Raw genomic sequence first — 72,089 nt, forward strand, 5'->3', positions numbered from 1 at the left:
TGCATACAACATATGTTGCAGATATCACTCTCACCATAGGAATGGGTAGGAACTTAATCCTTTGGTGATTCCTGGCAAGCCATACATAACTTAGTTGTCCCTTTGAACTTAGTTCTTGGGATCTCCAGTCATATAAGTAGGGTTACCATTATGACGACTCTTATGTAATAGGCTTTAATCCCATCCCCTTCGATGAACTATACACTAGCTCTTTTGTCAAACCTTTTGTTAACGGATCCGCAATATTCTCTTTAGATTTTATATAATCTATTGAGATTATTCCGGTTGACAACAACTGCCTAACGGTATTATGTCGACGACGAATATGTCGTGACTTACCGTTATACATATGATTCTGTGCCCTGCCTATTGCAGATTGACTATCACAATGAATGCAAATAGCTGGCACAGGTTTTGGCCACATTGGAATGTCTTCTAAGAAGTAACGAAGCCATTCTGCTTCTTCTCCTACTTTGTCCAAAGCAATGAACTCGGATTCCATTGTGGATCGTGCGATGCATGTTTGTTTCATGGATTTCCAAGAAACAGCAGCGCCTCCTAGAGTAAAGACATATCCACTTGTAGATTTTGAATCTTTAGTATCCGATATCCAATTTGCATCACAATAACCTTCAAGTACTGCTGGATATCGAGTAAAGTTCAAACCATGATCACGGGTGAATCTTAGATATCTAAGAACCCGAATGATCGCTTTCCAATGGGCTTCTCCGGGGTTACTAGTGTACCTACTCAATTTATTGATAGCATAAGCTATATCAGGACGAGTACAATTCATTAGGTACATTAGGCTTCCAATGGTTTGGAAGTATTTTAACTGAGACACTGTATCACCTTTATTTTTCGATAAATAAAGGTTGATATCTACAGGTGTTCTAGCTAAATTCATATCATTCTTGATAAATTTACCAAGAATTTTCTCAATATAATGTGATTGAGATAATGCATATCCGTCAGATGTTTTACTAATTTTCATTCCTAATATAACATCTGCGACCCCCATATCTTTCATATCAAATCCTTTGTTAAGCATTTACTTAGTTGATTTGATCATGTTTTGACTGCTTCCAATGATAAGCATGTCATCCACATAAAGACAAACTATGACATATCTTTGGTCAGTGTTTTTAACATAGACGCATTTGTCACATTTGTTTATCTTAAACCCATTAGTAAGCATTGCATGATCAAATTTTTCATGCCATTGCTTAGGTGCTTGTTTTAATCCATAAAGGGATTTTACAAGTCGACAAACTTTCTTTTCTTGTCCTGATACTACAAACCCTTCGGGTTACTCCATATAGATCTCTTCATTTAGATCACCATTTAAGAAAGCTGTCTTAACATCCATTTGATGTATTTCTAAATTAAACAACGCTGCTATAGAAATAAGCATGCGAATGGATGTTATTCTTATCACAGGGGAATATGTGTCAAAATAGTCCAGACCTTCCTTTTGTCTATAACCTTTAACTACAAGTCTTGCTTTATACTTGTCAATTGAACCATCTGCTTTCATTTTTCTCTTGAATATCCATTTATATCCAAGAGGTTTAGAACCTGGTGGAAGATCCACCAATTCCCAAGTATGATTTTGCATAATGGATTCAATTTCATTATTAACAGCCTATTTCCACAAAGGTGCTTCAGTACCTGTCATTGCTGCCTTAAAGCTTTGAGGTTCATTTTCTAACAAGTATATCAGAAAATCTGGAACAAAGGATTTTGATGTTCTCGCTCTCTTACTTCGTCTTGGTTCATCATCAATTAAATCCTGTTGGTCGAGACCATTACTAGTCTCTTGTGTTTGATTGTCATTAGTCTTGTGACTTTGTATACAATCATAAGTTCTTTTCTGTGAACTTAATTCATGTCCTTTCTTATAAGGAAAGACATGTTCAAAAAACACAGCATTCCTTGACTCTATAATAGTGTTCACATTTATATCAGGTATTTCTAATTTATAAGTCAGAAACCGATATGCACTACTATTCTGAGCATAACCAATAAACACACAGTCTACTGTTTTTGGTCCAATCTTAGTCTTTTTAGGAACAAGAACTTCAAATTTTGTCAAACACCCCCACACTTTTAAGTATTTGTAGGAAGGTGGTCGATCTTTCCACAATTCATAAGGAATGCTTTTGGTTTTCTTGTGCGGTATTCTATTAAGAACATAATTAGCAAACAATATTGCTTCCCCCCACAAGTTCTGTGGTAAGCCTGAACTTAGTAACATGGCATTCATCATTTCTTTTAGGGTTCTATTCTTCCTTTCAGCAATTTCATTTTACTGTGGAGAATAAGGGGCTGTAGTTTGGTAAATAATGCCATGTTGTGCACAAAATTCATTTAATGGTATATCATACTCACCACCCCTATCACTTCTAACCATTTTAATGGTTTTACCAAGTTGATTTTCAACTTCTGTTTTGTAGAGTTTAAACATTTCTAAGGCTTCATCTTTACTTCTAAGTAAATAAACATAACAATACCTTGTGCAATCATCGATAAATGTTATGAAATACTTTTTGCCTCCTCTAGTTTGAATAAATTTTAGATCACATACATCAGTATGAATTAATTTTAGAGGTTCGGTTTTTCTTTCAACCGATTTAAACGGAGCCTTAGTTAGTTTCGCTTCTACACAAATTTCACATTTATGATTAGGATTAATTTCAAACTTTGGTATATAATCTAAACCAATTAATCTACGCAAAGCATCAAAATTCACATGTCCTAATCTACCATGCCATAAAATTTGACTCAAGAATATAAACAAAAGATGTGTTATTCTTATTCATAGCAACTTTCGGTACCATTGTCATTACATTCAACTTAAAGAGACCATCACTCATGTATCCCTTACCAACATACGTACCACTCTTTGTTAATACAAATTTATTAGACTCAAAAACAAGCCTAAAGCCATTTTTACTTAACAAAGACTCCGAAACTAAATTCTTCTGGATGTCAGGTACATGCAGTACGTTGTTGAGGGTCAGTTCTTTCCCTGATGTCATCTTCAAGATCACTTTCCCTTGTCCAGCCACAGTAGAAGTAGAAGAATTTCCCATAAAAAGTTGTTCACCATTTGCAGCCTCATTGTAGGTAGTGAACATCTTCTTGTTCGCACAAATGTGACGAGTTGCTCCAGTGTCAACCCACCATTCTTTGGGATTTCCAACCAAGTTAGCCTCAGACACCACAACAGAGAGGTTGATGTCATTCACTCCGTCAGAGATGTAATCCAATTCTGTTACATTGGCCTGATTGGTGGTCTTCTTACTTGTACTTCCATGATCCTTCTTAGGGCGGCGGTAGTCAGAAGCTCGATGTCCAGTCTTGCCACAGTTATAGCATTTTCCTTTGAACTTCTTGTTGCCATTGTTGTCGCCTTGTTTAGGACCATCTCCAGTAAACTTTCTCTTTTTGTTATGTGGTTTATGAACTTATTCAACCACATTAGCCTTGGACTCAATGGGATTTTTCCCATTTCTCTTTTCAGCCTTTCGGTTATCTTCCTCAATTCTTAATGTTACAATCAACTCATTCATGGTCATCTCTTTGCGTTTATGTTTTAACTAATTTTTGAAATCTTTCCAAGCCGGTGGTAACTTTTCCACTAAAGCAGCGACTTGGAAAAACTCGCTAAGAGACATACCTTCTGAATGAATATCATGTAAAATTATCTAAAAACTTTGAACTTGAGTGTCATGACCCGAACCCGCCCCTCTGGGTTAAGGCCATAACCGGCCAGTAATCACGAGATTACCTACGGCCTCAAACCAAATAAGACAAAACTCATTAGAGTAAAAGGGGCCAAACGGAAGCAATTTTAAAACTTTGTCCATAGAGCCGTGCTTATATGCACATCATAACATTCCAGACATACATATGTTAATAACTCACAACATAAAGTATAGTAACATAAGTGCGGTACAGACAGAATCATTCAAATCTAAGTCAGCCGAGCAAAACTACATACAGACGTATTCAAAACTTCGCCAACCTGACAAAATGTAAATACATGACAAAAGGGCGAAGACGGGTCTCGTGCGTGAGACACAAGGGCTGACTCTCTCAAAACCTTAGTTGTTCCATACAGACTTCACTGAGGCTGGGTCTGGACTCCTCTTGGCTCACCTACAAACACATGAATGAGCGTGAGCGAAAGCCCAGTGAATAATATCAAATCAAATACAGAAGTTACATAACAATGTAGAACAACATGTTCCAAACGACCTTGGGCCCAATTCATCTTTTTATTTAATAGATATATAACTATACGAAATTCAAATCAAGTGACTGTAGTTCCAAACATTCTGGCCTTTGGCCCATTCAGATTTCCATTCATGTCAAAACGGCCTTCGGCCCATTTATTTATGTCAAAACGGCCTTCGGCCCATTCATTTCTGTCAAGATGGCCTTCGGCCCATTCGTTTACGTCAAAACGGCCTTCGGCCCATACATTCGTGTCAAAACGGCCTTCGGCCTACCCATTCATGTCAAAACGACCTTAGGTCCATTCATACATGTCCAAACGACCTTCGGTCCACTCATTTCTATCAAAACGACCTTCGGTCCATTCATTTCTGTCAAAACGACCTTCGGTCCATTCGTTTACGTCAAAACGGCCTTCGGTCCATATATTCATGTCAAAACGGCCTTCGGCCCACTCATTTATGTCAAAACGACCTTAGGTCCATTTATTTCTATCAAAACGACCTTCGGTCCATTCGTTTACGTCAAAACGGCCTTCGGCCCATACATTCGTATCAAAACGGCCTTTGGCCCACTCATTTATGTCAAAACGACCTTAGGTCCATTTTGATAGGTCCATTTATTCATATCGAAACGACCTTCGGTCCATTCATTCGTTCATGTCAGACTTTTGTCCACAATCCCAATTAGCAACTCATAAAGCTTATAAGGGAATAAACAGTTGGACATTGCTAAGCTTTCAAATATCGATATTACTCACAGTGATCGGCTTGTGGATTTGCCCTGGAGCTTGACCCTACACATTTCATGAACACAAAAGAGGTCACTAACAGTTCAATCCGTTCTTTAATTCACATATTCCTCCTTAGGCTTTATTCTTATCTCATTAACTCATTTACAACGCTCAACATATGCCTAAGAGTGCTTACAAGTGAAAGAGAACGGAAAATGAAACACAGAACGAGCATACAAAATTTCAGAGAACAGGGTCCCCACTCGAGCGTCAACTTACCCGCTTGAGCGGACCCTTAAGGCCTGCAAAAGTACTGGTTGCATGAAAAATACGCTCGAGCGTGGAATAGAGAGCTCGAGTGGAAGGCCTGTCTATAAAACTCCCCGCTCAAGCGTGAGATATCCCGCTCGAGCAGAAATCCAACTCTGCAAAAAGTGCTGGGACACGATTTTCCCGCTCGAGCGGCTCTTCCCCTGTTCGAGCAGCCATCAAAAATCTGGGTTTTCCAGATTGAGTTCTTGAGCTCCAATTCAACCTTCCAACCACATTTCCTACATAATATGGCTCCAACTTCACATATATTTGCACTAACATGATATAAACACCAAAACACAACATCATGGAGCCCACTTTCATGAATTAACCACATGCATGTCCCAAATTGGCACTAAACTCAACTCCAACATATACATTCATGCATTCAAAGCTCTCATCTTCATAAATTGTATATGCATGTGATGAACTAGCCACATTCTCAACTTAGATAACACAAATGGTGATCATTCTCATGGAACACAACAAAAACATGCTTGATTATGCAAAATCATGGTGATCCTACACATGCATGTGCATATTAGCTTCAAATTCATCAATTATAGCACAACTCTTGTTCTTGATCACCAATTAATCTTTAATTCACAAAATCACAAGTTAAGTCTCATGAATTCAAGACCAAATGCTTACCTAGAGGCTCAATCTTCCAAACTATAGCAATTTCTTGAGTTCAATCCTCCAATTCTTCAAAAATTTGAGCCAAACACCCAACTCTCCTCTTTCCCTCTCTCTAGCCGACCCCCTCCTCCTTCTCTTGAGTTAGATTCAGTCAAAATAAACTAAAGAGGGAAGTTTGAGTGTATAAAGCCTTTACAACAAAACCCACTAAGGCCAATATAATAGTAATAAAGTAGTTGGGTTCTAATTCATCAATTTAATCGATTTAATCTGACCCGAATCAATTTTCAATTAAATTTCACCGCAGGTTCTAAAAATTATGCCATTCACAATGGCGTAAACAATTTCAGGTTCTGTGGCCGATAAGGCCTTCAATTTAATTTCCAAAGCAGATTATTCAAACAAATATCCCTACGGTGAACAGATAGAACTTCGAATCACATATATTCACAAAATGGCACATAAAATCATATTAAACACATCATCATACTCATATTAAGGACCAATTAGCATACTACAGAACAGGGGTATTACATTGAGATATTACCGTTTGGGAGTCTACCATAACAAAGTCCAAAAATTTACCGACGACAAACTTCTTTGTGCTGGTATCCTCTGTCTTGTATTTCTTCTCCAAAGAATCCCACAATTCTTTTGCTGACTTCAAAGGACTGTATACATTATAGAGCATGTTGTCAAGGCCATTGAGGATGTAGTTTCTGCACAGGAAATCTGAATGTTTCCAAGCATCTACAGCAGCAACAACTTGCCGATCGCTTTCACCCTCTTTAAGTGCTAGAGCCTCTTCATGGAGAAATCGGGCCAAATTAAGAGTTGTAAGATAGAACAGCATCTTCTGCTGCCATCTCTTAAACTCGGTACCGTTAAATTTTTTCGATTTTTCTCCATGATTGATTGGTACATGAACATGGTTCTGGATAGGGACCGGTGTTGGTGTAACAATAGGAGTACCACTTCCAGATATAGTTTCAATTGCAGTAGCCATAATCTCTGATTACAAAAATCAGAAAAAATTAAAACATAAATTAATTTTCTAGCTACTAAAACTAGAAAATAATTTTATAAAACAAAATAATTTTATTTCCCTTGTTACTAAAACTAGAAAAATAAAATATCACAATAATTTTCTGTAACACAATTAATATTCTGCAATTGTTAATGACACCAGTATTGTAACGCCCTCAAAATAATAACAATAAACCCATCAGGTAAGACATGCATTTACCTTTAAACTAACCGCATTCCTTTCATTCATTAGAATTCCATTACATAAGTATTACATGTTAACCCCATAACAAAATGCCCTACGGGCTTACAGCTTTCCAAGTTAACACTTGGTTACAACAAAGAGTTCTAACTCGTTTACACATTAAGCCCTTGGCTTGAAATTACATGTAATACATCAAGAGTAAAACAACAAAACTATGCTCGCCACTAGCCTCCCAGCTATGTCCTTGGAGGTGGCATGCTTCCTGCACCTGAAAATGATATTCCCATATAGGGTGAGCCACAGCCCAGTAGAAATACACTAAACCAACCATGGACAATGACTAAAACATTAGCAATTGATAGTTGGTCACCACAGATACAATCACATAAATTACATATTTATGTCAACGACTTACAAGTCCCAATTACTTTTCATTTTCCCCTTTTCAACAGATAAGCATGCTAGCTCTATCATTATTTCCTCAGATATGTATAAAAACTATATCTCACATTCAGATAAGCATAAAAGCTATATCCACATTCTCAACAGATATGTATATCAACAATATCCACAGATAAGCATACAAGCTGTATCCACACTCTACAACAGATATGTATATCAACAATATCCACAGATAAGCATACAAGCTGTATCCACACTTCACTTCACAAAGATAAGCATATGAGCTCTATCTTCACTTCTCTAGACAAGCATATGAGCTCTGTCTACGGAGTACATCCCCTATCTCCTCCAAATACCTATCCGGTTTAGAGGTACATCCCCTATCTTCCCCTAAACCGCGGAGTACATCCCCTATCTCCTCCTCTACACATAACGTATACAAACACAATGGTTCTATATACAATCACCCAATACATACAAATAATGTATTCTATCAACCGTCAAGTTCCATGACACATTTCATTGATTAGTTTCAGTTTACCTAATCATCATGCATTGTCTACAACAATCACGACTATCCTCCACCGATAGCCCAAAGCAGTTATTTCTAAACAGAAAATAAATGCACAATGGATATTCAATCAACATTTCATTTCCCCATTTCTCACCATTAATTATCCCAATTAATTAAACAATGTAATTAGGCCATTATCCATAATTACCATTTCAACCCTTAGGTCCCATTTTCATCAATGATTCAACAATCATTCCATTTTCTATGCCAAACATGCAATCTAGGTTTATTATGAATAAAACCCCAACTTTTGTAAAATTACACAAAAGCCCCAAACTTTCACAAAATTACCAAACCAAGCCCAACATCTCAAAATACCAAAATTTAAAGACAAAACCCATAGAGAGGAGTAGGATATCCCTACCTTGAAATTTAAGCCACAAAGGAGATGAAGACTCCAAGATCAACTTGCTCCAAATCCAAACTTTTTCAGATTAAATCGAAGCTCTCAACGCCCTCTATCTTTTTAACAAAGGCCCTAGGCTAGATTAACACCCTAGGGAGATCAAACCTTAGAGAGAGTGCAAGTTTAGAGAGAGAGTGTGTCGGATTAAGGGTTTGCTCAAAGAAAAGAAGTGAAAAAGTGATGTTTTAGACGCTGCTGTCCGCTGATATAAAACACTCTCGCTCGAGCGAAGGATTGGTCGCTCGAGCGACCAGACACAGAAAACTCTCGCTCGAGCCAAGAAGTTCTCGATCGAGCGAAGAAAAACCCAGACCGCTCGAGCCACGGAAAACTCGCTCGAGCCAGGAAAGACAGCTCTCAGGTCCAGAACCGGTGCAACACAACTCTCGCTCGAGCGACAAACTCCTCGCTCGAGCGAAGTACCAAAAATCTGGGCAGCAACACTAGGCTCCCAAACACAACCAACCTGTAACAAACCTGCCCAACACATCCCATAACTCAATATACAAAGGAAGAGGATGCAAACTAGAAAATAAACAACTACCAACATCCACGGACACATGTCCGGATCACTGTACAACAAGGGTAAACCCGAGATCGCTATAACCTCCCCCCCTTAAAGAATTTCGTCCCCGAAATTAAGCACAAGTTTTCAAAAACAAGTTTTTCTTCGTTTTAAACAATGTCACACTTGAACATTCAACAATTCGACCCATTACCGGTCATCCCATCCCTTTAACAAGAGACATATCACAATATGTAAACAACATATGTATTTTCAACATGCATCAATCATTATGCACTATCTTTCCAATTTCAACAATATATTTAACACATATAATGTTACATTCAACTTCCATATGAGGCAAGTTCCAAAATATACATCCAATGACCAAAACAGTTTCAATGTTTCACAACTTAAGACATATATAAAAGCTCTTAAGTTCAACAAAATTTTAAAATTTAACTACAAGATTACAAATCAACAAACAAGTCCGGATATTTTTCACGGACTTCCAACTCACGTTCCCAAGTGGCGTCCTCCACTCCGTGATGTTTCCACAAGACTTTCACCAAAGGAATAGTCTTGCCACGCAGGATCTGATCCCGCCTATCCAAGACCCGAACCGGTCTCTCCTCATACGAGGCATCCTCATCTACCTCTAAATCTGTCCAATCCAGCACATGTGATGGATCTGGCTCATACTTCCGAAGCATACTCACATGAAACACGTCATGCACTCCGGACAACTGCGGCGGTAAGGCTAACCGATAAGCAACCTCACCTATCCTCTCAAGGATCTCAAAAGGACCAATAAACCGAGGGGATAACTTCCCACTCTTCCCAAACCTCATCAGACCTCGCCTAGGTGATATTTTCAGAAAGACATGATCACCTACCTCAAACGCCAAAGGCCTCCTCCTACGGTCGGCATAACTCTTTTGTCGACTCTGGGCTGTAACAAGCCTCCTACGGATAAGCTCAACTTTCTCCGTCGTCTCCCTAACCAACTCCGGACCCAACAAAGGTGCATCACCCACCTCGGCCCAACAAACTGGAGACCTACAAGGTCGGCCATACAAGGCCTCAAACGGTGCCATACCGATGCTAGATTGAAAACTGTTGTTGTAGGCAAACTCTACCAATGGCAAGTGCCTCTCCCACGTCCCACTGAAGTCCAGGACACAACCCCGAAGCATATCCTCGAGGATCTGAATAGTACGCTCGGACTGCCCGTCAGTCTGAGGATGATAAGCCATACTAAAGGTCAACTTAGTGCCCAAGGCACTCTGCAAACTCTGCCACAACCTAGCAGTGAAACGAGGATCTCTATCTGAGACGATCGTCACTGGGACCCCGTGCAATCTCACTACGTCCCGAATATACAAATCGGCAAGATGATCTACCGAATCTCTCACGCGCATAGGAATAAAGTGCGCCGACTTAGTCAACCGGTCTACAACCACCCAAATAGCATCACTACCCCGCTGAGTCCTCGGAAGACCTACAACGAAGTCCATAGTGACATGCTCCCACTTCCACTCGGCAATAGGCAAGGGTTGCAACAAACCCGCTGGCCTCTGATGCTCGGCCTTCACTTGCTGGCAAGTAAGGCACTTCGATACGAAAACAGCCACATCTCTTTTCATACCCCGCCACCAAAACTGGCGACCCAAATCCTGATACATCTTAGTACCTCCCGGATGCACCGCAAGGCGCGAATGGTGAAACTCTCGGAGTACTTCCTCTCGGCAAGCCTCCGGTACAAACAAACGGTCTCGGTATCTCACACTCAAGTCGGGATACACCGTCAAGCCCTTCTCAACTTTCCCACTGGAGATCTTCTCTCGGAGGGATTCTACCTCAAGGTCACCTCTCTGTGCCTCTAACACTCTAATCACAAGTGTAGGTTGCGCAACAACAGAAAACAAGGCCGCAGCCTCGACAGATTCGCCCAGTAGCAAATCAAACTCGCCAAGTGCTCCCAACATCTCCCATTCCCGGATGGCTATACAAGCTACATCACTAATGGTCTTCCTACTAAGGGCATCGGCCACAACATTGGCCTTTCCCGGATGATAATGCAACTCAAAATCATAATCCTCGATGAACTCCATCCACCTCCTCTGCCTCAGATTCAAGTCTCTCTGTGTAAACAGATACTTCAAACTCTTATGATCCGAGAATACCTCGAACCTCTCACCATAAAGGTAGTGCCTCCAGATTTTCAAGGCAAAGATCACAGCTGCTAACTCTAGGTCATGTGTGGGGTAATTCTTCTCGTGTATTTTCAACTGACGTGAGCCATAAGCTACCACTTTCCCCTCTTGCATCAACACACAACCCAAACCCTCTTGTGAGGCATCACAATAAACCGCATAACCCAACCCTCTCTCCGGAATAATCAACACCGGAGCGGTGGTCAATCTAACTTTCAACTCTTGGAACGACTTTTCACAAGTCTCACTCCACACAAACTTGACTCCCTTCCGAGTCAGCCTAGTCAACGGTGACGCTAACCTGGAGAAATCCTTCACAAACCGACGGTAATACCCAGCTAATCCCAGAAAACTGCGGATCTCAAATACACTCTTAGGCTGTGCCCAATCTTGCACTGCCTCAACCTTGGATGTATCAACAGACACCCCTTCCCCGGATACCACATGGCCTAAGAACTTGACTTCCCCCAGCCAGAACTCACACTTCCCAAACTTGGCATACAGCCTATGGGCTCTAAGTAACTCAAGCACCACTCTCAAGTGTTCCTCGTGCTCCTCCTTAGATGACGAATAGATAAGGATATCGTCCACAAAAACAACCACAAAGCGGTCTAAGAACTCCCGGAAAATCCGGTTCATCAAGTCCATAAAGACTGCCGGTGCATTGGTAAGCCCAAATGGCATCACCAAAAACTCATAATGGCCATACCGCGTACGGAATGCCGTCTTAGGAACATCTTCCTCCCTGACCCTCAACTGATGGTAACCCGATCTCAAGTCTATCTTAGAGAAACAACGGGAACCCTTCAACTGGTCAAACAAATCATCTATACGGGGCATAGGATACTTATTCTTAACCGTAGCCCGATTCAACTTCCGGTAGTCTATACACAATCTCAAGGCACCATCTTTCTTTTTAACAAAGAGGGCCGGTGCTCCCCACGGTGAAACGCTAGGGCGAACAAAGCCCTTATCGAGCAATTCCTGGAGCTGAACTTTCAACTCAACCAACTCTGCTGGAGCAAAACGGTAAGGTGCCATAGAAATCGGCGCCGTACCAGGCACTAAATCAATAGAGAACTCTATCTCTCGGTGAGGTGGCAAACTAACAAGATCTTCGGGAAAGACATCCGAATACTCACAAACCACCCTCGGCAATACATGCTGGGTCTCACCACTCTCACCACTCTCAAAGCTAGCAAGTAGACTACTAAGCTCACTTCGCCCTCGCGAATCATACCCCGGTGGCAAAACACTACCAACCCGGTCTCCCAAGAAATGGAACCACTCCCCGCTCAAGGTACATAACGTGACCCTCTGGCGGTAGCAATCAATAACAGCCCGGTATGACGATAACCAGTCCATACCCAAAATAACATCAAAACCCTTCATGGGCATGACAACAAACGGAAAAGGAAGCCTATAATCGGCGACCTCTATATCACATCCTCTAACACCCTGTTTCAGAATCAACTCACCGCCCAAAGGCGATACCACACAAATAGGAGATGCTAACTGTGCTAACTCCAATTCCAAAACAGATGCAAATGCAGCAGATACAAAAGAATGAGATGCACCCGTGTCTATCAACACACTAGCAACTGAGTTGCAAAACAGAAAAGTACCTCTCACTACTGATGGAGCTGGTACTAAATCCTGCGCGGTAACAGCATACACGCGCCCCGTAGGCCCCTGGTCTACCTGCTCACCTCTCGGAGCAAAAGACTGCTGCACAGACTGGGATGACGAAACTCCCGGATTGGCCCTCGAGGCCTGCACAGACTGAGCTGGCTGAAAACCCTGCGTCTGCCTAGAACCAGACGCTCCCGAAGTGGCACCCAACTGTGGGCAAAACCTTTTCATGTGCCCAGGTTGTCCACACTGATAACAAGTCAAGAGCTGCCCCCTGCCCAAACTCTGACTCTGCGGTCTAGCTGAAGAAGAAGCAGCTTTCTGACCCCCACCCTTCTGCGGGCAAACCGAAACCTTGTGACCCAGCTGGCCACACTTGTAACAAGTGAATTCCCCCTGACTGCCTCTCCCCGAGCCTACACTAGGCACTGGAAAGGTCGATCTAGAGACTGCACCCTGAGACTGCTGAGGGTTATTACCCTTCTGTCTCCTGCCCTCACTCTGACTATCCTGGCTCCTCTTGGAGCCTCTCTGACCCTCATCCTCCTCCTGCATCATAAGCTCCATATGAGCTGCAGCATCTACCAGGTGTCTATACTCTCGAATATAAGACCCACCAATTCTCAACTTGAGGCCCCGCCTCAACTTCCGCTCAAACTCATAACAACGGCGTTCCTCAGACGCCACCAGTTCAGGTGCAAACCTAGACAGACTGGTAAAGGTAGCCTCAAACTCGGCCACTGACAAGCCCTGCTGATTAAGCCGGCTAAACTGATCCCTCAGCTTCTCCCTAGCTGCTGCTGATAAAAACCTCTCCTGAAAAGCATTTATAAACGCCTCCCAAGTACCACCAACACGAGCTTTCTCGTACTTCCACCATTGACCCGCATCTCCCTTCAGTTGGAAGGATGCCAAGGTCACTTTCAGTGCTCCGTCCTCGATGCCAAGCATCTCAAACGTCTTCGTTGTCTGTTCGAGCCATTCATCTGCCTTAAGCGGCTCTTTAGGATCCCCGATAAACTCGTCCGGATTACACCGGAAGAACTCCCTCTTCAAGAAGGAAGGCCCTGTCTCAGCTGCCTGATTCCCAGCTCTAAGAATACCCAAAGCTCCTGCTATCTCTCTGGCCAAGGCACCCATAGCCTGCTGACCCACTGGCTCGGCCACATTGGCCTGCCCAACTCCCTCCTGCATTGCCGGAATCTCACCCTGTAACGGTACTTCCTGCCTCGCAGGTCTACCACGCCTAGCACCTCTTCCTCGTCCTGACATCCTAATAAAGGCAACATAGAACGTTAGCACATTCATAGGTGTGCCGAAACTAATCACTCACGTCCTAATGCATGGACAACTGTAATTCACTCCACATAAGCACATAAACACATAAGCACTTACGAATTTCATTTCCGGATAATAATAGTCCCGAGGCGTTACTAGAGTTCCGGTTAGAAACAGCATTGATCAAGTGCTTTTCCAACAAGACTTCCAGAAACTCAAGGATCCAATCAACATCCCAGAAATTAAATCCCATACCCACATAGTCACATAAGCATGTTATCACTTAAGCACATAGCATATGATACCACATCTAAGTCTCTATCAAGCGAGACAAACCCATTGTGATACTAATCACTTCCCACGTACCCAAAGTATTCGAACCCGGTACGCTCTGATACCAAGTTGTAACGCCCTCAAAATAATAACAATAAACCCATCAGGTAAGACATGCATTTACCTTTAAACTAACCGCATTCCTTTCATTCATTAGAATTCCATTACATAAGTATTACATGTTAACCCCATAACAAAATGCCCTACGGGCTTACAGCTTTCCAAGTTAACACTTGGTTACAACAAAGAGTTCTAACTCGTTTACACATTAAGCCCTTGGCTTGAAATTACATGTAATACATCAAGAGTAAAACAACAAAACTATGCTCGCCACTAGCCTCCCAGCTATGTCCTTGGAGGTGGCATGCTTCCTGCACCTGAAAATGATATTCCCATATAGGGTGAGCCACAGCCCAGTAGAAATACACTAAACCAACCATGGACAATGACTAAAACATTAGCAATTGATAGTTGGTCACCACAGATACAATCACATAAATTACATATTTATGTCAACGACTTACAAGTCCCAATTACTTTTCATTTTCCCCTTTTCAACAGATAAGCATGCTAGCTCTATCATTATTTCCACAGATATGTATAAAAACTATATCTCACATTCAGATAAGCATAAAAGCTATATCCACATTCTCAACAGATATGTATATCAACAATATCCACAGATAAGCATACAAGCTGTATCCACACTCTACAACAGATATGTATATCAACAATATCCACAGATAAGCATACAAGCTGTATCCACACTTCACTTCACAAAGATAAGCATATGAGCTCTATCTTCACTTCTCTAGACAAGCATATGAGCTCTGTCTACGGAGTACATCCCCTATCTCCTCCAAATACCTATCCGGTTTAGAGGTACATCCCCTATCTTCCCCTAAACCGCGGAGTACATCCCCTATCTCCTCCTCTACACATAACGTATACAAACACAATGGTTCTATATACAATCACCCAATACATACAAATAATGTATTCTATCAACCGTCAAGTTCCATGACACATTTCATTGATTAGTTTCAGTTTACCTAATCATCATGCATTGTCTACAACAATCACGACTATCCTCCACCGATAGCCCAAAGCAGTTATTTCTAAACAGAAAATAAATGCACAATGGATATTCAATCAACATTTCATTTCCCCATTTCTCACCATTAATTATCCCAATTAATTAAACAATGTAATTAGGCCATTATCCATAATTACCATTTCAACCCTTAGGTCCCATTTTCATCAATGATTCAACAATCATTCCATTTTCTATGCCAAACATGCAATCTAGGTTTATTATGAATAAAACCCCAACTTTTGTAAAATTACACAAAAGCCCCAAACTTTCACAAAATTACCAAACCAAGCCCAACATCTCAAAATACCAAAATTTAAAGACAAAACCCATAGAGAGGAGTAGGATATCCCTACCTTGAAATTTAAGCCACAAAGGAGATGAAGACTCCAAGATCAACTTGCTCCAAATCCAAACTTTTTCAGATTAAATCGAAGCTCTCAACGCCCTCTATCTTTTTAACAAAGGCCCTAGGCTAGATTAACACCCTAGGGAGATCAAACCTTAGAGAGAGTGCAAGTTTAGAGAGAGAGTGTGTCGGATTAAGGGTTTGCTCAAAGAAAAGAAGTGAAAAAGTGATGTTTTAGACGCTGCTGTCCGCTGATATAAAACACTCTCGCTCGAGCGAAGGATTGGTCGCTCGAGCGACCAGACACAGAAAACTCTCGCTCGAGCCAAGAAGTTCTCGATCGAGCGAAGAAAAACCCAGACCGCTCGAGCCACGGAAAACTCGCTCGAGCCAGGAAAGACAGCTCTCAGGTCCAGAACCGGTGCAACACAACTCTCGCTCGAGCGACAAACTCCTCGCTCGAGCGAAGTACCAAAAATCTGGGCAGCAACACTAGGCTCCCAAACACAACCAACCTGTAACAAACCTGCCCAACACATCCCATAACTCAATATACAAAGGAAGAGGATGCAAACTAGAAAATAAACAACTACCAACATCCACGGACACATGTCCGGATCACTGTACAACAAGGGTAAACCCGAGATCGCTATAAGTATATTACTATTAGTTGTCAAAGAAAAGAGACAATATATTACTACTATCTGTCAAATAGCATAAACACTATTTGTTTTTCCAACCAGAATATGTCTTTATGAAATCAAAAAATTAAATACAATGAAGATACCAAAAAAAACGAGTCTGTCTTAAGATTGTTGGACAATCTTCACTATATTTAAATTAATTAAATTATGTTGTGTACTAAACAACAACCAGAATATAAAGAAATAAAGGAAATGAGAGAATTTGTTTGATTACAAAAATCAAACTCGAAATAAAAATCAAAACAAATAAATAAAAACAGATTTTATTTTGTTACAAAAATAAAATTAAAATCTGATTTAAATAAATAATAATAACACTAAAAATAAATTAAATAACTTACTTGATTTAATTTCTTCGAATTATAATCTGATTAAGTCCAGTGTTTGACATTGTGTCCTTAAGATAGATTCGTCCACTCTACGGTGCTTTCAGAATTTGGACGTCTATCTCCCAGGATGAAATGATCTACTACAAACAATAGCAGCACTACAAATTATTTACCTTACGAACACACTAAGTGTTTACACTCTTTCTTTCAGAAAATAAATGCAGCAAAATGCAGAGATTTATAGCAGAGGATGGAGTACGAAAATTGGAGTTTTAATCCAAATGGGAGGCTAGTCTATTTATAGATGTAAAGGTGGCTATTGGTTTTGAATTGAACAGGTATGAAACCTGTTGGTTTTGAATTCAAATAGATTTGAATCTGTTGGGTTCATAATTTAAACAGATACAAAAACGGGAAGGGCCCTGTTTGGATGTACGTTAAAAACCAAACTAATTTATTTCGGGAAGGGCCCTGTTTGGATGTACAGTAAAACCAAACCAGTTTATTCCGGTTTAATTTGAATTCTGGATTTTATTTTAACAAAATAAAATTAAATTCAAATATTTTTGGCCCAAAAAGATTAGTATTGGGCCCAAGCCCAGCCGGATGGACGGCGGCGGCGACGCGCGCGTGTGTGGTGATTTTGCCCATAACCTCTCCCTCTAAAACACTTGGGTACCCCTTGGGGCACACCCCAAGTACCAAACCCAAGCCTTATAAACCCATTCAAAACCTCCCACCAAATCAATGTGGGACAAGCCATTTTACAACTTTAAGGAATTTCCACCAAAACTTCATTTTCATGGAGCACACTTTAGCTTCAATTTCCCATTCACTTGGTAATGGTTTTGAGCAACCAAATATACTACGTGAATCACAACGCGGCATAGAACGCGTTACCACTTTCACCCGCGTAAATCGACGCATGAAGCCCACCTAAAAAATAGACCAAACTTAAGAAAAAATTCTGATTTTATCCAAAATTTTATAACCATTTCCAACTTGCCTTATTGAAATAGAGGTTGATCATGATTAAATTCATCCAAAACAAATGCATATTTTAAAAATGTCAATTATGTCTATCTAGTATACTACAAATAAAAGTAAGAATAGGATAAAGGTGTTTAGTACATTTCTCTTTCCAAAAAAGACCCTAATTTATTCCAATTTATCATGTTTGCGAACCTAAAGAAACGGTGCATGATGGGCTTAGCATCTACGAATAGTTACATACATCGCATATTTTTTTTGTTTTTTTCTCGATACATCCTTTTATTTGATAAATCATATAGGTGGCAATGGGTTATTTGAACAATTGAATTTGAAGCAAAATTTTCCAATAAATAGCAAAGGAATTGAGAAAATTAAAAAAATAAATACAAAAGAGGAGAAAACAACTTTTCCTGTAATAAAATTTGACCATTGTGTGATGCAAGAGCCCATCCAAATTTTATTTAGTTTGCCAAACTCTTGTGATTATTATATGTAAATAATCAGTATATCATTCATCATGTTCATAGAGCAATCCAAGGACAACATGAAAAAACAAGAAACCAAAACCACCTAGTCTTGGATTCTCTTTTGCACAACCATCTATGTTGAGCTTTATTTTACCTGTGCCTGGAGAAGACCACTTAATTAGTTTAATGAGTTCTATATTAGCAGATATAGAGGACTGGAAAGTTTCTTGAATCACATGAGCATACTCTAGGATGAGTTTCCCACTCCCCTGGTAGTAAAATATTTCACACATTTGTTTTTATATCCTTCCAAATTTTGCCGGAGAGTAACAATGAAAAGTATGTTCCACAGGGTGTTCCCATCAATAGACTTTTCTTATGCACTTATTTTCAATTCACAACTGGAGAGGCATTTCAAGATCTCCTAATCTATTTGTCATCGGAGCAATCCAAACTTCTCTGGCTTTATATTCTCCCAATACTAGATGGTAAAATTGGGAGGTTTTTCATTTGACTTTCAGATGTATTTTTGTGACATCAAAAAAAAAATAAAAATTGCAATTGATGGCAGTTGATGTACAAAACAACGCATCATAATGTTATGTCTGTTAATGGTAAGGAAATGCTGCAGTCTGCAGTATAACAACTTCAGTAGTTTCCCTTCTTTAGATTCAACTGCATCATCGTTAAGTAGGTATGTTGTATTAATTGTTGGAAATGGTTGGAAAAATTTCTGGATAAACCAGAATTTTTTCCTAACTTTGGTCAATTATTTAGGTGGGGCCCGTAAGCCAAATTTGGCGGGTCTAAGTGGTAACGCGTTTTATGCCGCGTTGTGATTCACGTGGTATATTTGGTTGCCCAAAACCATTATCGGGTGAATGGGAAATTGAAGCCAAAGTGAGCTCCATGGAAATAGAGTTTTGGTGGAAATTCCTTAAAGTTGGAAAATGGTTTGTCCCACATTGATTTGGTGGGAAGTTTTGAGTCGGTTTATAAAACATGGGATTGAACCCTAGGATGTGCCCCAAGGGGTACCCAAGTTTTGTAGAGAGAGAGGTTATGGCAAAATGGGCTAGACTCATTGGACCCAAAAATTACCAAAAATTACCACCTGCGCGCCGCTGGTTGGGCAAGCTGGGCACAGGTGCATGGTTGGGTTGGGCTTGTTCGGCCCAATACTCTAATCTTTTTGGAAATAAAATCTGTCCAACTGTTATCTGTTTGAATTTTAAACCCAATAGATTTAAATCTGTTTAATTCAAAACCAATAGCCACCACTGCATCTATAAATAGGCAGCCCTCATTTGATGTTTTCATTCATCAAATTCAAAAATTTCGTACTTCTCCTCTGCAAATTTATTCTTCATTTTGTTGCATTTAATTCTTGTGAGAAATGGTGTAAACACTAAGTGTGTTCGTTGAACAAATAAATTGTAGTGCTGCATTTATTTGTTGTTGATCATTTCATCCTGGGAGATATGAGAAAGAGTGTAAACACTAAAGTGTGCTCGTTGAACAAATAAATTATAGTGCTGCATTTATTTGTTGTTGATCATTTCATCATGGGAGATAGACGTCCATATTCTGAAAGCACCGTGGAGAGGACGAATCTGTCTTATGGACATAGTGTCGAACACTGGACTTGATCAGAATAATATTCAAGATATTAATCAATACCCAAACAGAATTAATTAATTTAATTACAGTGAAGATTGTCCAACATTAGTATCTAAAATATGTTCCATTATTGGCTTACATTCGCTTCTTATACAGGAAAGCAAGTCTGTCAGTGTTGAAGTAAATTGGGGTGTGAGGTTTAATGATCTGAAAGATGTTGGTATTTTGTAGAGACCCTAATTTTTGTAATTATCTTTAAATCCCTAACCTTGAGTTTATTTTAATAAAGCTCTTAAATTTTTGCTTAATTGCGTTTTAAACCGAAGAATCAGAAAGCATTGCAAATTAATCCAAGTAAACCCTAATTGATCTAAAAACCCTATTATTAATTAATGGACCCTATAATTATAGATTAATTACTTTAAAAATTTTAATTTTTGATAACGTTGTTTTCGCTCGGTTTCTCACCTTTCTTTGAGCTTTAAATTAACAGGACTTGAATTTATTATTTTAACTATTTTCTAATAATAGTATATTAATAATAAATATCAAGGTTTTATAAATTTAGACTTGGTCTCTATATACTTCTATTTTATTTCATTCCAAACCTTAATTGTAATATGTTATTAATTAATGTACTTGTGCCTATTATTTTATCTATATAAATACAAATATCTCCTATATATATATATATATATATTTCTTAGAGTCTAAGTAGTTGGCCATATGATTGATGAAAGGGCCTTAATGGCTTTGGTGGACAACTTTGACAAATTGCACTTATGGAACTTAGTCCCTAAGAAATCTCCCCAATCCTTTCTCTATATATATGCACACTTCTCCCCCTCATTTTACACATTTTCAGCCATGCACTAGAGGAGTGAGAGAGAGAGAGAGAGAGAGAGAGAGAGAGAAAAGAATTGTGTTGAGTCTTGTACAATTAAGGTAAACCTACATCGCCTCTTCTCTCAAGTTCTTTTACTACTTGTTTTTTCCCTCCTAATACATGCTATTTACAAATATATCTTGTAGTCTAGGCTTGCATACTTGTATAAATGTATATTAATCAAGAAATAGTGTGTTTCTTCTTCTTTCTTAAATTTCCAATAGCAATTCTTTTAACTCTCTTGAATTTATTTTCCTATCAAAACTCCATAAACTCAAAATCTGTTTTTATGGGGTAATATTTGGTATGTCTAGAGTATGTGATAATTTTGGTAGGACCCAACCTAAACAATTTTTCTAAGTTTGTTACTCACAGAATCAGAAAAATAGTCAACTTTCTCAATTTTTAGAAAATTCTAAAAAAATAATCTTGAGTCCACTTTTATGTCAAAATCTTAATCTTGCTGTTATATTTCAACTAAAATTTGTTTGAACTCAAGAGAGTAAGGGGTTTGAGAGAAAAATCGATTTGTGTAACAATTAATGAATCTAGATAGATCTTGGTAATTCTGAATTATCTTAAAATGTAAAATACCTATCCTATTTTTAAATTGAGTTTGAAACTAGACTTATTTATTTACAAACTCACATGAGGCCAGGTACATAGGGCCAATAAAAGTATTTTTTTCATAATTATTTTTAAACTGGTTCAAATTTGAAAATCTAGAAATTTGTGTTAATATACTCTTATTTGGTTTGCAACTCTTATGTCCTATATTTCTTGAATGCTTAAGTCTTGATACGTAATCTATGATAAATTGTGAATTTGTTTTTACCATGCATAAATTACTTGTTGTTTAGTTTGGATTTGTAATTATCTTGACCATGCTATACTATAACCAAGAACATAATGCACTTAATGAAGGGGAAATCAAATGGAATGATAAAGAGTTGCGATCATTGTCGTAAATTTTATGAGATAATGCACAATGGATTCAAGAGTATGATATAGTGGAATGTATTCCATTTTGGTGAAATCATGCGCAAGTGTGTTTTCGAATCCTAACATGGCATGGGAGTATGATATAGTGGAATGTGGTAGTGAGGGTCTCACACAAGGAGAGTATCCCTAGAAGCCGTTCCCTTGGGGCAAACCGTGACGTCACCACTTGGGTATGTAACCTAGGTGCGTGGGCATCATTGGTAATTGTGCGGCAAGCGTCACACTGGTGGTTATGTGGTAAGCGACGCATTGATATTTGTATTAACTAAGAGAGAGCCAGAATTGCTTGTGGCCAATGTTAGTGGTTGGATAGGAATGACATTCCGCGGGGAGTTGCCTAGAATTAACTTAATTGACTGTTATTCTTGATAACTGAAATTTAATTATAAGCTCTGCTTAATTATTGCTTTCGCTGTACGATATGCCGTTATTTTACTTGTGTATTTGGAATGGGAAAAGGGACGGGGGGTGTGTACATATTTATTGGGCATTCTAAGCTCATGGCATTTTATGCCAGGTGAAGGTGAGTTTTATACCAAGGACGTAATTCCTGAAGGCTTTGAGAAACCATGGCTGTCCTAAAGATTGGATTTTTTATTTCCTATATTTTAGATAAACCTTTTTTATCAAGACACTAATCTATATTTAATGACTTGAAGAATTTTATCTAACTATTATTAATATTTTCTTTTAGTATAATTATTTATATTTTGTGCTTAATTATTTATATAATGTTGTTTATCCGCTAATCAAACCCTGGTGTGTTGCTATATTATATTACTGATATTCCCAAAATTTGGGATGTCACATATTTTGAATACACTATAAAAACATTTAACATTCTCCTCCCTGATTTTACTGAGTGAAAGTATTTATTATTCCAGTGTCAGCATTTTCTCATGAACCTATGGAAGGAGGTCTCATTGCATTTCAGTTATGGAATAATTTTGAATTTGTTGTGGTTATTTTAAAAAATTACTATTGTATTGAATAGATCATTGTTGTTAGTTAATTTTGATGTTTGTTTTCAATAGTTAGTGAAATATTTAAAATATTTTTTAAATAAAAAGATTATTACGTATGTGTATATGTATATATATATATTGTTTCAAGTATTTATTCAATACAAAAGCAAAAAGCAAAATAATAATAATAATAATATATATAATAGCAACCCGCAATTTTATTTTATATTGATATGAAATATTGTCAAACATTTAGAAACTAATTTTAATGGTCTCAAAAACCAAAACTTTTAGAAGCTAGTTTTAGTTGTCTCACAAACCAAAATTTTTTGCAACATAATTATGTCCTTAAAAGTTTATTATTTGATTTCTAACAAACTTTTAGAGAGAAATTTTAATTGTCTCAAAAAACAAAAAATTTTGCCACCACATTATTTGGTCCTTAAAAGTCTATTTATAGTTACAAATTCAAAAATTTGTCACTAAAAGCCAAATTTTTGACTTTTCCAAATAACCTATTATGGACTAAGCGCGCGAGAAGCTAAATTGTTTGGCTAAAGCGTTTAGTCACAAACGTTACTCTTTTAGAGACACTTTTACGGACGAAATGAATTTGTCCCTTAAAAGCCTATTTGTTATATATTGTGTCTGTCTTATAAATGAATATATTTCTCAATCCATAAGATAAGCAAAATGTGAGCATAGCAACTCACTAATGAAAAAAGAATAATGTTAGCAATGCCCAAAGTAACCAGGTACGAGAACAAAACTTACATTTCAAGATATGTATTCATGTATAGTATATTAGGTTCCCGCATCAATTAAAATCTAAATTACGACTTTTAGTCAAACAATTGTCTATAGATGCCAATTACCATATGTAGAAACAAAGCAAAACAAAAAAAAGCCATTCTTATGGCTTGACACATTCATATCAATCATTCCGCAAAAGAAAATGCCAACAAATGTGAATTGAAGTAACTAGACCAAGGAAGTTTTAACTTAAAACAGCTAAACAGAAACTGAAATTGTGAGCTTTTTTATATCATAAATGAGTTTACCACCATTATGCTAATGCTCTCTCTCTCTCTCTCTCTCTCTCTCTCACTCAATGTGGGCATGTGTGAATGGAAATGCAGTTCCTCCCATACCTGCTACAGCGTGTTGATTAACTAGCCTCCCCTGATCATCTGTGTATTAATTTCTCGAACAGGATTACCTTTTCCTTTTTGAATAACTTTACCAGCTACACCATCTTGATAAGAATTTGGTTTTCCTTCATGTTGAAATTCTGTGAATGGAGGACCACATTAACATAAACTCACAAGATATTTACCAAAATGATAGATCAAAGTAATAGTCAGAAAAGAAAATTCTGTACTCACGTGGTCGTCGAAAATAGATCTGATGCCCTTTGTTCGGAATTTTGCACCTACAACAAAGTTGACACTTGAAAGTCATACAGATGTGATAAGAGTTCCTCTCAATTTTTTTCTCCTTTCATTGTCTTTCTTCTTTTTCTTAGCACATATTCTCGACCCTAAATACATTTCCTTACTCTGTTTTTCCTCTAAACAAACAATTTGGCCCCCTTTTTTGTCAAAAAATATACAAAGCAAAGAATCAAAAGTAGATATCTCTCACATACGAAGTTCAAACAATTGCTTGGATTGAAAAGATACAATTATAGATTATCAGGGCATCAAACCACTCAACACTATACCTTCTACAATATTAATAGAAATTTAGATTAAATTAGCCTTTCAATTAAAGCAAATTGAGCTGGATACAAGGTTCTAACACCTTGCTTGGTATTGTGACGGCTTCTAAAGAAGTGATTTTGAGTGAAATGTTATGCGGAGACTAAAACTACACATCAAATGTTTTAAAGATGCAATCAAGCACACCCTAATGAAAAAAAAGGGCAGCAAAAATGCTTCCAAAGTAAATACACCGCAATACCAAACAGGGCCAAAATCACAGTCATGTTCGCCGATACAGTATAATAGGAGTTATGCAAATAGATTTGCAACACCAAAGATAGAAACATTGTTTTTGTCGCACAAAAAATGCTAAAGCTTCAAGCCATTAACCTGGCACAAATGAAGAAGAGGAACAAGATCAACAACTCTAAGACAAATTATAAGCTTGACTAGCTCAGATTCTTTCCTTCCTCCTTTCAAATTTTTTCTTCTTTTTCTCTTGTATCAGAACTAGCCATAACTAGAGCCATTCTACCGTCATACCACCATTATGACTTCACACATGAGCATTACACTGATTACAGTCTATGTCTACTATGGTAGACTATCAAGGGTACAACCTTGGCACAATTTTCATTTATCAACCATGATGTTACATAATGGTAGCAATTTTACAATCTTGGTCCCCAAGACTAGGGACAAAGGCACACTTAGGCCAAAGGGGGTCATGGCCACCCCCAACCCTTGGTGCATAGTGTACATCAAAGCTCAAAATTTTTATAAGGAATTTCCCCCTCCCCCCTCTGTAGACGTCCCCGAACGCCCCGGGAGGGTGAGTCCCGTTCTGTTCATTTGGGGTTACTACAGCTCAGGACTCTCAAATTGTCACAGTTCTAAATCTGAACCAAAGAGTCCAAATCTGGCAAATCGTTTTGAGAAAATAGATTTTGAAAGAAGTGCCAAACATGGACTGTTTTGCCAGATACAGAGTCGCCACCTAAATATTTTATTTTGGGGGAAATTTAGGAAACCCTGACTCGTTTGCCTAAGGCCACGTGTCCGTCATCACCAAAGTTGCCTCGGCTCGGGAACTTGGGTACGATTGGAGAAGGTCACTTCGTGAGCACCCCCGCTCGCCCGATCAAAGATCGGCCTCTACTAACCATGATATCTAGTTTTGAAAACATTGTGTGTTCTTATCCCGGTTATTAGCCTAGATTTACTATGTGATGCGTACAGCATACAAGTATAGACTGGATCGCCTGGATTGGAACAAAACATTTCACGTTTGTTTTTGAAAGATGGTTTGCTACTCGTAAGTAGGCTTAAAGATGCAGATTTTGCCACCCTCAGGTGGGCTTAGAAAAGATGGTTTTGCCACTATCTAGTGGACTTAAAACTCGCAGTCAATGATTTGTTCCAATCCAAATAACCCAACCTTCACCCACAGGCATTCAGGCAGTTATATCACATAAGCAAATAGCCTCATGGTAAGCATGCTATTCATGGCAGTCACTCACACGCATGCAAGGATGCTAAAGCATAAAACTTACCGAGTACTCCAAGCCAAAACAGAAGCTAATTAGAAATCCATGCATGATCCTAATTATACAGAAATGCCTAATGCAGCACATGCAAAATGCAACTATAGCAGGCTCGGCTATTCTAAACATGGCATATGAGATGCAACAGCTAATAAATATTCAACTTTGAAATTGAAATACAGATGCAGTTAGTATGATGCGCCGAGCCCGGCGCATGCAAAACAGATGAATGAATGCAAACATGCTATCATACTGTATGCTAATTGAAACATGCCCTAATCTAACCATCATAAGCGGGTAAATAAAAGGGAGAAAGACGTGGGGTTGGAAAACATACATCACACACACGCACACTTATTACAGTAATGCCCTCGCGCAGAGGGTCCGAATAAAAAATATACAGTCCCGAATAAATATTACAGTCCAAATAATTACAAAATCCTAATTAAATTACAAATTAAACTAGGTAAGCTATAAACTAGCATGCAAGCTAGGGACTGCCTTGACTCCGTCCCGGATGATGAATGGTGCATGCTCGGGTTGCCTTGCGCGGAAATCTACGGCGATGCCCCGATTAGCCTCTGTTTGCAATTTATTCTTGGAATGCGCGCCAAGCCCCGGAAGATTGTTGATTCTTGATTTGCTACAACAGAGAGCAGGAGAGGGGCATAGCAATGTATTTTCACAGATGTATGCATACCTCGATCCTCGTGCCATCAATCACGCATATCGATGCATGATGGCCGAGGAGTCAAATTGCACAACTCAATATGGAATGAATGCACATGAAAACTCAACTAAAACCTAACTCCATCATGGGTAATCCAGAGTGTCGGTGACTGGGAATTGAGACACGTTCCGTCGCTCGAAGTACGAAACGCCCCTCGTTTCCCGTGCTCAGGCTAACTCCTATCCCAAGCACAATGCAATATGCATGATATGCATGAATGCAACTAAGATACAACCTAACATGCACAATGCTACGGAATGGCATACACGATGTACGAGATAACATGGCATACACAATGCGCTAACATACAATCTAGCATACACAATGCTGTGAATCGAAATGGCATACACAATGCATAATGGACTTACACCAACACAAGTGGACCTCAGCCACACTCACATAAGAGGCGATGCGATGAAAATGAGACAACTCGAGATGAGCGCACGCATGCACGCAAACCGAGGACCGATCTTAAGGCACAAAATGCCACTCTAACAAGACATGGCAAGGCATGAAATATGATATGCAAACATGCAAGTTTCAGCAGCAAAACATGACCCAAAACAGCCTCGAATCATAGGAATATGGCACCCGATGCATGAAATGATCTCGAAATGCAAGATTAAGCACATGAAATGACTTGTAGCTACATCAAGCATGCATTATTTGATCATGACATGTGAAGACAGAATCAAGGAAGCCCCAAAACAAGCATGTTTACAGTTTTAAGAAAGGCCAAACAGAAAACACAAATAGGACAAAACTAGCATGCAAAAATGGCCCTAAATGTGAGATAAAGAAGTGAGTCACAGCTGCAGACCTCAAACAGATGAGGGCCCTTCAACAATATTAAAGAGGGGGCCAAAATATGATATTTTACAGTTTACAACAAACCCCAAAAACCAACACAGGTATGGCTAAGCTCTCATGCAAGAAATGGGCCAAAATGAGGGACAAAGAAGTAGGTGGTGGTTTCTGGCCTCAAACACAAATGGGCCCTTCAACAATGTTGAAGAGGGGCCCAAAATATTGCACTTTACAGTTGATAGCCGGACCCAAAACAGTATGCAAGAATGCTCAAAATGCTATGCAAAATAGGGCCAAAAAGAGAGATATAATACAAAGTATACAAACGATGCCTCAAACAATGAAAGACCCTTAATGAAACATAAAGAGGGGGTCAAAATAAGGTCACTTATAGTTCGGACCAGAACCCAAAAACAGAAGAATAAGAGGCTAACAAATCATGCAAAAATGGAGCCAAAAGAGAGATATAAAGGCAACTGATAAATGAAAGCCTCAAACAGCAATGAGCCCTTCAACAATGTTGAAGAAGGGCTCAAAATAATCTACTTTTCAGTTCATGACAGAGCTCAAAACAATTTATACATAGGCCAAAAATACTACACAAGAAGATGGCATACAAGGGAGATAATGAAGCAAGTGCAACAAGGAGACCTCAAACAGGTAAATACCCTTAAACAAACATGAAAAATAGCTCAAAATAAGTCTAGTTCCAGTTAGGGTCGGGGCCCAAAACAGCAAGCAAATATGACTTAGAAAGCATGCAAAATATGGACAAAAAAGAGGGAAATGGAACTTACCCTTGTAGACCAAACTTTAGGCAACTCTTGGCTTGAGTTTGGTGGCTCTTTAGCGCTGGAAAACAACTTCTAGCTGCTGGAATGGAAGATGGGGATGTGGTATTAGGTGGTGGTGTAGAGAAGGGTATTGGGCTTGAGAGGTTTTGAGCTTGGGAGTATGGAGAAAGAGAGATACAAAGCAAGAGCTTAGGGGGGATTTTTGGTAACCCTGATAACAGAGCTGGAGCCCCTGTTATATAGACAAAAAGGGGGGAAAAAGGGGAGGAAAAATGGAGGGAAAACAAACAAGCTTTCCCCCAAAAATGCACCCCCCGGGATACACAATCTGGGGGAAAAACAGATACACAGCTGTACTGTACTTGATGCAAGGAGCATGGCCGGCTGCTTATCTAGGTTGCAGGTGGCCGGCCGGCTACTTCCCATGGCCGGCCGGCCAAGGGTCAAAAGGTTCAATGAGAATTAGTGACCGGCCACCACAGAAAGAGGGCCTCCCATGTGTGTACAACACAACCCTGTGGTTAAACACTGGAAAAAGTGAACCAGAAGAGAGAACAACCCACTTTTCAAAGGGGTTCAAAAGGGTCAGAAAGGATTACTGGCCGGCCACCAAATATTGGTGGCCTCCCAAATGTGTACATCACAAATATGGGATTTAGGGTTCAAGAAAATGGCCCAAGGGTGTTCAACATTGGCTTTGAAGTGAAGAAAATCGGGCGGCAGAGGGCGATGAAGGGATAAAGTTGGCTGACAGAACAATTACTGGCCTCCCACCCTTCTACGGCCTTCTTAGCAATGAAACAAAGGTCCCTACCAAAAATGAACCAAAACCAATGCAGAATGAAGGTTCGGGGGCCGAAACGTGCAGCCCGAGGCCCCGAAAACCGGCTGTTAGGCACCGGGAGTGGTGTTCGACCACGAAGTCGGTCTCTCAGACCACAGTGTCCCTCAAAAGGAGCAAATAAGAAGTATGCCAAAAATCGGGGCAAACGGAGATGGTTAAGCGGTCCCGAATCGAGGCACACGGCCAACGATTCCGAAAAACAGGGAACCGAACTCCAAACGGGCAAAAATGGCCTACGACCACGAAACGTAGCCTACGGCCACTAAGAGATGATCTACGAGACCTCTCCCTCCCTTCGCAAAGAGAAAACAGAGAAAACAGAGCCTAGTTCGCAAACCGAGACAAAGCACAAAAGAGTCCGGAAGTCCGGAAGCAAGGCTCACGACCAAGACTCTGAAACCTCTGGACGAGCACAATATGCAATATCACCAAGTGCTCAATCGGTGACGTCTGAGTCTTAAGGTCGGTTAAAAATGGGGTGTCTACAGTTGCCCCTCTTTGACAGAACTCGAAAGTGATAAGTGACGGGAGTAAATGTCAAAGTCCCGAGACGACCCATTTTTGACAAGGCCGAAGACTTAGACAAACAGGCAAAACAAATAGAGATGCGCCCGCAGGCATGCCCGCAGGCAGGGGCAAAATGCAATTGACAATGCAAGAAGCCGAAGGTAACTCAATGATCGTGCAAATGCAGCAAGCTGTAATGGAGCAAGTATTCGCAAATAGATGCAACAGTTTTAAGCGAGAATGCAAAGCAATAACTATATTTCAAGTAGTTAAGAATGCAGAGAATTATTCAATTCTCGTCGCGTCTCACACGGAGAAGATACGATACCTGCGCGATTTGTCTAGTCGCACCAGCCTCAAATGAACCGTACATACAATATCGTGCCTGCAAAATAAAGAAACTCAACAAGCACAACATATCTAACAGCATACGTTCAATGTGATATCGAACGCAGACAATCATGGCGTTGATAGAAAAGTGCATCGCAATGCGGGAAGAAACACTCGTTTCGGCGAGGGTGACTCGATCGCGGCCTCCGGTCCACCTCTCGGAGAGGTTACAACATGTTCAGAAGGATATACCTTACTTTTGATGAGTAAACAATAAGACATGCATTGGAAGTTGAAGCTGAAGTTCCGGCGGAGCGATTTCGCGACAGAAAGTGCACTTCTCTTGTACTTTTTCAGGTCTCGGGGACTCCAATCCTCCTCAAAATTTGCAAGGACCTTGGAGGGCATGTGGGGAACACCACCGGCCAGTTTTATTGGGAGAAGGAGGCCACCGGCCATTTTTTGAAAAGTAAATGGCCGACCTGCCAGAAAAAGTGGCCGGCCGGCCACTTTGCCAAATCCGCGGGCAATTTTGTCCTTTTAGCCTCTTTTCTATAAATACATTTATCCAAACATTTTGAGCTCATAGGTGCAGCTCTGAAATTCTCCTCTCTAGCTTCCCAAACCATTTTCTCCCTCAGATCTGGGCTCTATACGCGTTTTCCAACGTCCCACGCAAGTTGTTTTCGCAAAATCTTTCAGTTTCAAGCACTTTGAACCGATTAAATTTTGGTTTCAGGGCTTCTTTTCTCATTTTTGCCACTTGAGGTGAGTTTGTCTCAATATTTGGAAGATTTTCTCGGGAGTTGACTTTTTCACTTCCCGAGAGTTGACTTTTGTTGACTTTTTTCAATTTTGGCTCATTTTTGCCCCTTTTGCAGATTTCTTGAAATGGCAGGTCAATTTCCCCATGGTGGAGGTTCTCCAGGCGCCGGAGGCGAGCCTGACATCATGTCTTTGCATCCGAGGGTTCGCCCCTTCATACCCGAGAGGTATGACCCACCAGTACACGTTCTTTCGCGGGCCGTTTTTCATCATTTCACCGAGTTCGACGAGCGAGCACCCGGGGATCTCCTCCTGTGGGAGCCTGAGTATCATCTCTCCCATGAGGCACGAGAGGTATTTTACTTCGTTTTTACCTTTTCTGTAACGTATTACGAATTTTTCTTGCATTCTACTTGCACTCTGAACACACGGTTCAATCACTTGAATTTCTGAACACTCAGCCCGTAAATTGATTGTAAACACACAGCACACACCGGTTGAGGGTTGAACACGCAGCTCACACACTGATTTTCTGAACGTATAGTCCAATTTGAAGGTGAGCACACAGCACACACTGATTGAGAGTTGAACACGCAACCCAAACACTGATTTTCAAAGCACACGCCCAAATTGATTTTCTGAACACATAGCCCAAACTGATTGAGAGTTGAACACGCAGCCCAAAACACTGATTTTCAAAGCACACAGCCTCAATTGAAGGTGAACACGCAGCACACACTAATTGAGGTTTGAACACGCAGCCCAAACATCGATTTTCTGAACACACAGCCCAAATTGATTTTCTGAACACACAGCCCAAACTAATGGTGAACACGCAGCACACACTGATTGAGATTTGAACACGCAGCCTAAACATCGATTTTCTGAACACACAGCCCAAATTGATTTTCTGAACACACAGCCCAGACTGATTGAGATTTGAACACGCAGCCCAAATTTGATTTTCTGAACACACAGCCCAAATTGATTTTCTGAACACACAGCCCAAACTAATTTTCTGAACACACAGCCCAAATTGATTTTCTGAACACACAGCCCAGACTGATTGAGATTTGAACACGCAACCCAAATTGATTTTCTGAACACACAGCCCAAATTGATTTTCTGAACACACAGCCTAGACTGATTGAGATTTGAACACGCAACCCAAATTGATTTTCTGAACACACAACCCAGACTGATTTTCTGAACACACAGCCCAAATTGATTTTCTGAACACACAGCCCAGACAGATTGAGATTTGAACACGCAGCCCAAATTCTAGTTTTCTGAACACACAGCCCAAATTGAATTTCTGAACACACAGCCCAGATTGATTTTCTGAACACACAGCCCAAATTGATTTTTTGAACACACAGCCCAGATTGATTTTCTGAACACACAGCCCAGATTGATTTTCCGAACACACAGTCCAGACACTGATATTTCGAACACACAGCCTAAAACACAGATATTCTGAGCGCACAGCCCAATTGATGGTGAACACGCAGCCCACTTACTTTACTTTGCACGCAGCCTATTCATTTTATTCGCACGTAGCTTTATTCATTTCATGCTGAAACATGTGTTCATTCTGAATGTAGGTGACTTCTCGCAACGTGCGAGGGTATGGCTCCACCGCGGCTAGAGACTGGTATGCTGAGCTCCCGGAGGCCGTTCGGGATTTGGTTGACTTAGCGGGGTTCGGGCCCTTCTGTGCTGGGCTATCTCGTGGTCCTGCCAAGAGAACGCTGATGGCCGCCCTGGTGGAGAGATAGTGGGACACCACCAACTCTTTCCATTTCTCTGCCACTGGGGATATGACTATGACCCCTTTTGACTTCGCTGTATTGACCAGCCTTGATGTGGGAGGCTGGGCGATCCCATATGATGATGACATGGGCGAGTGGGAGGCCGCTTGGATATATCTGCTGGGGACTCGCCCGCCTGTTGACAGAGCTTCGGGGAGAGTCCGATACACCTAGTTCTCTTCCTATTTCCGGCGGGTGGAGATGGAGCCCGGGACTCCTGATGAGGCAGCACAGTATGCCCGCGACTTTTTGATGTTCCTCTTCGGGACCACTTTGTTTGCCGACAGAGGGAACACTGTTGGGCTTTATCTGCTGAGTGCCTTGGTGGACCTGTCGCAGGTCAGGCGATATGACTGGGGTGGTGCCGGCTTGGCCACCCTTTATTGTTACATGAGCGCGACCTCACGCGGACGGGGGGACTTACTTGGCGGCTATTGGAGAGCCTGGGAGGTACTTTCTTCCCTTTTGGTTTACATTTCTGCTCCTCATTACTTGTACATCGCACACACGGCGCACTTTATACTCTGTATCGTGCATTTTGCCCTCAGCATTTCACATTCTGCTTTGTTTTCTACAATTGTGGGTCTATGTATAATTTCCCGACATTGGCCCCGGAGATGATGGTAGCGGGACCTCTCATGACCCCGTACTCACTTGTGTTTGAAGGCCGGCACCGGCCAAGACCTCGGGAGTCTCTCCTCTACCTGCGACAGTATTTCGACACGGTGCGCTCATCGGAGGTACTTCAGAACTCTCAGTTCTTTCTGTTTTCATCTTTGTTTTGTCCTGTACATCTTTGATTTCTGCTTGGTTTATGCACCTGTTATCCGCAGATTACATGGAAGCCCTGGGCGCCTTTAGGTGAGGGTCTCCGATTCTAGTTTGCCGGAGGGTGGGGTGCCTCCCGGTACAGGCTCCTGTTCGAAGGGCCAGTTGGTAGGGCCTTTTTTCTGGGGGAGCGTTTCTTGCGTTAGGTCTGGGGGTACACTTCTCAAGACCCTCCCTCAGCACCTCCTGCCGATATGCGGATCGCTAATGTACTCATTTCCCGGGATGTTGTTAATGCTATGCTGGGCACTGATGCTTTGCTATATCTTGAGGAGGGGGACTACGCCACTTACCGTCACACATACCTGATGCCTCCGTTGACAGAAGTTCGCACTCCGATGATGAGGCCTGGTGGTATGCCACCTTCGACCCAGGCCCGAGCTGGGGCACCAGCAGGGCTGGTACATCTAGAGGTAGGGGTGGATCGGTTTCCCCGATTCCTCCGACTTTTCCTCATCTTGGGTGGCCGGACATGCCGACTGAGCTGATGGGGTGGCAGTATGGGACTACCTCTCCGATTCCGATCGCGATAGAGCCTCCGATGCCCGGTCATCGATATGTTAGAGACCCCGACTCGCCACCGGTATGTTTTACAGCTTTGATTCATCACTCAGATATTTGGACGTTCATTCCTTTACTGATACCCTTGCCTTTGCATTTGCAGCCCCCCGTTGAGTATATGATCAGGTGCTCGAGATGGTAGCCTCACTTGAGGGGATGGTCCTACGGAGGGAGGCACAGTTGTCTATCATGGGCTTCCAGGTACCCTTTAGTTTTCTGGCATTTATCATACTTCTGATGACATGCTGATTTCTACTGCATTGATAGGCTACTTGTGTAGAGCACATCTGACACACACCCCACTTGTACACTGTGTTTACATGCACCCACTTCATGTAGTTTTTGCTTGAATCTACATCTAATGTACATATTTGGACTGATGTATTTAATTTGAACTCTTTGTTCTCAGATGCCTCCTGTATATGCTCAGCCGCAGGCCGGGCCACCTAGGCCTTCTCGGGGAGTTGGGCCATCCAGGCCTTTTCACGGAGCTGGGCTATCCAGGCCTTCCGGAGGAGCTGGGCCATCCAGGCCTTCTCGAGGGGAGGGTTCGTCTCGCAAACGCAGAGCACATATTGTAGAGGAGGAGCCTGATGAGGATAAGGAGAAGGAGGTTACAGACCGTCAGTCGGAGACATCTGCTGATAGAGAGGACGGCTCCGGCCTTGGTTCCGGGAGTGGAGGCGAGGCTGAGGGGGATCCCGAGGATGACGACTCCGACTCAGATGATGGTGATGGCGATGGTGGCGGAGAGTCTATTCTGCAGAAGAGGGCGAAGAGGGCCTCTTATTACTGCTCTTGAGAGCACAGATGCGGCTGTTTCCTGTTTTATTTATCTTTTTGCTAGTAGTTGTAGCACATTGTACATTATCGGGCAGTTTTATTCTCTATAAAACTTGTGGCTTAATCTGTAAAATGTTGTAACAAGTGAGGCATGATGGGATGAAACAGTTTTTTGAAAAAAAGTATTGTATTTTAAACTCTTAGCATCATATCGCATCGTTTTGCATCATAATGAGATTGAATGGAAATGTGCATTGTGCATTTTGCCCAGTCAGGTAGTGAACCGACGGAACTACTTAACTTTCTAAGACATAACAAAACCTTAGCAAGTTTACAAATCGATAAACAAGATACAATAGTGTTGACAACTCGATAAACAAGACTCAAACAAAATGCTGAAACACGACAGCTCGACAAACAACTCGATAAGCAAAACGACAACTCGATAAACAAAACAACAACTCGATAAACAAGACTTAACAAAACGAAGTGTACTTCGAACGATCTGGGCAATGGAGCGCATCCGAAACAGAGTGAAATAGAGGCCTTTGACACATTCGTTGCATGAAAATGCTTGAAACTTTCCCTCGGAGGGTAAAACAGGGCTGAAGACATACATTGGAGCATGGCCGGCCACTTTTGGGAGCCGGCCGGCCAGATTTATTGTAGAGAGGGGGCCACCGGCCAGTTTTGAAACAAGAAATGGCTGGTCTGCCAGAAAAGATGGCCGGCCGGCCACTTAGCTCAGCAACCGCCCAATTTTTGACATTTGTCCCCCTGAATAGTGTCTTTTCCTCTTTAAAAGGCTTAGCTCCGTGTTTTGATTCAATTCATCTTAGTTTTGCACAAGCATGGAGGCGTTTCTCGTTGAAAATCTCACAGCTTGGATCGCTTCTCTAGATGGCTCGGGAAAGTTGAACTTCTGGGGTTTCGGCTTGAATGCACTATTCACGCTGAGCCGCACACCGCTACATCTCCCTTTCCTCCATGCCGCGGCGAGGTTTTGGAACCCAGTGACGCATGTCTTTAGCTTCGGCGGGCAAGAGGTATGTCCAACTTTTGAAGATTTTCAAGTTCTGATGGAGTCTGAATGTCATGAAGAGATCTTGTCCCAGTTCCGCTTTGGTCACGCCCAGGCTTTAGGGGGAATGTGTGGACTCACCGCGCATGATGCCTAGTCTCTGATCTGTAATGGGGAACTGGATATCCTTGGTTTGATCCATCGCTTTTCTGACGCCGGTGACCACAGCAACCATTATTGGCAAGGTTTCCGACAACACGCCCTTTGCTTGTGCTTGCTGTCTCACTTTCTGCTTTCCCCGGGCTTTGGCGGATTTAGCATTCGTTTGGTTGAAGTTGCTCAAGGCTTGAAAGAAGGAAAGAGCTGCATCGCCATGACCTTGGCCGAGACGCTGATGGGCTTGGATTCTGTCTATCGCCGGGAGACGACTAGATTTGCTGGAAGTCCACTGCTGCTGCAGGTAATGTTTCCCACCCAATCTTACATATGTATTTGCTCACATCACTCGGCCCTCAGGCTCGGTTTTTCTCACAAAAACCCTTTTCTCACTTTTCTCTTATCGTACATCTCTCTATTCTTTATTCTCTCATTTTTCATCCCTTCCCAAGTATGGTTAATGGACAAATTACAGGTTGTGGACTCTTGCCCGGCCTACTCAGCTCGAGGCTATTTCTTTCAGCAGCGCCTAGTCGATGCCCCTGATGAAAGGTAGTGGTTTGACTGGATGTGCAATCTGTCCGCAGATCGCATTGCTTAGCGTTGTCCTTGGCTCAATCTCCCAGCAATGAGCTATAGTATGTCCCGGCTGATCGGGATCCAGTTGATTGGTCTAACCCACTGTGTGTTCTACTTTCCGTTCCGGTTCCTGCGCCAGTTCGGTCATGATCAGATTTGCCCACCAGAGGGGATTGAGTACCCGGCTGCTTTCCCGGTCTGAGGTGCACAGCTTGCCCGATATGCCATAGCATGGAGGACTAGAGAGCTCCTGGCTCCTGCTCCCACTTTTAATTGCACTTTGTCCGACGAGTGCTTGGACTGGCTCAATGAGGAGGCACAGGTTGGGCCTAGCTTGGCGTCAAAGGCTTCGACCAGCTCTGGGAGGGGGCGCAGGGATACTTCACTTGACTATGCCCCGGATTTACTGCTTTATTAGTACTTTCAAGTTTTCTTTATGAATGTAATAAAAAGCAACTTCGATTGTATGCAAGAGCAAGAGAACTCTGTTTTGAAATCAATGAAATTGAAGGTTGTGGTACTGAGAATTTTCCGCTTTGGTCCAAAAATGGTCTTAATTGTAAAGAGATTAATTTGAACAAAGTCAACTTTTATTAAAACTTTTCAAAACTATTTTTGATATGGATCAAAACTGGACACGCCTAAGATCTGTCACTGAGATGCACAACCCCAGATCCTTGCAACTGGAAAGTTGCCCCTAGTTTGAAGAGTACCGCGGCACTGCATGACAACGGAAAGTTTCCCCTAGTCTGAATAGCACTGTACCAGAGATCGCGATAAATGCCGATGGACAAAGATGAGTGAGATGGTCAAAATGGACAAAGTTGATCAGGGAAAAGTTTATGGCTGAACTTCAGGGTGAAGTTGCCTACGTATCCCAAAGATGGGAATCAAGCCTTACGTAGTTCAGGCTTAGGTTCACTCGGGTATTTTCACTCTCCTTTTACGCTCTAACTTTTGCCAAGGTCGCCCTTTACGGGTTTTCAACCTTGTGAGCTCAGTTTTTATATTTTCCAATTTTTTGTGCTCTAACTTTTGCCTAGGTCGCCCTTTCGGGTTTTCGGCCTAGCGAGCCTCTCAAGGGTAATATTTCTTCAACTTGTCCATGTTGATCGGTTGGGAGAACTCTAGGCCATCTAGATCCATCAGAACCACAGCTCCACCTGACCAGATAGCTTTGATGATGTAGGGACCAGTCCAATTGGGTTTGAACTTGCCCCTTGGGTCGTGGATGGGAGCTCGGTTGTCTTTGAGCACCAAATCTCCTTCCTTTAGATTCCTGGACTTAACTTTCTTGTTAAAAGCCCGGGCAATTCTGCGCTGATAGCCTTGAACATGGTACAGTGCTTTCAGTCTTCTCTCGTCAAAAAGCATGAGTTCCTCAAATCTGCTCTGCTGCCAATCTGCTTCGGCTATTTGACACTCAGCCAATACTTGTAATGACGGAACCTCAATCTCGATAGGTAGAACGGCCTCCATCCCATAAACCAATGAATACGGAGTCGCTCCGGTAGAAGTTCTGATTGAAGTCCTATAGCCCCACAGAGCAAATGGCAGCTTATCTGGCCAATCCCTGTAGGGTTCCACCATCTTCTGCAGTATGTGTTTGATATTCTTGTTGGCGGCCTCGACCGCTCCGTTGGTTTGCGGCCGGTATGTGGATGACTTATGAAAAGCCACGTTGTATTTCTCCAACAAGTCTATCACTTCCTTCTTGAAGTGGGAACCATTATCTGAAACGATCTCGTTCGGGACCCCATAGTGACAAATGATGTTGTTTCTGATAAACTTTGCAACGTGTGACGCCTTCAACACTGCATACGATTGGGCCTCGACCCACTTCGTGAAATAATCTATCGCAACCAGGATGAACTCATGCCCATTCGACCCCTTCGGAGTGACAGCCCAGATCACATCGATTCCCCAAACTAAAAATGGCCATGGCGAAGTCATGTCGTACAGCTTCGACGGCGGGATGTTCATGCGGTTTACATGAATCTGACATTTGTGGCATCGCCGAACAAAACTAATACAATCTTCCTCCATGGTGGACCAGTAATAACCCTGTCTGAGGATCTTCCGTGCTAGCATTACTCCGTTCATATGCGCACCGCATTCTCCTCCATAGATGGCCTCCATCAGGCGCTTTGATTCCTCGGCTTCAACACACAGCTTGTGCATTCCCAGATGACCTCTCTTATACAGCTTACCCCCACAGATGATGAACTGGACGGCCATTCTTCTGATTGCCCTTTTATCCTTGGCATTTACCCCTGGCGGGTATGCTTCTTTTTCCAAGAAATTCCAAATGTCATAATACCAAGGGTTTTCGTCCTGAACCTCATCTATAGCAGCGATCGACTCATAGGCTGGCGCAAATTTCTAGTCAATGACAACTGGACGCATCCGGATTCCAAATGGGATGTCTATCATGGAAGATAGAGTTGCTAAAGAATCTGCGAACTTGTTGTTCTCTCTTGGAAGATGAGCAAAGTTTAGCTTTTCAAACCGAGGGATTAGCAAGTCCAAGGTCTGATGGTACATCATCATCTTTTCTTCTTTGACTATCCAGTCTCCGTTTGCTTGAGATACAACAAGGTTTGAATCCCCGATGACGTCCAACCGTCTTGCCCCTAGTTCTAGGGCCGCTTCTAGGCCAACAATGCACGCCTCATATTCTGCTTCGTTGTTCGAGACTTTGAACCGGAGTTTGAAGGCTAGAGGGATACGGGAATTGTCGGGCGCTATCAGCAACACCCTTATCCCATATCCGCACTGATTTGATGCTCCGTCAAAGTACATCGTCCAATATTCGTCGTCGATGTGCAAAATGGCTTCATCTGGGAATAAGAACTCCACTGCTTCACCTTCTTCAACTGGATGATCGACCAAGAACTCTACCACTGCTCTTCCTTTGACTGACTTGCGTGTCACATATTTCAGATCGAATTCGGAGAGCAACAGCAGCCAACGAGCTAGCCTACCCGTAAGTGCCGGTTTCTCGAAAAGGTATTTGATGGGATCTAGTCGTGAAACCAACATTACGGAGTGGGCTAAAAAGTAGTGCCGCAGCTTCCTGGTAGCCCATACCAAAGCTAAGCAAGCCTTCTCGAGCGGAGTGTAGCGGGTCTCGTAGTCCAACATCTTCTTGCTCAAATAGTAGATGGCCTTCTCCACCTTATCCTCTAATTCTTGTGCGAGCATGCAGCCCATTGTAGTCTCAGTCACTGAAAGGTACAATATCAACGGTTTCCCCGGCTCTGGTGGCGACAACACGAGCGGGTTCTGTAAATATTCCTTGATCTGTTCAAAAGCAGCTTGGCATCGGCCGTCCCATTGGAATTTCTTGCCTTTCTTCAGGAGACCAAAAAGTGGTTCACAAGTCAAGGTTAATTTTGAAATAAACCATCTTATGAATTACACTTTACCCAGAAAGCCTCGCAGTCCTTGGTGGTGGCATTTCTAAGATGGCCTTGATTTTTAAAGGGTCGACCTCGATGCCCCTTTGTGTAATCAGAAATCCCAGCATTTTTCCCGCTGTAACACCGAACGTACACTTCTGAGGATTTAGCCGCAACCGAAATTCTCTGATCCTTTGAAAGAACTTTTGCAAGGCGGTGTAGTGGCCCTCTCTTTCTTTGGACTTGACAATCATGTCGTCCACGTACACCTCAACCTCTTTGTGGATCATGTCGTGCAATATTGTGGTCGCGGCCCGTTGATAAGTAGCTCCAGTATTCTTCAACCCAAACGGCATTACTCTGTGGCAGTATGTTCCCCACGGGGTGGTGAATGCAGTCTTTTCTCTGTCTTCTGGTGCCATTACTAGCTGATTGTACCCTGAGAAGCCATCCATGAATGAGAGCAAAGCATACCCTACTGTGAAGGCCACCAACTCATCAATATGCGGTAAGGGAAAGTCGTCCTTCGGACTAACTCTGTTCAAATCCTTGAAATCTACGCATACCCGGATCCTGCCATCCTTCTTCGGCACTGGAACGATGTTGGCCAACCAAGTCGGGTATTCGGATACCAGCAGGAAGCCTGCATCGATCTGCTTGGTGACCTCTTCCTTAATCTTGAGAGCCCAGTCTGGGTGGATCCTTCTGAGTTTCTGCTTGACAGGTCGGGCCTCGGGGTCAAGGGGGATCCGGTGCTATACAATCTCAGGATCGATCCCAGGCATGTCTTCGTAGGACCACGCAAAAACATCTTTGAAATCTTTTAGTAAAGCGACTAAGCGCTCGCGTTCCTCCGAAGATAACGTGGACCCGATCTGGACCAGCCGCGGGACCTCCTCAGTACCAATATTCACGGTAATGATTTCATCTGTTAAGGGTTTGACAAATCTCTCTTGCTCCTGCTCAATTAAACGTTGCAAAACCGGAGGAATTTCGTCCTCGTCGTTTTCAACAAAATTTTGAAAGTCTGAGTTTATGCAATAAATTAAGGGCGCAGAAAAGTACTCAGAAACCACAGTTACTTGATTCTCATTAAGCACATCCAAATCATCCGAATTCTCGGTTACAACAGACTCAAACGAGAAAAAAAAAGACGACCTGGACACAACTGTGGCATCCGGGTTATCATCCCCAGGATTACCTGACTCAGACTCAGTCGAGCTGGAACCTGATTCCGACTCACAGGACTCGGTGGAATCAGATTCCGGCTCAATACCTGACCCAGTGTTGCTGGACAAAAATCCCTCCTCGTACTGCCAAGTGAGAGAGGGTGCGATAGATGCATCCAAGATAGTCGCTGGAAGGCCAGCAGCTGTTTCATCCCCAATCATGGAAACCGAGGAGTTATCCCCCAAGCACTTTTGGTCGATCAAAGGATCTGAAAGTAAACACGCCAGCGCTACCCCCATCTCAAGTTCGGTGCTCTTAGAATCCATTGCCTTACACTGCTCAACCTCAGCTGATGGGTCTGTCTCCTCTTCGGCAACGTCATCCCCGGGTAGTTGCAAGTCGAAGAAGATCTCGAAACCAGGCACGCGCTTCCTCTACACATTCAGCCATGGTTCTGGGAAGCCGCAAAACGAAAAGTCCTCCTCCTCCCGGACGAAGCGTCCATTTAGGGTACCCTGAATGGGCCGATGCATTAATTCAAAAGGCTTCCCAGCCTTCTTTGCTCTGGCTCTTCCGGCTATCTCTTTACCCTTCCTTACCCAGTCCTCTTTGGTGGGCAGATAACCCAAGCCAAAGGTGTGAGGGTTGTGTGGCACTTCGGCCAATGCTGCGACGCCCTTTCGGCCGCTCTTTCCCAATCCTATTCCGGGGATGTGTTATAACTTGTTCATGAGGTAGACGGATTGAGCACTGACATACACCCCCTCATTCACAGCCATAATATTTTGCACCACTCGAGCCTCAGCCAAAGTGAACCCTGATAAGAACACATCCTCAGTGCCATACTCGATTTCCAAGACTGGTGTGGACACTTCCGGCGGCGGATGGATTGATGAATTCCCGAAGACAATAGCCACCCCCTTCCCATGAGGGTACTTCAGCATCTGATGTAAAGTGGAAGAGACTGCCTTGACCTGGTGCAACCACGATCGCCCCAAAAGTAGGTTAAAGGTTGCGGGAACGTCCAAGACATGGAATTCAATGTTGTGTTGTCCTGGACCAACCTGGGTTTGAATTTTGACAGTCCCCATCACTTCCCTGCTAGTATTATCGTATGCTCTGATCACTTGAGTAGTCGGTACGAAGTCCGCGGGTTTCAACCCGATTGCATACGTTGTTCTGGTTGGGCAGACGTTGATGGCGGACCCGGTATCAACAAGTACCACCGGTATCCACTTGTCTCTACATTCCACGGAAATGTATGGGGGTTTGTTGTGATTTGTGCTCTCGGGCGGTAGTTCTTTGTCTGAAAAGGTTAATGACGAGGAACCTCCTCCCGGAAAAACCAGCCCAACCAGCTGTTCTGGTGTAGTATCTATGGAGAGTTTGGACTTGTCCATAGCAGATAAGACAGCTTGTCTATGTACTCGCGACGCCATAAGCAGTCCTCAGATGGAGATGTCTGCTTGTATCTTCTTTAGCTGTTTCAGCACAGCTTCCTCTTCAATCTGTTTCTCCTTTTGTTTCTCAACTTCTTTATCCTTCCCGGATGCCTCGGGTTGGTCTAGGTGCGGGGGCTTGAAGTACCGCCCACTTCTTATCATGTGATCAACCTCATCGAGGTACCAAGTGTCATCCGGTTGATTGCTTCCCCAGTCTTTGTCTGTGTGGGCAAGACATAAGTCATCGTCTACCCACCACATTCCGCTGGCATTCAAAAGACACCTATCTGGTTCGGGCATGTTTGTACTCGCAGCACTTTCAGTCTGCATGCCCACAGCATCCTCTGTTCTTGTGCCCGTAGCACTTCCGACCCCCTCATGGATTTTGGCTTTCCCGATTCTCTCAGAACCCTGTTGTTCTACCTGCGTCAGTGCAGTTTGTTGTTCAATTTTCCCTGCATTCACAATGCTTCCGTCCTGAGCGAAATTCTTCGTACCGACGCTCTCCGGCAATGCACTCTGACTCTCGGCCCTTCCGGCCATCACTGGTACTCTTGCCCCTGCTTGGCCTTGTTCTGGTTGAAATTCTATAATGTCCGGTTGATCGTCTAACCATCCGGTAGCTTCTGCCGACTCCTCATATTGAAACCAGTTGACTGCCGCATTCCTTGATTCTTGGTCACTGAAAAATTGGAGGTTGGCAAGGCCCTCTTCTACAACCGTCAGATGGTCTGTTCCTTGTTCAAATCTGTCCCCCTGAATCGTACATAATTCTGCTTCTTCTGGCAACCCTACACTTAGCTCAAATTGGCCCACCGATAGGATGTACTCACTTGGGTCGTAGGCTTCCCCCAGCAAAATTTCCAGACTGTTCAAACCCTGCCTCGACCATTCTATCCCATTCTGCAACCCCTGCTGTGCTATTTTCCACAGTCACCACCGCTGGTTCAGGTTGGGTTATAGAGATGTCCAACATGCATAAAAGGTCAGTGCAGTCGGGAATGAGCACCTCCGGCTTGGGTAGATGGGTAGGAGTAATATAGATGCTAGGATCGTAAGACACAACCCCAGTCTGGATAAGATTGACTCTTTTGGGAGGTGGAGCTTGGTTGTGTGTAGGGAGAGGATTGGTTGTGACGTTGGGTTTTTCTGGCGGCAAAATCACATTTTTGTCAACGAGGTCTTGAATCTCGTGACGCAGCCTGAAACATTGGTCAGTATCATGGCCGTGCTGCTGGTGATATGCACAGTACTTGGCTGGGTTGTGAGAGGGAGGGAGTGGATTCGGCAATGGCCTCAGCTCTAGGGGTTTTAGATGCCCCTTTCTGATCAAGACCCCCAAAGCCTTAGACAAAGGCATGTATAGTGGGGTAAAGGTTCTTTGGCCTCTGGGCTGGTATTTAGAGGTTTGAGTATTGCTTCCGGATGCACCGGAGAAGGGTGTGGCTGCCATGGGCCCTGGAAGGGGAGGGGGAATGGTGGTGACCATGCTGACCTCCGAAGCTCTTACGGTTGCAGCGCCACTCGGGCCTGCATTGTTGTTACGGTTGAATGTTCTCCGGGGTTGCTCCCTATCCTGGTCAATCAGACCTTGCTTCATCGCATCTTCGATTTGTACCCCCATCTCATGTAGATCCGAGAAAGTAGGAAAGGGGAGTACAATCATTTTCTGCATCAATTTTGGTTGGAGATTGTGCACAATCATTCTGATTTGGTCCTTATCAGTGGGCCTCAAAGTCATCATCGACGCCTTTGCCCTCCATCGAGTTACAAAATCTGAGAAAGTTTCTTTGGGCTCCTGCTTTGTCGTTTCGAGATCACGAGTTGTAATCTCGATTTGGGTGTTGTACGAGTACTGTGCGACAAAGGCCTCAGCCATTTCATCCCAACTCCTCTTTACCTCATCTTCTAACTTCGCGTACCAAATAGCGGCCACACCCGACACGGTTCGGCCGAACAGCGAAAGCTTTTGTGGTTGGGTTAGGCCCATTGGCCACAGGATGTCTGAGAATAGCCGAAGATGGACCATGGGGTCCTCGGACCCGTCAAAGCGGTCAATTTGCGGCATTTTGAACCTATCGGGCAATGTTACGGCCACGTCGGTATATCCATCCTCGATATCCGGAATAGCCTTTATCCCTTGTGATTTCTTGAAGAGCTTCTCAAGCTTGCTCAGTTTCAGAGCTGTATGGTCTATTTCGAACTCGAAGGGAGAGTCCAGGTGGTTGGGTGTATGGGTCTTGGACAGTTGAGGCGGAAGCGAGGGCGGAGCTGGCCCCGTTGGAAGATTCGCGTCCTCTTGTATGTTCTGGATATTTGGTACGGTATTCTAGGTGTTTGGCAGAGCATTCTGGACAGTAGGTGCCTGCTCGGGTAATGGAGCCCCTGGCGGAGGAGGAACTTGATGTGAAGCAGATGCCGCATTCTGTTGTTGCAGTCTAGTGATTAGCTCGGCTTGCTGGGCCATGATCGCGGCCTGCTGTTTGGAGAATTCCGCTTGACGGGCGGCATCCTCCTGCATTTGTCTCATGCTCTCCTGCATCTGGCGCATCAGGGCTTCCATCCCTGATGTATTTTGATGATCCATCCAACTAACTGGTATGTCTATTTCTATAGCAACAATCGAGACCTCAGTCCTGTTGTCCTCTGATGGAGTAACCCACTGTTCTGGCAACCTCTGTTCTGATACACTGCGTTTTCTCGGCCTTCTTCTGACAACTGGGGGTAGAGAATGGAACACTGGCTGTCCGTCAATTAGATCCTCGGATCGATTAAGTCGACGACCTCGTGTCCAAAGTTCTCGGGGAATATCTGCTGGGTTGGAAGCAATTGTGCTAGAACTGCCCTAGTAAAAAGATAAATAAAGCAAATAAGGAATGAAATAAACAGATAAACGGACAGCATAACAGCTTAAAGTAAATGCATGACACACAGCCGGGCATAACAACACACGGTCGACAAGCTGAATACACACTGTCCTCCAACACTGATTATTATCCCCGAATCACTGTCCCCAAAACTGAATCTCTGATACCCGCAGACAACTGATTCCCAAATACTAACTGATGCCCGCAGGCCTGATGCCCAAACTCATACACTGATACATGCATTCCCTGTAGAGACGCACTCTAAAAGCACATAACAGATAAGTGAGAGCCAAAACACCCCTATGTTGGGGTAGGGTTTCCCTATCCTATTTTGTCAGGAGCTAGGGTTTCACTACGCACGCAGTGGTTTCAAACAACCTATAAACGGGTAGGCAACCTGTCCTAGTTTGGAATGGTCACTACGGATCCGAATATGTACTAGGTCGAATGGTCAAAAAAGGTGCCTCGGTGAAATCGGGGTTTGTGTTCCCATACTGGCAGAGCCCACAACCGGTCAGCCTTATGGTCATGCCTTGACAAGACAAGCCTTCGGCAAACCGTTCAGGAATAGCAGATGGAAAACACGGTGTCCTAGGCGCACCAAACCAAATGCAATGCAAAGAAACACATAAGTATAGTCAAAAACAGATATCACGAGTTCGAGTCAAGTTCTCTAAGTCTCCAGCAGAGTCGTCAGAAACTGCAGACGTCCCCGAACGCCCCGGGAGGGTGAGTCCCATTCTGTTCATTTGGGGTTACTACAGCTCAGGACTCTCAAATTGTCACAGTTCTAAATCTGAACCAAAGAGTCCAAATCCGGCAAATCGTTTTGAGAAAACAGATTTTGAAAGAAGTGCCAAACATGGACTGCTTTGCCAGATACAGAGTCGCCACCTAAATATTTTATTTTGGGGGAAATTTAGGAAACCCTGACTCGTTTGCCTAAGGCCACGTGTCCGTCATCACCAAAGTTGCCTCGGCTCGGGAACTTGGGTACGATTGGAGAAGGTCACTTCGTGAGCACCCCCGCTCGCCCGATCAAAGATCGGCCTCTACTAATCATGATATCTAGTTTTGAAAACATTGTGTGTTCTTATCCCGGTTATTAGCCTAGATTTACTATGTGATGCGCACAGCATACAAGTATAGACTGGATCGCCTGGATTGGAACAAAACATTTCACGTTTGTTTTTGAAAGATGGTTTGCTACTCGCAAGTAGGCTTAAAGATGCAGATTTTGCCACCCTCAGGTGGGCTTAGAAAAGATGGTTTTGCCACTATCTAGTGGACTTAAAACTCGTAGTCAATAATTTGTTCCAATCCAAATAACCCAACCTTCACCCACAGGCATTCAGGCAGTTATATCACATAAGCAAATAGCCTCATGGTAAGCATGCTATTCATGGCAGTCACTCACACGCATGCAAGGATGCTAAAGCATAAAACTTACCGAGTACTCCAAGCCAAAACAGAAGCTAATTAGAAATCCATGCATGATTCTAATTATACAGAAATGCCTAATGCAGCACATGAAAAATGCAACTATAGCAGGCTCGGCTATTCTAAACATGGCATATGAGATGCAACAGCTAACAAATATTCAACTTTGAAATTGAAATAAAAATACAGTTAGTATGATGCGCCGAGCCCGGCGCATGCAAAACAGATGAATGAATGCAAACATGCTATCATACTGTATGCTAATTGAAACATGCCCTAATCTAACCATCATAAGCGGGTAAATAAAAGGGAGAAAGACGTGGGGTTGAAAAACATACATCACACACACGCACACTTATTACAGTTATGCCCTCGCGCAGAGGGTCCGAATAAAAAATATACAGTCCCGAATAAATATTACAGTCCAAATAATTACAAAATCCTAATTAAATTACAAATTAAACTAGGTAAGCTGTAAACTAGCATGCAAGCTAGGGACTGCCTTGACTCCGCCCCGGATGATGAATGGTGCATGCTCGGGTTGCCTTGCGCGGAAATCCACGGTGATGCCCCGATTAGCCTCTGTTTGTAATTTATTCTTGGAATGCGCGCCAAGCCCCGGAAGATTGCTGATTCTTGATTTGCTACAACAGAGAGCAGGAGAGGGGCATAGCAATGTATTTTCACAGATGTATACATACCTCGATCCTCGTGCCATCAATCACGCATATCGATGCATGATGGCCGAGAAGTCAAATTGCAAAACTCAATATGGAATGAATGCACATGAAAACTCAACTAAAACCTAATTCCATCATGGGTAATCCGGAGTGTCGGTGACTGGGAATTGAGACACGTTCCGTCGCTCGAAGTACGAAACGCCCCTTGTTTCCCGTGCTCGGGCTAACTCCTATCCCAAGCACAATGCAATATGCATGATATGCATGAATGCAACTAAGATACAACCTAACATGCACAATGCTACGGAATGGCATACACGATGCACGAGAAAACATGGCATACACAATGCGCTAACATACAACCTAGCATACACAATGCTGTGAATCGAAATGACATACACAATGCATAATGGACTTACACCAACACAAGTGGACCTCAGCCACACTCACATAAGAGGCTATGCGATGAAAATGAGACAACTCGAGATGCGCGCACGCATGCACGCAAATCGAGGACCGATCCTAAGGCACAAAATGCCACTCTAACAAGACATGGCAAGGCATGAAATATGATATGCAAACATGCAAGTTTCAGCAGCAAAACATGACCCAAAACAGCCCCGAATCATAGGAATATGGCACCCGATGCATGAAATGATCCCGAAATGCAAGATTAAGCACATGAAATGACTTGTAGCTACATCAAGCATGCATTATTTGATCATAACATGTGAATACAGAATCAAGGCAGCCCCAAAAAAAGCATGTTTACATTTTGAAGCAAGGCCAAACAGCAAACACAAATAGGACAAAACTAGCATGCAAAAATGGCCCTAAATGTGAGATAAAGAAGTGAGTCACAGCTGCAGACCTCAAACAGATGAGGGCCCTTCAACAATGTTGAAGAGGGGCCCAAAATATAATATTTTACAGTTTGCAACAAACCCCAAAAACCAACACAGGTATGGCTAAGCTCTTATGCAAGAAATGGGCCAAAATGAGGGACAAAGAAGCAGGTGGTGGTTGCTGGCCTCAAACACAAAGGGGCCCTTCAACAATGTTGAAGAAGGGCCCAAAATATTTCACTTTACAGTTGATGGCCGGACCCAAAACAGTATGCAAGAATGCTCAAAATGCTATGCAAAATAGGGCCAAAAAGAGAGATATAATACAAAGTATACAAAGGATGCCTCAAACAATGAAAAACCCTTAATGAAACATGAAGAGGGGGTCAAAATAAAGTCACTTATAGTTCGGACCAGAACCCAAAAACAGAAGAATAAGAGGCTAACAAATCATGCAAAAATGGAGCCAAATGAGAGATATAAAGGCAACTGATAAATGAAAGTCTCAAAAAGCAATGAGCCCTTCAACAATGTTGAAGAAGGGCTCAAAATAAGCTACTTTTCAGTTCATGACATAGCTCAAAACAGTTTATACATAGGCCAAAAATACTACACAAGAAGATGGCATACAAGGGAGATAATGAAGCAAGTGCAACAAGGAGACCTCAAACAGGTAAATACCCTTAAACAAATATGAAAAATAGCTCAAAATAAGCCTAGTTCCAGTTAAGGTCGGGGCCCAAAACAGCAAGAAAATATGACTTAGAAAGCATGCAAAATATGAACAAAAAAGAGGGAAATGGAACTTACCCTTGTAGACCAAACTTTAGGCAACTCTTGGCTTGAGTTTGGTGGCTCTTTAGCTCTGAAAAACAACTTCTAGCTGCTGGAATGGAAGATGGGGATGTGGTGCTAGGTGGTGGTGTAGAGAAGGGTATTGGACTTGAGAGGTTTTGAGCTTAGGAGTATGGAGAAAGAGAGATACAAAGCAAGAGCTTATGGGGGATTTTTGGTAACCCTGATAACAGAGCTGGAGCCCCTGTTATATAGACAAAAAGGGGGGGGAAAAGGGGGGAAAAATGGAGGGAAAACAAACAAGTTTCCCCCCAAAAATGCACCTCCCGGGATACACAATCTGGGGGGAAAACAGATACACAGCTGTACTGTACTTGATGCAAGGAGCATGGCCGGCTGCTTATCTAGGTTGCAGGTGGCCGGCCGGCTACTTCCCATGGCCGGCCGGACAAGGGTCAAAAGGTTCAATGAGAATTAGTGGCCGGCCACCACAGAAAGAGGGCCTCCCATGTGTGTACAACACAACCCTGTGGTTAAACACTGAAAAAAGTGAACCAGGAGAGAGAACAACCCACTTTTCAAAGGGGTTCAAAAGGGTCAGAAAGGATTACTGGCCGGCCACCAAATATTGGTGGCCTCCCAGATGTGTACATCACAAATATGGGATTTAGGGTTCAAGAAAATGGCCCAAGGGTGTTCAATATTGGCTTTGAAGTGAAGAAAATCGGGCGACGGAGGGCGATGAAGGGATAAAGTTGGCTGACAGAACAATTACTGGCCTCCCACCCTTCTACGGCCTTCTTAGCAATGAGACAGAGGTCCCTGCCAAAAATGAACCAAAACCAATGCAGAATGAAGGTTCGGGGGCCGAAACGCGCAGCCCGAGGCCCCGAAAACCGGCTATTAGGCACCGGGAGTGGTGTTCGACCACGAAGTCGGTCTCTCGGACCGCAGTGTCCCTCAAAAGGGAGCAAAAAAGAAGTATGCCAAAAATCGGGGCAAACGGAGATGGTTAAGCGGTCCCGAATCGAGGCACACGGCCAACGATTCCGAAAAACCGGGAACCGAACTCCAAACGGGCAAAAATGGCCTACGACCACGAAACGTAGCCTACGGCCACTGAGATATGATCTACGAGACCTCTCCCTCCCTTCGCGAAGAGAAAACAGAGAAAACAGAGCCTAGTTCGCAAACCGAGGCAAAGCACAAAAGAGTCCGGAAGTCCGGAGGCAAGGCTCACGGCCAAGACTCTGAAACCTCTGGACGAGCACGATATGCAATATCACCAAGCGCTCAATCAGTAACGTATGAATCTTAAGTTTGGTCAAAAATGGGGTGTCTACACCCTCCTTCCAAGAAGAGCAGCTACCAACATGCACTAATTTGCTTCTTTTTCTCTTCGCATTCCTTTTTTCTCTAAAAAGAAAATGGGATTATTTTATTTTATTTTATTTTCCTTTTTCAATATTTCACTGTGACTCTTTCACTTCATTTTGCCAGCATTGCTTCTAGGGGATTTTAAATAAAAAGGGAAAAAAAACTAACATGCAAGGAATCACATAGGCTCACAAAAAAGCCTCTCCTCTTTGGTTCTTTCATTAACACACCACATCTGACATCCCCATCCCTCGTGTTCTCTCTCTAAGTCATAGGAGAGAATGAGCCTCTCTCCATTTTTGAGTAATCCAATCATCAATAGTTTAGTTTTATTTGGGCTTCGAATACTAGATTTGCACACTTACCCCTTCTTTAGAGAACTTGGGGCTTTGAATTCATTGTCACATAAACTTTTGTTTTTATAGCTTCAGTTTTTTGACTCTCCCTTCTAAACATGATTTGGTCATCAATAGCTTCATCTACTATCAAACCACACATTTGTCATAAATAGTATATCTGCATGCCCCTTCTCCAAAAAACACAGGCCTTAGAATTCGTCATCCATCTAGTTCCTATTACATAAATTGGAATTTTTTTCTTTAAAATGTCATTGCTTCAATTTTTTTCGTTTTATTGCTATTTCATTATAAATTTAGTTGGTACCATTGTTTTTAGAAATGTCCTTGCTATTTTTATTTTGGTCTAATAAATATAGCTTGTATTATTAGTTGTAGTTTTTTTATAAACATGCTCCTGCTACCACAAAAATAAAATTCTAGCTTCGTCCCAGCCTAAGACTCATTCATTGTCAACAAAGCTACTTCCACCAAAACCACATCAAGCATTCAAGCCAACCTATGGTTATTATGTCAGAGATGCATATCCAATGTGCACATATGTTTTCAATATGCTCTTAAAAGCTTTTTTTTTCAAAGTTATTTAAGGAAAACTAAGACAATGACAGTAATATCTTACAAAGTCCTACTTAAAATATAACATGAGTAAAGAACATACTATGCGTGAACTGTTAACTGTCATTCAGCATGTAATGTAAACAAGCTTACAATTAACTTCCAAAGCCATAAACATTGAATGTCTTACTGAAAATTGAAGCATAAAAAATTTACAAGTACCAAATGGGGTCAAATTGGATTGCTTATGCCCCATCAAGGTCCAACCCAAACTTTTGGTCAGGTTAGGGGTTCCAACAAACCAAGCCACAAATGTAGAAACTTCAATACAAGAATAGATGTTGACAAAGATGGCATGGACTTGAAAGTAGAACCCATCCAAATTGTAACCACAAATTAAAAATAAAAATGATAAATATTTGTTTCAAAGAAGCCAACAAACAAAACAAATATCAGACTTTACCATATAATGAAACCTTAATTCAAATAACAAATATTAGAAAATGTGTGCACAACTTCAACCATAAAACTAAGAAAAAAATAGTGAAGATCTTGCTAATTGTGGAACTAAGTTCCAAATTACTTTCAATCTATAGGGGTATGCATGCAAAAAGGATTGGGCTTGATACCTTAACTTATCCCAATGAGGACGTTTTAGTTATTTTGTGACAAAAGACTTAATCCTGAGATAAGTTGTTCCACCTCCCACATAGGCCGGATAGAAGGGCCCTCAAATAAGTTACTTGGGTCACAAAATCTAAACCAAACATTGGATAATTTATCTCGGAATAAAATAGTCCTATCTTGTCCCCTTGTTCAGGAATCAATCGTTGACATGTATGGTGAGTCGAGCATGAAGCAATTAGAGAAATTCCTTAAGAACTGCAGTCCAATTTTTATATTCTAGTGCTATCATAGTGTCATGCAATAATTTTCTATGGTAAGAAATAAATGCAATGGCATGAAGATGACAGTAAAATGGCAGTGATCATGAAATTAAAGGGTGAGAAAGGCAATAAAACTAATAAGAACTGCAAAAGTGATTGTCATAAAAGAGGCCAAAAAAGCAACAAATACAAATAAATTGATACCTTGCTGAAAACATTCCCAACTTTGGGCCTGGGTCGATGATCCAGTCAGCTTGTGTCACATTTTCTGCTACAAGATAGCGTTTTGTAAACTCCGTCCCTTCTAACAATTCAACTGAGTCAACTTCAAATACGCATGCCCGAACATGACGAGCACGTCCTCCGGCATTGCGAGATGTGTAGATGCAAACTAGGCAATACACATTGTTCCTAAGATGAACCACAAACCCCACAGTCGACTTTGAAGCAGTGACTGTATCGGTTACATGGTTCAACCCAAATATTGGGACTGTAACCAAACTATCATCATCTGGAAGAGGATCATCATCAAATGTTTCGGCTTCTTCTTCAGTCCCTTGTTCTTCATCCTCCTTTCCTGCAGTTAAATCATACGCATACACCTTCATGATCTTTCCAGGTTGATCAAAGATAGTCTGATACAACAGATAGTCTACAACCTCAGCCTCAAAGAACCATGGGCCTACACTTAAATTATGAAGTATCATATCATCTGATCCAGCACCGGCAGCGCCACTACTGTCACCGCCATTGTGCATCTTCCATTCGTTTTCAATAACATTAAAGGAATACAAAGTAACACCATTATATGAGTGAAGTAATAACACATAAATATTAATGCCAATGACTGTGTGCCAGCGAAATTGCACGCCGGAAGACTTCTTATATAAGGAATGGAATGGAGGATTGGGCAGAGGGGTCCAAACATTGCCAAGTTCTGGATCAAGGACCTCGAACACATGGCATATTGTCTTAGTTTTTCCAGAGTCAAATATGGAATTGCCGGCAAGGGCATATATTTTTTTATTCACAGTAACAACAACCGGATTTGGCTTCTTGGCGTTCAACGGAGGACCCTTCTTCCACTGTTTCTCATTGCAATTGAAATCCCAAATATATACTTCCCTGGGGTAATTTCCAGTTTCCCAATCAATTTCACCACCAAGTACATAAATTTTAGACCCTAGTGAGGCAAAACCAACTCGCGATGTTGTACTGGTATGTTTCAGTGGGCTTAGTGGAAAAATACGAAGTTCTTCACTTGTATCAATGGCCAACACATTAATACGCTTTTGCAGCGGCAATTCAAACAACAGGCATATACATGCGCTCTGCTTAATCTTGCTTCCTTCACCGTCGCTGTTGCTGTTGCCGTTCCCTTTCCCTTTCCCTTTCCCTTTCCCTTTCCCGTTGCGCTTCTTCTTGCTGCTTTGATTCCAACCTTTCATTGTCACTGGCAACTCACTGAACAGGGCACAAAACAAACCCTACAATTCGAATATAAATTGTTGGAACAAAATCAAAATCTTAAATTAACATAATAAGATGCACGAAATTAACAAACAATCTCACTTGTGAAATCAATGACTTGATTTTCTTGATTTAAGACTCACCATGAACATTGCACTAGAAATTCTAAATAATTTCACAAATAAGCCAATTGATATCAGGATTAAATTAAAAAACAATTGATTGATCGGCCTGAGCATCTATCACAATTTGTTAATTATGATGTAGCAACAACTTATTTTTATAATGTTTCTTTTGATTGGACACAGGGTGTAGCACTCATGTATGAAAAAATAAATAAATAAAATGGCGAATGAGATGAAAACTTGTTGAATGGAATCCAAAAATAAGGATTACACTTAAAAAATAAATAAATAAATAAAAACCTCAAACATTGTGAAGAGCTACGTGTAGAGGAGAGGAAGAAACCTTTAACCTTTATGAAGAGCGTCCGAGTTCGGGGGGGAGGCAGCCACTATGTTAGCGATATTTCTAGGTTTTCCCCATGGTGTTAACGACAGAGAAGAGAACATACAATACCGGTGTAGAGGAGGGCGTTCCTTGAGGACAAACACAAGGGCATTCCTTTTTCAAGGTGAAAACTGTAGGACAAAGGAGTGGAAGAGAGCGCCCCTTGCTTGAGGACAAAAATTAGGCTAGGTTTGATTTGGTTGTGTGCCTTGCATAGCAAGTACTTATACCTTTTTATTTTTTTTTTGTTATATAAAATTTTATTAAAATTTATATATTATATGATATATGTATAAATATTGTCACAAAAATATGTAAATTTTTATATAAAAAAAACGTAAGTTTTCATAAAAATAGTAAGTGATTTTACAAAAAGAGTACCTGATTTCACAAAAAGACGTAAGTCAATACAAAAAAGGCTTAAATTTTCACAAAAAAAGTAAATGATTTTACAAAAAAACGTAAGATTTCACAAATACGTAAGATTTCACATAAAAAGTCAGTGCTTTCACAAAAAGGCGTAAATTTGATAAAAAACATAAGTGATTTCACAAAAAGGCTTAAGTTTCACAAAAAGAGTAAGTAATTTTACGAAAGATGTAAGTTTTTACAAAAAGAATAAATGATTTCACAAAAAGGCATACAGTGTGTTTGTATAGACGTGCCCGAACGTCCCGACTCCGCGCGCAAAGGCGCGAAATCCAATTTGTTCATTAGCTACTGCAGTTCGGACTTAATGTCACGGTTCTGAATCTAATCTCGCAAAGTGCAATGTAAGACTGATAAATCACCAAAGAGTCCAAATCCGACAAATCGTTTTGGAAAACTGATTTTTATAAAGAAGTGTCAAATATAGACTGTTTTGCCAGATACAGAGTCGCCACTTAAATATTTTATTTTGGGAGAAATTTAGGAAACCCTAACTCGTGCCTAAGGCCACGTGTCCGTCATCACCAAAGTTGTCTCGGTTAGGGAACTTGGGTACGAGAGGGGAAGGTCCTGAAATGAGCACCCCCGCTCACCCGATCAAAGATCAGCCTCTACTAACATGATATGTTGTTTTTGAAAACACATGTGTTCTTATTCCGTTTATTAACCTAGAATTACTATGTGATACGCACAGCATACAAGTATAGATTAGATCGCCTAAGTTGGAACAAAACATCTCATGTTTGTTTGAAAATAGTTTGAAGGTGCTACTCGCAAGTAGGCTAAGACATGGATTTGTCACCCTCAAGTGGGCTTAAAACTCGCATTTTGATGAATTGTTCCAATTCAAGTAATCCAACCTTCATCCATAGACATTCATGCGGTTAATCACTTAAGCAAATAGCCTCATGGCAAACATGCTATCATGGCAGTCACTTACATACATGCAAGATGCTAAAGCATAAAAGCTTACCTAGTGCTCTGAGCCAAAACAATAGCTAGTTAGTAATCAATGCATGATCCTAGCTATGTTAACAATGTCTAATGCAACACATGCAAAAAAGCAACTAAGATAGGCTCGGCTATTTTAAGATGGCATATGGATGCAACACTCGATACATGTATTCAAATAGAAATTAAATATAATGCAGTTAGTATGATGCGCCGAGCCCGGTGCATGCAAGACAGATGAATGGTGTACGCATGCGAAGCATAAGGATGCTAATTGAAATATGCCCTAGAACTAACCATCATAAACGGTTAAGTAAAAGGAAGAAAGACGTGGGTTTGGAAGACATTCACACGCTCACGCACACTTATTACAACAGTTAGCCCTCTCGACGGAGGGTCCGAATGAATAATACAAATCAACTAATTAACTAACTAACTTAGCTAATTAAATATTACAAAACCCTTAACTAATTAAACAAATTAATTAATTTACAAAGCCATCTAAGCAAGAAACTGAAGTAGGCTGCTACAACCCTGCCTCAGAATGATGAATGATGCGTGTTCGGTCGCGTCGCTCGAAAATCTGTTGCCATGCCTCATGTTGCCTCTGTTTGCACTGTTTTGCACCTCTGAAAACTGTGAAACTCTCTGTGATGCTTCTGAACCACCTCATGGAGACTCTGAGAGGCCATCGGCCAAAAGATATGGCCACCGGCCAAGGGAAATGGGCCATCGACCACTTTTTAGTCTATCGGCCAAAAATTGTTAGCCGATCGGCACTCCAGATGGTCGATCGGCCATCTTTTCCTGCAAACTGCTCCTTTTGCTGCAGCAAAGGACAAACAAGGGCATGGCAATATATTTGCAAGATAATGTTGTGCAATTACACCCCTTATCATGTTTGGAACTCAAAGGAATGTGGTGTTCGACTCTCGAGCCATCAATCACGCATTTTGATGCATGATGGCCAAAGAGACCGAATTGCACACATCAATATGGAATGAATGCACAAAAACACACAAATGCCTTACACTCTATCATGTTGGATCAAGAGTGTCGGCGACCAAGGATTGAGGCACGTTTCATCACTTCAAGTACGAAACATCCCTCGGTCCTCGTGTTTGGTTTGACACCCCAAACCAAACACAATGCAATGCATGCAACATGGAAATGCTATGCAATGCAACATAAGCATGCCAAATGCAATATGACTCAAACATGCACATAAGGCTAAGGTAACAAGCATGCCAAATGCAATGCAATGCAACCTAAACAAATATGTGACAAAATGCGAACTAGCAAGCATGCAAAATGCAACCTAAACATACAAACATGCATGGCATGCAAAGATGGACAAGCATGAAACAACATGCAATGTGACAAGCATGCCACAACATGCAAAGATGGACTTAACCCAAAATGGGCAGACATCAGCCATGCCCAAATCAGTGGCCAAAAGTGCTGAAATGATAGTATGAAAAGCATGAAAAAGCAAGACAAGCATGCATGCCAATTGGCTCAAGGACTAAGGCATAAATATGCAACTCTTAAGCACACTTAAAGAGTGAAAATCATGCAAATATGGCAACACTACATGCTCTGAAATGATGTCAAGAATGATGCCAAATCACACACATAATCACAAGTATAACATGCAAGAGGCTCAAAGCTCAAGGCCAACCAAGGAGCTTGTACCAAGGCCATACAAATCAAGCCCCGAATTGCCAAGGGTAACCAAAACAATCCTAAAGCATGCCAAAGTGAGTCTAAAACATGCGAGGAATAAGCCCAAAACATGCTAGAAAGGTGAGCACAAAACATGACGCATACAAGGCTAAAAATGATGATTGCACTACACCTATTAAAACCAAACATTGCATGACTTAACCAATAAAAATCAGAGTTATGGCATGTCAAGATAAGCCCAAAAACCCACTGAGATGGTATCCCAAAAGCCTAAGTATGATAGCATGCACAATGACTCATTCTTGAGGCATAAAACACCAACCTCTCAGTACATGGAAAAGGTGACAAATGCGAATGCATGACCACACTATATGGACTGGAATCTCAAATGAAATGATGCCAAATCATGAAAATGGTCTAAGCAATGCATGCTAATGACTTGGACACTCAAAGCCAACAAGCTAGATTGAACCAAGGCTATACAAAACAATGCATCCATGACCAAGACAATACAAATCAGAGCTAGAGCATGGTAAAACATGACTAAAAGCTTCTTTGAGTTGAGCCAAAACAAGCAAGAATGATGACCCAAATGTAAGGTGCATGTTAAGGCAATAGATAGGATTACACTACAAGTTTATGATGCATGTAAGAGGCTATCAAACCAACTTAAAACAGAGTTATAGAATGTAAAAATAACACCAAATACTTGCTGAAATGAAGCCAAAACATGCCAAGCAAACATGCTACCAATATGAGCCATTTATACTAGCAAATGAGACACAAGGTGAGGGGGGTGTCCCTCTCCTATTCAAGACTCCAAAACCACCTCTCCACCACTGAAAATCCTTTGGATTTCAGTGGTGAGAAGGTCAAAACAAGATGGTTCCAAAGCTCAAAAGGGAAGGCACAAAACAAGGCCAAACAAGACCTAAGAGGGGGTAGACTACCCCTAACTCAAAAGTGACCTGAAACAAATATCACAAGTATACAAAATCAGAGCTTTTTTTAGTTTAGAGTTAAGCTTAAAACAATATGCAAGTAGGTCTAAAAGCTTAAGCCAAAATGGGGGATTAAAAAGTAGTTTACTCACCCTTGAAGAACACCTTCAAGAACACAACTCCAGCAACCTTTCTGAGCTTAAACCACTCTAAGAACTCTAAAACCAACTCCTAAAGACCTCAGCAACCAAAGGATGGTGTTCTAGTAGGTGTTTGTGTGCAATAGTGTGAAGATATTACACTTTTGGGCACAAACAAAAGCTAAACAAGAGAGAGAGGTAAAATATATATATAGAGAGAGAGAGATATAGAACTTGTATCTCAAGATTTCAGAACCCCTGGGAAGGGAGAGGAGGCTCCCTTCTTATAGAATTTCAATTCTCAAGCTTGTTCAACAAGCTTGAGTCTTGAATACAATCCCTCCATACACGTGTATGGAGGATGAGAATTGTGCTCACCAGCTGTCACAGTTGGCAGAAAATATCTGCAAAAAGCAGATGGAAAGGTCTCGGCTCAAAAATATGGTCGATCGACCAAAAAGAGTACCGATCTACCAAAAGGAGTGCCGATCGGCCAATACTTTTGGCCGATGGCAAGAAAACATGGCCGATGGCATCATGCCTTGGCCAATGGGTTGAGGGGATGGCCAACAAGCCACCATCTTCCCTCAGAAGCAAAAACAGAAGTCCTTGGTCCACAACCAAGCACAAAACAGACAAGTTGAGAGATCCTGAGGCAAGGCGCGCAGCCGAGACTTCTGGGAACTCAAAACGAACACAAGCATGGATGATCACTGAGCGTTCAAACGATGACGTCCAAGTCTTGAGGACGGTCAAAAATGGCGTGTCTACAATTGCCCCTCTTTGACAGAACTCAGAAGTCAAGAAGTGATGGGAGTGAATGTCAAAGCCCAGAGACGACCCATTTTTGACAAGGCTGAAGACTTAGACAAACAAGCAAGATAACAAAGAGATGTGCCCGCAGGCTGGGGCAAGATGCAAATGACATGCACAATGCCGAACATAACTTATGATCATACCAAGAGAGTTGTAATAGAGCAATTATGAAAAATAAATGCAACATTTTAAGCGAATGCTATACAAGCAAATAAACACGAACCAAACTACATCTCATGCAGAAAGGATGTAAGAAAATTATGCAATCTTAACGAGCATGTGCGATAAATACACAAAGCGAGCGTGTGATAGATACACAAAGTGAGCATGTGGTAGATACACAAAGTGAGCGTGTGGTAGATACACAAAGTGAACGTGTGTGATAGATACACAAAATGAGCGTGTGATAGATACACAAAGTAAACATGTGATAGATACATGAAGCGAACGTGTGATAGATACACAAAGTAAACGAAGTGTGATAGATACACAAAGGTGAACAAAGTGCGGTAGATACACAAGGTGAACATGTGTGATGGATACACAAAGTGAGCGTGTGATGGATACACTAAGGTGAACACAAAGTGTGATAGATGCACTAAGTGAACAAAGTGTGATGGATACACTAAAGCAAATGAAGTGTGATGGATACACTAAAGTAAATGAAGTGTGATGGATACACTAAAGTAAATGAAGTGTGATTGATACACTAAAGTAAATGAAGTGTGATTGATACACTAAGTGAAGAGAGTGAAAAGAGTGTGATAGATACACTAAATGAGTAAGGTGTGTTTGATACACTAAATGAATGAAGTGTGATTGATACACCAAGTGAATGAAGTGTGATTGATACACTAAATGAATGAAGTGTGATTGATACACTAAATGAATGAAGTGTGATTGATACACTAAGTGAGTGAAGTGTGATTGATACACTAAGTGAATGAAGAAAATGTGATAGATACACTAAGTGAATGAAGAAAGTGTGATAGATACACTAAGTGAATGAAGTGTGATTGATACACTATATGAAGAAAAGTGTGTTAGATACACTAAGTGAATATGTGCGATAGATACATAAAATGAGAATGTGTGTGATAGATACACTACGCAAACATGTGATAGATACATGAAGCAAACGGAGTGTGATAGACACACTAAATGAGCGTGTGTGATAGATATATTAAGCAAATATGTGATAGATACATGGAGTGAATGAAGTGTGATAGATATACTAAAGTGAATGAAGTGTGATAGATACACTAAAGAGAACAAAGTGTGATAGATACACTATATGAAGTAAAGTGTGATAGATACACAAAGAGTGAACACAAAGTGTGATAGATGCACTAAGTGAACAAAGTGTGATTGATACATTAAGGGTAATAAAGTGTGATAGATACACTAAGAGAACAAAGTGTATTGATACACTAAGGGTAATAAAGTCTGATAGATACACTAAGAGAACAAAGTGTGATAAATACACTAAGTAAAGCAATCTTAAACGGAACTTCTTTGAATGAACCGTATATACAATATCGTTTGGTTGCACCAGCTTCAAATGAACCGTACATACAATATCGTGCATGAATGAGAAAGAAACTTGATAGGTACAATGAAATACAATGCATGATGTTTAAAGAATGCAATAAACAAACATAGCGGCGCTTTAGAAAGCACCTCACGGGGAGAGTGGCGATAAACCGCTCTACTCTGACAGGGATCCCCCCTTGTGTTCTTCGAACACTTACCTTCAACTCACAGTACGAAGGTCCTGAAATGCAGACAAGTAGCAACATCTGCATGTAGAAGCTATGGATGTCGTTTTCCTTCCTGATCATATTCACAACTTTCCCTATTCTCCAACGGGGTGACAGACTAGGTTGGTTTAGTATCCATAATCGAGGCGCATACCCGCTACCTCAACCTATGGGGCTTCCATACAGATTTCAAGCCGGGGACACGCCCCTGGGTATTTAAACCAGACTTTAGTCTTGAAAATCTCAAACCTTTGCGTTCTAGGCATCAGCCATTCGAACTCTAGTTTCCACCGTCGCAGTTGGTCTCCTAGGAACTCATTGCAAACGCAGCTAGGATGCCTCTGGCAGGGAATGATACTCAGGGAGAGCACTTCTGATTGCCATTCTGGCTTGAAGCAGGCTTGATCTTGAGCTTGAGGTAGAGGCACACTCATACTTCGGAGCATTAACAAGGCCTAAAGAGGTACATCCGAAGTACAGTCACGGAATTTGAAACAAACTGAGATGCTCCGATTTTCCCTCTTTTCTTTTGCTTTGTAGTCTGGAACCTATATAGCTTCAGATAGGTCCTGATTTTACTGTTTTCATATGACCTGGGTTGAACCCTGCAGTTTTATGAAAGAACAAATCCTGTTTTGCACAAATGTAGAGAATGGCACAGCACTCTAAACACAAAACGATTTATTTTTTAAATTGAAATGAGAAAAGGATTCTCAACCGGGTACTGAGCCTACAACTGACCACAGCCAAAACGACTCAACAATGGAAAACAAAGGTAAAACAACCTAAACACATCTATTGACACTCGAAACAACTCAAAACAAGAATCAAAACAAACAAAACACAACAAAACACAAGACTCAAAAGTACACAGGGAGCATGTTTCCCCGGGTATTGTTTCCCACCCTTTCTTATTTGTGTTTCTCACATCACTCGGCCCTTAGGCTCCGTTTTTCAGGAAAAGCCCTTTTCTCACTATTTCTCTCAGCGTACATCTCTTTATTCTTCAATCTCTCTTATTTTTTATCCCTCCCCTGGGTGGCTGATGGATAAATAGGAAGTTGCAGGCTCTTGCCCTTAGCATTCGGCTAGATTCTTCGTCTTCTGCTCACAATAGTGAAGTTTCCCACAGAGGGGCTGCGCTACAATTGGGTGTGTAGCAAATCTGCAGCTGACATCGGTTGATGGCGCCCTTGGCCAGTTCGAATGTGACCAAACCTTTTTGAACAAGGGAGTGGAATATCCTGCTCCTTTTCCAGTTCGTGCTTCGCACTTGACTTGATACCTCGCTGTTCGGAGGGTGAGAGAGCTTTCGGCCCTTTGCTGTTAGCTACAGTTGTGCCCTTTTCTGGCAGGTAGAGCGCCCTTTTTGGCAAGTAGAGTGCCCTTTCTGGCAAGTATGTTGACAATGGGGAAAAAACAGAACACCTGACTCAACTGTGCCCCTAGTTCATCATTTTGACCATTTTTTGTTTTTGCTTTCTACTAAAACAATTTTGACCATTATGAAAGTTAGATTAACACACTTGTTCGACTTTCTGATTCAAAATCATGCAAGTCAGGTTATGAGCACTGAAAATTTTCCTTTTTTGCGTCCAAGAAATGGTCCAGTTTTGAAAAAAATGGAAAAAATTTCGAGAGAAAATTAGTCAACCTCATTAAAAAAATTCTCAAAAACTGTTTTTATCAATGGCCACTGCTCGACCAATACAGAATTTACTCTTGAGATGCACAACCTCAGATCCAAAACAATGGAAATTGCCCCTTGCCTAAATGGCACTGCACGGCAACGAAAAGTTGCCCCTTGTCTGAATAACACCACAGCGCACTGTAATCAGCCCTCAAAGTGACGATCACAATCGAACTCTCGGATACGGAGAAGGCAAAGATGATCAGAACCATTACATGGACATAATCGAGTTGGAAGTGTTCATGGCTGGAATTTAGAATAAAGTTGCCTACGTATCCCACAAATGGGAATCAAGCCTTACGTAGTTCCTAATTAAGGTACACTCGGGTATTAACCTCTTATTTTGCGCTCTAACTTTTGCCAAGGCTATCCTTTCTGGGTTTTTAACCTTGCGAGCTTTGTTTTTCTTTTCTTTTCATTCTTTTCATCTTTTCTTTTTATTTTCTTCATTTTCCAATCTTTTCTTTTCTTTTTCTTGCTCCAACTTTTGCCTGGGTCGCCCTTCTGGGTTTTCAGCCCAACGAGCCTCTCAAAGGTAAAAGTGTAGCTTGTCCATGTCAAATGGTTTTAGGATCTCGAAGCCATCTGAATCCAGGAGAATGGTCGTTGTTTGCTGATGATGTAGAAGTCCATCCAATGGGGGTTGAATTTGCCCCTAGTGTTGCGGATAAGAACTTGGTTGTCCTTCAACGATACTTTCTTCTTTTCTCCCTTCTGGGATTTGGCATTCTTGCCGATCTTCGTTACCTTGAGAAATGTCCCAATTTTTTGACTCTTCGAGCACATCTGACATTTTTTGCCCCTAGTTCAAGGGCTGCTTCTCATCCAGCTTTGCAAGCTTTCTTTTGATCATATCTAACTTCTTGGCCTTAGTTCGAGGGCTGCTTCAAATCTAGTCTGGCGGGCCTCCTTTGATGTTGACCGTTAAACATTCTGAATCCAAGTTCAAGGTTCAAAAGCAAGGGGTCGAGTCTCGAGGCTGAGAGCGATCCTATGCTGCACAATCTCAAGAGCGATTCCAGACAGGTCTGCGTAGGATCGCGCAAAACATTTTTTTTTTTTTTGTGAAATCTTTTAAGAAAGTAACTAGTCGCTCGCGCTGAAGACAATGTAGAACCAATCTAGATTAAGCCAGGATCCTTCTCAGTACTCACGTTAACAAACATGATCTCATTCATTAAGGACTTAGCATGCCTCTTTTTCTCTCAGTTGATCAAATTTTTACAAATACCGAGGAATTCCTTCCTCTTCGTTTTCATCACAATGTTCAAAAAGTTTTGAAAAACTTAGGTCAATTCAATGATTTCAAGGCACAGAAAAGACACAATTTTTAGTCAAATGCTGTCATCTTATTTAGAACTTCTGGCACAACTGGCACAAGGCAGAAGCAAACATAAGAGTGTGAAAATCGCTACTGTTTCATTCAAATCTGTTGGCACAACTGGCTCCAAGGCAAAAACAGACTCAAAGGAAAGTGAAAAGACAGACACAAAACAAGCAAGTGATGTCCGAGGTAACACCTCCAAAATCACCCAACTCCAACAAAACAAGATTGACTCGACACAACAAGACAGACGTGACTGACTCAGTACAAAAAGACTGACTCAAAACAAAACAACAAGACTAACCCAATACCCAAGTCAGAATGTAAAATAACCAGCATTCGCAAATGCTCAAAGCAGTGCGTGTCATACGCCATATCTAGAGTAAATCGAGCGCCATCCGCAGGTGGTTCATCCCCCGATCACATAGTCACATTATCCCCCACAAGTTCATTGATCAAGTGCTGATAGACTTTGCAAGACTGGTGCGGTGATGACCTTGTTGTCAAACAAATCTTGTACATCATGGCGAAGACGAAAGCAACTATTAGTGTCATGACCGGTTTGTTGATGGTAAGCACGGTACTTAGTCTGGTCACGCTTTGGAGGGAGAGGATTGGGTAAAGGCCGTTGTTCCAACGGTTTCAAATGTCCTTTCCTGAGTAAGACCCCTAGAGCCTTTGACAAAGGCATATAAAGTGGGGTAAAAACCCTCTTGACTCGAGGTGGATATTTGGCTGTCTGTGGGTTACTTCCGGACGTACCAGTGAATGGGGTAACTGTTTTTGATGTGGTGGTGGTGGTGACCATGCCCACTTCGAAAGATCTTGCAGCTACATCACCACTGGTGGTCGCATTCGAACTGTGGAAAAACGCCCTATTGGGCTGCTCCTTCTTCTGGTCAATAAGGCCCTGCTTCATGGCGTCCTCAATCTACACCCCAATCTCATGTAGATCCGCAAAGGTGAAAAGAGGGAGGACGATCATCTTTTACATTAGCCTGGGTTGGAGGTTGCGCATAACCATCCTTATCTGGTCTTTGTCGGAAGGCCTTGTAGCCACCATCGAGGCCTTTGCTCTCCATCTCGTCACAAACTCTGAAAAATCCTCATTTGGCTCTTGGCGGGTGACTTCAAGATCACGAGTCGTGACCTCAGTCTGTGTGTTATAAGAGTATTGAGCAATGAAGGCCTCAGCCATGTCTTATCAGTTCTGTTTCACAGAGTTCTCCAATTTCGCATACCAAATTGTGGCTGTCCCAGACATGGTTCGGCCGAATAGTGACAGCTTCTGGGCCGTGGTCAAACCCATCGGCCTCAGGATATCAGAAAATTGGTGGAGGTGCACCATTGGGTCTTCAGAGCCATCGAAGTGATCGATATGTGGCATCTTGAACCGGTCCGGTAATGTCACTGCTGAGTCGGTATAACCATCCTCTATATCTGGAATGGCGTTAACGCCTTGAGCTCTTTTGAATAGCTTTTCAAGCTCGCTAACCTTCAGGGCGATCGGATCTACCTCAGATTCAAACGGCGTGTCCACTGGATTAGCCGGTGCTTTGGACAGTTGAGGTGGGATTGGCAGTGGGACTGGCGCTGTCGGAACGTCCGTATTTTCCTGGACGTGAGCCGCCTCCCCGGGTGTTGGAACCATAGGTGGGGGTAGGAGTGGACGAGAAGCAGACACTTCGGCTTGTTGAGGTTGTTGTTGCTGCTGAAGCCTGGCAATTAACTCTGTCTGTTGGGCCACTACTTCTGCTAGACGTGCAGCAACTTCTGTTTGGCGGGCAACATCCCGCTGCATGGCTTGCATGGTTTCTTGGAGCTGACGCATCATGTCCTTCATATTAACTGAAAACTACGGATCTGACTGAACAGGTGTGTATTCCCTCTCTGAGGTAGAAGTAGATATCTCAGCCCAACTGCGCACAGGTGAGGTGGATAATGACCGCTGATCCGGAGACTGTTGAACTGGTGATCTGTACCTGACTGGGCTTTTCTTGCCTTACCACGAGCGAAAGAATACTGATTGCCTTTGAACAGAATCTCTGACCTGACAAAGTCTATCAGCACAAGTCCAATGTACCCGGGGGATATTGGAGCGTTCTAAAGCTATAGTTCCAAGGCTACCCTGTAAAAGAGAAAACATACAACATCTCAGCCTGATTTCACAAGAACGGATATAAGCATAGCTGAATAACTGTGCTCTCTACTGAATTATGTCCAAAATTATGCCTGTAAACTGATACCCTCAGGTAAAACTAATTCTCCAAATACTGATCCCCGCAAGCCTGATACCTAGACTTGCAAACTGATACATGCATTCCCTGTAGAAGCGCACTCTAAAAGCACATATCAACCAAGTGAGAGCCGAAACACCCCTATGGAGGGGTAGAGTTTCCCTGTCCTATCTTGGCAGGAGCTAGAGTTTCACTACGCACACAGCGGTTTCAAACAACCTACAATCGAGTAAGCAACATGTCCTAGTTTGGAATGGTCACTATGGATTCCGATATGCACTAGGTCGAATGGTCAAAAAGGGTGCCCCGATAAAAACAAGGGTTTGTGTTCCCGTCATGGCAGAGCCCACAACCGGTCAGCCTTATGGCACGTTTCTCAAAGCGGGCCTCCGGAAAACCGTTTAGGAATAGCATACGGCAAACAAGGTGTCCTAGGCGCACCAATGCAAATGCAATGCAAAGAGACACATAAGTGTAGTCAAAACAACATATCATGAGTTCGAGTCAAGTTCTCTAAATCCCCAGCAGAGTCGCCAGAAACTGTAGACGTGCCCGAATGTCCCGGCTCCATGCGCGAAGGCGCGAAATCCGGTTTGTTCATTAGCTACTACAGTTCGAACTCAATGTCACGGTTCTGAATCTAATCTTGCAAAGTGTAATGCAAGACCAATAAATCACCAAAGAGTCCAAATCCAACAAATCGTTTTGGAAAACTAATTTTTATAAAGAAGTGTCAAACATGGACTGCTTTGCCAGATACAGAGTTGTAACCTAAATATTTTATTTTGGGGGAAATTTAGGAAACCCTGACTCGTACCTAAGGCCACGTGTCCGTCATCACCAAAGTTGTCTCGGCTTGGAAACTTGGGTACGAGAGGGGAAGGTCCTGAAATGAGCACCCCCGCTAGCCCGATCAAAGATCAGCCTCTACCAACATGATATGTTGTTTTTGAAAACACATGTGTTCTTATTCCGTTTATTAACCTAGAATTACTATGTGATGCGCACAGCATACAAGTATAGACTAAATCGCCTAAGTTGGAACAAAACATCTCATGTTTATTTGAAAACGGTTTGAAGGTGCTACTCGCAAGTAGGCTAAGACATGGATTTGCCACTCTCAAGTGAGCTTAGAAAACATGATTTTGCCACCTCAAGTGGGCTTAAAACTCGCATTTTGACGAATTGTTCCAATTCAAGTAATCCAACCTTCATCCACAGGCATTCATGCGGTTAATCATTTAAGCAAATAGCCTCATGGCAAGCATGCTATCATGGTAGTCACTTACATATATGCAAGATGCTAAAGCATAAAAGCTTACCTAGTGCTCCGAGCCAAAACAATAGCTAGTTAGTAATCAATGCATGATCCTAGCTATGTTAACAATGCCTAATGCAACACATGCAAAAATGCAACTACGATAGGCTCGGCTATTCTAAGATGGCATATGGATGCAACACTCGATACATGTATTCAAATAAAAATTAAATATAATGCAGTTAGTATGATGCGTCGAGCCTGGTGAACGCAAGACAGATGAATGGTGCACGCATGCGAAGCATAAGGATGCTAATTGAATTATGCCCTAGAACTAACCATTGTAAGAGGTTAAGTAAAAGGGAGAAAGATGTGGGGTTGAAAGACATTCACACACTCACGCACACTTATTACAACAGTTAGCCCTCTCAACGGAGGGTCCGAATGAATAATACAAATCAACTAATTAACTAACTAACCTAGCTAATTAAATATTACAAAACCCTTAACTAATTAAACAAATTAATTAATTTACAAAGCCATCTAAGCACAAACTGAAGTAGGCTGCCACAGCCCTGCCTCGGAATGATGAATGATGCGTGTTCGGTCGCGTCGCTCAGAAATCCGTTGCCATGCCTCATGTTGCCTTTGTTTGCACTGTTTTGCATCTCTGAAAACTGTGAAACTCTCTGTGATGTTTCTGAACCACCTCATGGAGACTCTGAGAGGCCATCGGCCAAGGGAAATAGGTCATCAACCACTTTTTAGTCTATCGGCCAAAAATTGTTAGCCGATCGACACTCTAGATGGTCGACCGGCCATCTTTTCCTGTAAACTGCTCCTTTTGCTGCAGTAGAGGACAAACAAAGGCATGGCAATACATTTGCAAGATAATGTTGTGCAACTATACCCTTTATCATGTTTGGAACTCAAAAGAGTGTGGTGTTCGACTCTCGAGCCATCAATCACGCATTTCGATGCATGATGGCCAAAGAGGCCGAATTGCACACATCAATATGGAATGAAAGCACAAAAACACACAAATATCTTACACTCTATCATGTTGGATCAAGAGTGTCGGCGACCAAGGATTGAGGCACGTTTCGTCACTTCAAGTACGAAACATCCCTCGGTCCTCGTGTTTGGTTTGACACCCCAAACCAAACACAATGCAATGCATGCAACATGAAAATGCTATGCAATGCAACATAAGCATGCCAAGTGCAATATGACTCAAACATGTACACAAGGCTAAGGTTACAAGCATGCCAAATGCAATGCAACCTAAACAAACATGTGACAAAATGTGAACTAACAAGCATGCAAAATGCAACCTAAACATACAAACATGCATGGCATGCAAAGATGGACAAGCATGCCACATCATGCAAAGATGTACTTAACCCAAAATGGGCAGACATCAGCCATGCCCAAATCAGTGGCCAAAAGTGCTGAAATGATAGTATGAAAAGCATGAAAAAGCAAGACAAGCGTGCATGCCAATTGGCTCAAGGACTAAGGCATAAAGATGCAACTCTTAAGCACACTTAAAGAGTGAAAAGCATGCAAGTATGACAACACTACATGCTCTGAAATGATGTCAAGAATGATGCCAAATCACACACATAATCGCAAGTATAACATGCAAGAGGCTCAAAGCTCAAGGCCAACCAAGGAGCTTGTACCAAGGCCATACAAATCAAGCCCCAAAGGGCCAAGGGCAACCAAAACAGTCCTTAAGCATGCCAAAGTGAGTCTAAAACATGCGAGGAATAAGCCCAAAACATGCTAGAAAGGTGAGCACAAAACATGACGCATACAAGGCTAAAAATGATGATTGCACTACACCTATTAAAACCAAACATGGCATGACTTAATCAATAAAAATCAAAGTTATGGCATGTCAAGATAAGCCCAAAAACCCACTGAGATGGTATCCCAAAAGCCTAAGTATGATAGCATGCACAATGACTCATTCTTGAGGCATAAAACACCAACCTCTCAGTACATGGAAAAGGTGACAAATGCGAATGCATGACCACACTATATGGACTGGAATCTCAAATGAAATGATGCCAAATCATGAAAATGGTCTAAGCAATGCATGCTAATGACTTGGACACTCAAAGCCAACAAGCTAGATTGAACCAAGGCTATACAAAACAATGCATGCATGACCAAGACAATACAAATCAGAGCTAGAGCATGGTAAAACATGACTAAAAGCTTCTTTGAGTTGAGCCAAAACAAGCAAGAATGATGACCCAAATGCAAGGTGCATGTTAAGGCAATAGATAGGATTACACTACAAGTTTATGATGCATGTAAGAGGCTATCAAACCAACTTAAAATAGAGTTATAGCATGAAAAAATAACACCAAATACTTGCTGAAATGAAGCCAAAACATGCTACCAATATGAGCTATTTATACTAGCAAATGAGACACAAGGTGAGGGGGGTGTCCCTCTCCTATTCAAGACTCCAAAACCACCTCTCCACCACTGAAAATCCTTTGGATTTCAGTGGTGAGAAGGTCAAAACAAGATGGTTCCAAAGCTCAAAAGGTAAGGCACAAAACAAGGCCTAAGAGGGGGTAGACTACCCCAACTCAAAAGTGACCTTAAACAAACATCACAAGCATACAAAATCAGAACTTTTTTTAGTTTAGAGTTAAGTTTAAAACAATATGCAAGTAGGTCTAAAAGCTTAAGCCAAAATGGGGAATTAAAAGGTAGTTTACTCACCCTTGAAGAACACCTTCAAGAACACAACTCCAGCAACCTCTCTAAGCTTAAACCACTCCAAGAACTCTAAAACCAACTCCTAAGGACCTCAGCAACCAAAGGATGGTGTTCTAGTAGGTTTTTGTGTGCAATAGTGTGAAGATATTACACTTTTGGGCACAAACAAAGGCTAAACAAGAGAGAGAGGTAAAATATAGAGATAGAGATATAGAACTTGTATCTCAAGATTTCAGAACCCTTGGGAAGTGAGAGGAGGCTTCCTTCTTATAGAATTTCAATTCTCAAGCTTGTTCAACAAGCTTGAGTCTTGAATGCAATCCCTCCATACATGTGTATGCAGGATGAAAATTGTGCTCACCAGCTATCACAGCTGGCAGAAAATATCTGCAAAAAGCAGACGGAAAGGTTTCGGCTTAAAAATATGGTCGATCGACCAAAAAGAGTGCCGATCGACCAAAAAGAGTGCCGATCTGCCAACACTTTTGGCCGATGGCAAGAAAACATGGCCGATGGCATCATGCCTTGGCCGATGGGTTGAGGGGATGGCCAACAAGCCACCCTCTTTCCTCAGAAGCAAAAACACAAGTCCTTGGTCCACAACCAAGCACAAAAACGACAAGTTGAGAGATCCTGAGGCAAGGCGCGCAGCCGAGACTTCCGGGAACTCAAAATGAACACGAGCATGAATGATCACCGAGCGTTCAAACGATGACGTCCAAGTCTTGAGGACGGTCAAAAATGGGGTGTCTACATTTTGGTTTTAGTTTTTTGAATTAAGTTTTTTGAAAACTCATTTTTTTAATTTTCGTGTTTTTTTGTTTTTAGTGAATATTTTTAAAATTTTAAACATTTTTTTTTTACTTTTTTAGATGCACCTTACTTAGATGTATCTAAAAAGTAAAAAATTTGTGAAAAAATATTTTAAAATTTTAATAAATACATAAAAATATAAAAAAATGTACTGAATTCTCGTATTTTTTTTATATTTTTGGTATTTAATGAATTTTTAAAAGGTTTTTTTCATAATTTTTTTACTTTTTAGTTTATACCTAAAAAGTAAAAAAAATTGCTTAAAATATTAAAAAAATTCAGTAAAAATAAAAAAACACGAAAAATAAGAAAGTAGAATTTTTTGAAAAGTGTTTTTAAAAAAACACAACCAAGCAAGCTAAGTTTTCACAAAAAGAGTAAGTGATTTCACAAAAAGACGTAAATTTGCACAAAAGGCATAAGTTTTCACAAAGAGTAGTGATTTTTCAAAAAGGCGTAAGTAATTTCACAAAAAGACATAAATTTTCAGAAAATGCATAAGTTTTCACAAACAGAGTAAGTGATTTCACAAAAAGGTATAAGTTTTCACACAAAAAAAGTAAGTGATTTGACAAAAAAGTGTAAGTTTTCACAAAAGGCGTAAGTTTTCACAAAGAGAAAAAGTGATTTCACTAAAAGACGTAAGTAATTTCACAAAAAGGCGTCAATTTTCACAAAATGCGTAAGTTTTCTGAAAGAAAGTAAGTGATTTTACAAAAAGGTGTAAGTAACAAAAAGGTATAAGTTTTCACAAAGAGAATAAATGATTTCACAAAAAGACGTAAGTAATTTCACAAAAAGACTTAATTTTTCACACAAGGCGTAATTTTTCA

At 41.8% G+C, this 72,089-nt stretch overlaps 1 protein-coding gene across 4 annotated transcripts; it reads right to left on the minus strand.

Moving 5' to 3' along the window:
- Window positions 1-23,751: 23,751 nt before the first annotated feature.
- Window positions 23,752-54,634, minus strand: LOC114306681 (uncharacterized). Of its 4 annotated transcripts, none has more exons than XM_082899878.1 (4): window positions 54,385-54,631; window positions 52,694-53,976; window positions 24,297-24,343; window positions 23,752-24,202 (listed from the first exon to the last, which is right to left on the minus strand). In XM_082899878.1, exons 1-4 carry the CDS (start codon window positions 54,391-54,393, stop codon window positions 24,084-24,086), a joined length of 1,458 nt encoding a protein of 485 aa, XP_082756004.1. In that variant the 5' UTR covers window positions 54,394-54,631; the 3' UTR covers window positions 23,752-24,083. The 4 variants fall into 4 exon arrangements, with proteins under 4 accessions (XP_082756004.1, XP_028107768.2, XP_082756005.1 ...); XM_028251967.2 differs by having other exon boundaries at window positions 54,435-54,630; XM_082899879.1 differs by lacking the exons at window positions 23,752-24,202; window positions 24,297-24,343 and adding an exon at window positions 47,320-47,638 and having other exon boundaries at window positions 54,435-54,634.
- Window positions 54,635-72,089: the final 17,455 nt, after the last annotated feature.

The sequence above is a fragment of the Camellia sinensis genome, chromosome 12, assembly GCF_055761805.1.
Source record: "Camellia sinensis isolate YWXY chromosome 12, ASM5576180v1, whole genome shotgun sequence".
NCBI lineage: Eukaryota > Viridiplantae > Streptophyta > Magnoliopsida > Ericales > Theaceae > Camellia > Camellia sinensis.

Bases quoted from the DNA above. Each gene is read 5' to 3' on its own strand.
- LOC114306681 (XM_082899878.1), bottom strand. The intron at 24,344-52,693 runs GTATCAATTTAT...ACTTTGTTGTAG, and splicing joins TTGGGAATGTTTTCAGCAAG to GTGCAAAATTCCGAACAAAG. The intron at 24,203-24,296 runs GTGAGTACAGAA...CTCCATTCACAG, and splicing joins GATCTATTTTCGACGACCAC to AATTTCAACATGAAGGAAAA.